General features: G+C 51.1%; 2 protein-coding genes across 3 annotated transcripts; one reads left to right on the top strand and one right to left on the bottom strand.

Moving 5' to 3' along the window:
* The first annotated feature begins 337 nt into the window (after window positions 1-337).
* On the top strand, window positions 338-20,269 carry LOC116955604 (cysteine-rich venom protein latisemin-like). Its single transcript, XM_076053272.1, has 8 exons — window positions 338-888; window positions 2,871-3,069; window positions 5,393-5,483; window positions 11,520-11,668; window positions 14,361-14,452; window positions 17,727-17,815; window positions 18,109-18,254; window positions 18,398-20,269. Exons 1-7 carry the CDS (start codon window positions 881-883, stop codon window positions 18,246-18,248), a joined length of 768 nt encoding a protein of 255 aa, XP_075909387.1. The 5' UTR covers window positions 338-880; the 3' UTR covers window positions 18,249-18,254; window positions 18,398-20,269.
* A 1,382-nt stretch (window positions 20,270-21,651) lies between these two features.
* On the bottom strand, window positions 21,652-53,813 carry SERAC1 (serine active site containing 1). 2 transcript variants are annotated; one of them, XM_032976727.2, is made up of 17 exons: window positions 53,536-53,813; window positions 51,242-51,329; window positions 47,051-47,087; window positions 46,047-46,183; window positions 45,350-45,439; window positions 44,777-44,902; window positions 44,453-44,574; window positions 42,791-42,925; window positions 41,234-41,347; window positions 40,344-40,509; window positions 36,488-36,638; window positions 35,407-35,545; window positions 31,790-31,890; window positions 31,383-31,480; window positions 28,569-28,751; window positions 26,985-27,128; window positions 21,652-25,029 (listed from the first exon to the last, which is right to left on the bottom strand). In XM_032976727.2, exons 1-17 carry the CDS (start codon window positions 53,563-53,565, stop codon window positions 24,851-24,853), a joined length of 2,040 nt encoding a protein of 679 aa, XP_032832618.2. In that variant the 5' UTR covers window positions 53,566-53,813; the 3' UTR covers window positions 21,652-24,850. The 2 variants fall into 2 exon arrangements, with proteins under 2 accessions (XP_032832618.2, XP_032832619.2); XM_032976728.2 differs by lacking the exon at window positions 53,536-53,813 and adding an exon at window positions 53,345-53,523.
* Between the last annotated feature and the right edge of the window lie 4,170 nt (window positions 53,814-57,983).

The following is a 57,983-nucleotide window of genomic DNA, read 5'->3' as shown; positions in this document are numbered from 1 at the left end:
AAAAAAACTGAAACACGGCTGGAGGAATTAACGAGTGAAGTTCACTGGATTAACCACGGCGGTAATAGCGATGATCGAGTGATGGGGAGGCGACTGCCCGCCTGCGCGTGAGCGAGTGACCGGAGTGAAGGAGTGAGTGCCGGGTCATCAAATCACCCCGACGTCCGCTTTATTTTCTGAATTCAATCGGACGCTGCTATCAGAGGGAAACTGAAGTCCAGCCACAAATAACCGTGCAGAGGGCGCTGTGGGGGGGGGGGGGGGTGTGGGATTCAACCATTTATTTACCATCAAGGAAAGAAACGTCGCTGCTTCTGGGCGCTGAGAGAGAGAGAGAGAGGCTGCGTCGTCATCCACCCCACGTCTACTTTGCGAACGTCCCGTCGAACGTTGAGCAGCTGTGAAACATTCTCAACAACGGCAAAAAAACGGGGCTCTTTACATCCAAAGGTCACAATCTTCGGCGCGCGCTAAGAGCACTTTGGAATACGACACGCGATTACTCTTAAAACCATCAAATAAGACGAGTTGTTGTTATTATTACTATCACCTGCAGGGCACTCGTGGCAATGTGACCACGGCATCAATAATCAGACGGGGTGGTGTGGCTTTGAGTGATTGAGAATGCCACGCTCAGCAGCCATCCATCACCTTCCCTGCGTGGCTTCCAGCCGGTTAAATACCAACGCCTGTCGTACCTGCAGCGTGCGCGTGCAGTGTTTGTGTGCGTGTGTGTAGACATATATATAAGCGAGGCCTCGTGTCGCTTACTCAAGAGGCACAGAGACACGGCCACGGGCGGCTGGATCATCGACAGTTGAGGTCCTCATCTCCTGCGCAGATTCTTCCCGAACGATCCCCTCTGTCCCAGGGCTCAGCTATGTCGTGGTGAGTTTGTGACGCGCGTCGTGACACGGCGTGCTGTGGTGATAGCACTCGCTGATTCACGTACAGTCACTCGCACGCCGGTGGTCAGGCACTCGCTTATCGCTCTCATAGCGCTGCTACTGTCGTTATGGCTGTCGCCCTGAACTTCGCTAATGGTGCACTACGTACTTAATTGACTTCAAGTCACTCACGCATTGGCGGGTCAGTCATACCCGTATCGCTCTTCTAGCGCTGCCGTGTTCCCGTGACCATCGCTCGTTGATTCCTCGGCCCGTGGTTGAGCACTCGGTCTATACCGGACACTGTTTTGGTCAACCACCACACTGCAATGTCACAACAATTCACTTCGCCAAACTCACTCACTCACCCACCCACCCACTCACCCACTCATCCACTCATCACACCGCAGGTCACCTCACCTATCTCTGCTCCTTGCCTCGCACTCTTCCACGGTAGTTATTCGACATGGCTAACCATTGAACGAAGACGGCCACTGCATCGCGCGGCGCTTTCAGATGCGCTTCTGCGGCCGTCTGGAACGCTCTTCCTTCCGATTTTAGGAATGCGTTGGAGCTATGCACTATGACATCATCTATATTGAAAACGAATTTCTTTAGAACTGCTTTTTTTGTATTTGGTGTTGTCCTTCCACCGCACATCCCATTAGCACGGTTGGCTACGTACGGTGAGAAAGAAGTCCAACACACGTCCACACAGTATTGGGAGGTTGTTTTTGGCCAACGCCGATAACACTGCGCGTATTATACCGTGCCCATAGAACCCGGAGTGAAAGCAGTGACTCGGGGTGGAGAGAGAGATCGTACAAACTCCCCACACAGCAGAGCGTGTGGTCGGCTCGAGTCGAGAATCGAACCCAGGGGCTCCTCACTGTGCCCACGTGATTAGTGTATAGCAAGGCCGTAATTATAATATATATTGGGGGGGGGGGGTGGGACCCCCCCCCAATGTTCAAATTAATATTGGGGGGGGGACCTCCCACCCCCCCCCCCCCAATATTCAAATATGCAAAAAATGTCACACCCAATATATTGCCGTAAAATAAATAATTGCTATGCTATGTAAATAAAAATAACAATTTGCTAAACCTTGGCAACAATATCTGGACTTGTCTTCATATAAATCAATGCATAGATTTCTGTTTATATGATTGTGGTTATGGTTGTACTTTATTAATCCCTAATCTCTGCCATTGCATACAATGAAACAAGAAAAGGTAAAAAAAGGTAAAAACAGAGCAATGTAATACAATATACACTGTTAGACATTAGTGTAAATAAATAAAAGTCCATCCCATGTGTTAGTGAATGTTTTAATATTTTAGGCAGGAAATTCGTTTTCAAATTTAGATTTTTTTCTGGGTTGTGACCCCCAGACACCCTGGAAGATTTGGTCCCCCCCAATGTTGACTCCATGGCTACGGCCTTGGTGTATAGTAACAACCTTAATAGAGGGGTTTGTTTTGGGGTTAAATCCCGTAAATATAAATGTGTCGTTAAACCCGCCACCATCCGGCGTAGCCAATTAGTAAGGTTTGTCACGTAAATAAAGCATAGCAACCTGTATTCTGGACAGTGCCGGATGATCCTAGCAGCAAAAGTAGCTACATATGCTACGGGGCCCCGTTATAGTACTATAGTAATAGAGCTGCACTTGCTCTATTACTATAGTACTATAACGCCTTCAACTTTTATAAACGACTGGGTGTTTGAGGTTAGCGATTTGTCGTATTACCTGGCTGTATAGCAAATGAAATAATACAATTACTTTACTGTGCAAGTAAAAAAAATGTGTTTAAACATTCATATTTTTAAAATTATTTAGGGCCCCTTTACAACATACGCTACAGGCCCTGCACTAGCTTCATCCGGCACTGATTCTGGACAATAATTGTCGCGAAAGCCTCCGTGTTAAACTGACGGTACAACCTCCCCCCCCCTCCCTCCCCCGTCACACCCGGGCAGCGTGGGCCGCGTGCTGATGATGACGGCGGCCCTAGCGGCGCTGGCGGGCCGCTGGCCGGGCTGCCACGCCGCGTCCAACACGGTGGCCCACTGGAAGACGCTCAAAACCTCACAGCGGTCCGTGCAGAGGGGCATCGTGAACCTCCACAACCTCCTGCGGGCAAGCGTGCGACCGGCGGCCAGCAACATGCTCCAGATGGTGAGTGGGCAACAGTGGTGGTGGTGGTGGTGGAGGAGGTAGTGGTGGCGGTGAATCAGTTTGCAGAATAGGGGGGCACTGCTGGTGCATCTCTGCCAGTCGTCTCAGTCAACCCATGGCACCTGCTGGGTCTGCCCTGTGACCTCCTCCGGTCAGCGAGACTTCGACAATTCGCGTGGCCTCCAAATGAACCTGACCTGGCACAGACGCCGTGTGACTTCACCATCACTCGGTGAGGAATGGCGAGTATTGGTACTGTTGGTATTGTTGAGTCAGTAAGCACCTTTGTAAACTCGCAACTCTCACAACCTATAGGTTAATAACGAGCGCGCAGTTTTTTTAATACATCGCAAGCTCTATTAAACGGATCTGTCTTGCAGAACTCACCCGCACACTCACTCACCCACCCACTCAATCATTCACCCACTCAATTAACCATTCACTCGCTCACCCACTCACTCAGCCAATCCAATCACTCACCTAAGTAAAATTATTAACGCGAAACTGTTGTAAACTATGTTATCACGAATGCGCAATATTTTTTTTACTTTGTAAGCTCCATTAAACAGTCCAATCTTCCATTGTCTACTGAACTGGTAAAAAAATGTATGTGAAGAGTCTTGAACATCGTGCAGAGTTCCAAGTTCGATAGACCGTTGAGAAGGAGCGTGGGTGGGTGAGTAGGTGAGTGTGTAGCTGAGCTACAGAACACTGATCGCAAAGCTGCGAGGTTCAATTCTCGCTGTCCGGGTGCGCGAAACCATCAGCGTCATCGTGAGCTGTTAAACGAAGCGACTCTACGCTGCACGTGGCTGCCTGTAACCGTCCAGCGCTTGTGGTAGCAGCGGTGCGGGTTGGTGGAACGTGATGCCAATCGGAGCTTTGCGTTGTCCTCCACCACCCGACGTAAGCCAATGAAACCGACGTGAGAGTGGAGCCTTTAGTTGACACCTGATGATGATGATGTTGTTTCGATCTCCAGCCGAACGTCGTTTGGACACAACGATCTGATAACTTTAATCTAAGTTCTAGATTTGAAGCTTTCGTGACTGCAAGGATTCATACTCTTTGTTTTTTTTTCGGTAAAGTCACGTAGGTAAAATAATATAAAACAACTAAATTAAATCACGACGTTTCAGAAGCAACTGAATCAATACAGCTATTCTGCTGTGACTGTTCCACCTGAAGACGGAAGCTTGTGTTGCCTCCGAAACGTCGTGATTTAATTTAGTTGTTTTCTTTAATTTTATTTTACCTACGTGGCTTTACCGAAAAAAACAAAGAGTTTTCATTTAAGTTGTCTAATGGTTGTTATTGTTTGACTTGCATCCCACTGGGAGTTTTGCACACAGCGTTGATTTTACGGTGTTTTTTTTCTTTCTGGTAAACCTTTGCTGTCTTTTTCCTGGATGTTTCTGTTGCGCGTAGTCACTTTAAGATGTTTCTTTGTTCATGTTTTTGTTTGTTGCGGCTGCACCCGATTCAAGAGCCGCATGGTTCACAGGGCCATACCTAACAAATGAAACTGAATGTTGCTCGGGCTTTTTAACGTTTCTCCCCTTCCTCCTCCTCCTCCTCCGGTTTTGCCGATGAACCAAATCGTTTGGTGGCACATTTGCCCACAGCGTGACAACTTGATTTGATTGCCCGTGTCGTCTGGTCCCTAAGGACTCCGAGGTGAAGGTTTTGTTCCTGGGTTGATTGGGACATTCACCTGCACTGTGCATTTCCCAGGCTGTGGAACAACGCGTTGTGCCTTTGGTAATCGGACAGAGTGGTTAAAGCTGTTTCAGTCTGACTTATGGGTGAGAGTGGGCGAGTGGGCGAGTGAGTAGGTGAGTGATCGGGATATTGCCACCGTGCATTTCCCAGGCTGTGGAACAACGCGTTGTGCCTTTGGTAATCAGACAGAGTCGCGAGAGTTATTTAAGTCCCATCTTGAAAACTCACCTCTTTAAATCGGCCTTTACCCCCCCCCCCCCCCCCCCCCCCCCCCCCCCGCCTAGCCCTGGCCATGTATCCTGCAGGTTCTGTTTATTTCCTGGAGTTCCATACACTCCGATGGCGCATTGGGAGCTACGTATGAAATGCGCCACTTTACAAATAATAACTTCTTACCGTTACCGACACGACGATATGAGCCAAACAGAATCAAAAACTCAATCGCTTGACACCACTCGTAATTTCATTTAAAGCTTTCGTGACTGCAGTAATTCATCTTCTTAGTTTTTTCGGTAAAGTCACGTTTTGTTATTTTGTTGTTTCTCTTCAACGTGACTTTACCGAAAAAACTAAGAATACCACTCGTATCGTTGCCCTACAGTCGTGGAATTTGACGGCAGCCGAGAACAGCCGCGTCTGGGCCAACGGCTGCTCCCTGACTCACAGCCCCGCTGCCAGCCGCAAGACTTCGAGTGAGGCCCGCACGCACACGCCCAGCAGAAGCACCCACAGCGCGTGGCCTCGTGCCTTGGTGACGTCACAATAACCCCCCACCTCCCACTGTCCCCGCCCACTGCTCGCGTAGCCACACCCCCACCCACCACGCACAGGAGACGCCGCAAACGGCGGTTAGGCTCTTGTTATTGTTGTTTTTGTTGTGATTGTTATTGTTGTGATTGTAACTCAACATTAGCCCGGTTACAAACCGGGCTACTGCACGTGTAGCACTTGCAGCTACTACATGTCCAGCTACTACACGTCCAGCTACTACACGTAGCTACTACACGTGTAGCTACTACATCTGTAGCTACTACGCAGGCAGCTACATGTGCAGTAGCTGCACGTGTAACTACTTCACGTGCAGCTACTACACGTGCAGCTACTACACGTGTTGTAGCTACTACACGTGTAGTTACTTCACGTGCAGCTACTACACGTGTAGCTACTTTTGCTACTAGGATCATCCAGCACTGGGTAGGGAAAACGTAAGGGGATATAGGGAACGGGAAGGGGGGATTATGCTCTCGTTCTTACAAAGTTGCCCAACACCCCAAAACGCCAAGGGGCCAGCAACAAACAGCGCTATCAAATCTATCGAAGTTGTGGTGGATAACCTAAGCTGGTTACGCTTATTTTTTGGTTACTCTATTGGTCGGCAACCTGCGGCTCCGCAGCCGCGTGTTGTTCTTTAGGGCTGCTTCGTGACGTTATTTATTCAGCACCGCCGTCTCGTATTCACGTGCATCTTGAAATAATGAGTGTTTTTTTTTTACCAAATTCCCCCCCCAAAAAATGGTTCTTTCGGTGACCGACCCCTGTGTGAGTTTAAGCCGTGGGAGAAATCCAGAGGCCAGGAGACAGGGCCGTCCATAGGGAGGGAGGGTGCGGGTTTCGTGGCAAAACCGTGAAGTCGAAGCGCAGCCTCCCCACCCCCCTTCTCCAAAGCGCTGGGCCCGGGACGGTCGCCCAGATTCGCCATTCCCTAGGGACGGCTCTGCCAGGAGGAGGGAAGGAGTCTCGTTTGCGAGAGAGTCACTGCCCTGGGTTGTCACGAAAGATCGTGACAGCAACAGCACAGGGGCAGTCCATAAATGACGTCACGCACCTGGGGGGGGGGTGGTCAGACATTTGTGACGATGTGTAACGAAGGAGGGGGGGGGGGGGTTGAGAAATGTGACGTCACATCAAAATGCGCAACTTTAAATGAATATAGACAACACGTTCTACTTAATTAAACATACTTTTTTATATAAATGTTTTCTCCTACAACATAAGAGTGCAGCGCCACATTAAATACGCACTACAATGACAATAGTTTAAAGCGATTTGAAGAATGTTTTAATTTCAAAATGGAATTTTTTTTTTGGGGGGGGGGGGGCAGAGCTTTGTGACGTCATATTTGAGGGGGGGGTCTGACTTTTAGTGACGCCGTGTGACGAGAGGGCGGGGGGGGTCAAAAATCGTCCAAAATCGCGTGACGTCATTTATGGACGGCCCCACAGCACCAAATACTGCACAGTGCCAGAGGTTCTCAACCGGAAGGTTACCCCTGGGAGGGGGGGGGGGGGTAACCACGTGGCAATGCCTCGGGCGGTGAAGTGAAGCGACTCATAAATCTGTGCAATTATATAATCCACGAGAGTCTTGGTAAATAATCACGTGTGAGTCATCTGCCACAGGTGCCACAAATTAGCAGAGCAGCCGTGACACAAGGTTGGAGAATCAGTGCTGTGCAATGATAAATAATAACGAGGAGAAATTGAGCAAGGCGGTGTGACAATTTTACCGAGCGCACTTCCAGACGTTACGCGTTTTAAACGCCCCACTTTGAGGCACCTCGAGTTGACGCGTTGAGCAACGCCGACCTGGGGATGGGATTAGCGGCTGCCAGTCAAAGTTAACTCCCTCTCCTCACCGCAATTACGCGAGACCGCCCGCCGCGCCTCGCCAACGCCTTCTGGCAATATATATATATTTTTTTTTTAAAAGAGAAAAATAAAATCGTAAACTTTTAGTTTTTCACCTTCTCGGCCGCCAACTATGAAGCATGGAGTGCACACGAACGAGGTTTAGGGGACGTCCATAAATGACGTCACGCACCGACGGGGGGGGGGGGGGGGTGAGAAATGTGACGTCACATCAAAATGCGCAACTTCTAAATAAATATGTAATTGTTTTAACAACACAAATTGTTATAACGACACTCCTACAACATCAGAGTGCAGCGCCACATTAAATACGCACTACAATGACGATAGTTTAAAGCGATTTGAAGCATGTTTTATTGGGTTTTTTTTGGGGGGGGGGGGCGGGGCAGAGCTTTGTGACGTCATATTTGAGGGGAGGGGGGTCTGACTTTTTGTGACGTCGTGTGACGAAGGTGGGGGGGGGGGTCAAAAAAACGTCCAAAATCGCGTGACATCATTTATGAACGGCCCCTTAGTGCCGAACACGGTATCGGCTTTCCAGCCCCCACACCCATTCACAATCCGCATCGCGAGCCTTGTCTATCCACTGCTAGATGAAGGCCCTCCGTCCCAACTGTCGCCTCAGTGCAGTGATGCCACGCTCCATCTCGCTGCTGGCGCGTGCTGACCTTATCGCTCCATCTCCGTGGAAGTGGTGGTGGTGGTGGTAGTGGTGGAAGTGGTGGTGGAGGTGGTGGTGGTGGTGGAAGTGGTGGTGGTGGTGGTAGTGGTGGTGGTGGACGTACCTCTGCTTGACATCACCACCGTCATTCCCTTCCTTTGGCCGTAATCATCATCAGCATCATCATCATCCCTTCTTCAGCCAGTACATGTCCATCCCAAGCCTACTCAACTCAGAATATGTATTCATCGTGGAGGAATCCGATGAGCTATGAAGCTCTTTTTTCACAGATGTCCAGTCGGGGTACGGGGTCAGAAAGTTACAACAAACAATACAAAAATGCGACCGGAGTGCAAGGTATAGAGAAGTTAAACAAATAAAACGAAACAATTTTGTTTATAGTAATAGGTTTTACCCTTTTAACTGGCACAAAAACTGACACCTTTATTCAAGGCATCATGTTTGCAATAACCACAACGCAAGGGTAAAACCTATTACTATATCTTGTTACTGGCAAAGGAGGTCTCATAATGTAAATGCTCACCCCGAGCCCTCAATACTCTGATAGTGCGCTGTTTTTGAGTTGTACGCCTTTTGGCGTCTTCTGGTCCAACACCAGTGGAGACTAGGCTCTAAGAAAAGCCGTCTCGGGTGTGGACCAATCAAATTCAAGGACAGTGCATATTATTATCAGAGTTGTCTTTTTTGTTTGCATTTTGACTGCTTGTGTTGTGGTTATTGCAAACATGATGCCTTGAATAAAGGTGTCAGTTTTTGTGCCAGTTGAAAGGGTAAAACCTATAACTATATCTTGTTACTGGCAAAGGAGGTCTCATAATGTAAATGAGCTATTAGCTTCTTTTTCAGAAGCGACCTGGCCACAAATGATTGCCCAATGAAGTGGCTTACGATGTGGAAATGTATAGCAGCCAAATACTCAAAACGCACGTTTCTAAATGTGGAGGGGGAAAATCGGAAGATCCGGAATAACATCCACGCGACCACAGGGAGAGAGAGAGAGACACGCAAACTCCAAATATACAGCAGAAGGCGTCAGGGTCGGGATCGAACCCACGACCTCTTGTATACCAGGCGAGGTAGTTAACATCTCCTAGCCACCGTGATGATGATGACAGAGAGACACACAAACTCCAAATATACAGCAGGCGTCGGGATCGAACCCACGACCTCCTGTACACCAGGCGAGGTAGTTAACATCTCATAGCCACCGTGATGATGTTGATGAGAGAGAGAGACACGCAAACTGCAAATATACAGCAGGCGACAGGGTCAGGATCGAACCCACGACCTCCTGCATACCAGGCGACGTAGTTAACATCTCCTAGCCACCGTGATGATGTTGATGAGAGAGGGACGCACACAAACTCCAAATATACAGCAGGCGTCAGGGTCGGGATCGAACCCACGACCTCCTGCATACCAGGCGAGGGAGTTAACATCTCATAGCCACTGTCGCGCCTCAGAGTCAACGCGATATCTCCAATTAGCGTTCGTAAATCGCCACATTCCTTGCCTGCCTTGGTGCACCGGCATCATCCGCCAAAGTGGTGGCGTGACATTGAGCAGCACCATCACCACCACCACCATCTGGACTGGGAGTGGCAACCAGGGTCGGAGGCCCCCTGGGCTGCTGCCCCTGAAGCCCCCCACGCCGTGACCCGGCCCTGGTGGCAACGCAGAGGTCACCGCCCGGTCGATTCCACCGCCCTCCCTCACGCGGCAGTTGCAAACGACGGTGCAGGTTTCTCAAATACGTATAGCAATTGTTGTCATAGCGACAACTCGTCAATAACGACAAGTCTATGGGCAATGATAGTCTATGGGCAATGATAGTCTATGGGCAATGTGAGTCTATGGGCAATGTTAGTATATGGGCAATTGGAGTCTATGGGCAATGTGAGTCTATGGGCAATGTGAGTCTATGGGCAATGTGAGTCTATGGGCAATTGGAGTCTATGGGCAATGTGAGTCTATGGGCAATGTGAGTCTATGGGCAATGTGAGTCTATGGGCAATGTGAGTCTATGGGCAATGTGAGTCTATGGGCAATGTGAGTCTATGGGCAATGTGAGTCTATGGGCATTGTGAGTCTATGGGCAATGTTAATATATGGGCAATGTTAGTCTATAGGCAATGTTAGTATATGGGCAATTTCGATTGAAAGCTTTCGTGACTGCAAGGATTCATCTTCTTTGGTTCTTTCGGTAAAGTCACGTAGAATGAGAATAAAATAATAAATTGATCAAATAAAATAACACAATAAAATTCTCACGACGTTTCGGCCACAACACAAGCGGCCTTCATCAGGTGAAGGGACGTGGTCAATGTAAGTCTTTGGACAATGTTGGTCTGTGGGACATGTCAGCCCACGGACAATGTGAGTCTATGGGCAATGTGAGTCTATGGGCAATGTAAGTCTATGGGCAATGTGAGTCTATGGGTAATGTGAGTCTATGGGTAATGAAAGTCTATGGGTAATGTTAGTCTATGTGTAATGTGAGTCTATGGGCAATGTGAGTCTATGGGCAATGTGAGTCTATGGGTAATGTGAGTCTATGGGTAATGAAAGTCTATGGGTAATGTTAGTCTATGTGTAATGTGAGTCTATGGGTAATGTGAGTCTATGGGTAATGTAAGTCTATGGGTAATGTGAGTCTATGGGTAATGTAAGTCTATGGGTAATGTGAGTCTATGGGCAATGTTAGTCTATGGGCAATATTAGACCGTGGTCAATGTGAGTCAATGGGTGAGCAGTGGCGCTGCTGTGTCCTTGCCCAGCCTGGCTCAATAGGTCAACAAACGAACCCCCCCCCCCCCCACACACACACACAGAATCAGAATCTTTATTCAGACTAGAGCAGGAATCCTATGAACTATTAAGCTCTTAAATTTTGATTTAAAGCTTTCGTGACTGCAGTAATTCATATTCTTAGCTCTTTCGGTAAAGTCACGTTGAAAGGAAACAATAAAATAATAAAAAAATATAAACATATATTTCATTATTTTATGGTTTCCCTTCAACGTGACTTTACCGAAAGAGCTAAGAATATGAACTATTAAGCTCTTTTTCACAGATGTTCAGTATGGGCACATCATCGAGTTACAGCGGCGTAGGATACTAAAATACGATAGGGTTGCCAAATAAAGACAGCAGTAAGCGAGCCGCTAAATATAAAGAAACAAAAAATACCTGCATTATACGATTCTTCAAGCTTGGGTAAGGCAGCAAAAACAACAAAACCAGTCACAGGCCACGCCAGGTTAATCGCGCAGCAGCAGCCCCTCAATAAAATCTCACGTTAGCAGTGAACTATCGATAACGGCACGGACAAGGCTCAGTCGCAAATCGCATTTTACAAAACGCGACTGCCCCGTTCCCGCGCTGGTCTTGCGCCCCAGTGTTCGACTGCGGGGAAAACCTGTTCATCTCGAGCGCGCCCTTCACCTGGAACTACGCCATCCGCGACTGGTACAACGAGGTGACGAGCCCCGGCTTCGTGTACGACCAGGGGCCCAAGGGCCCCGGGGCCGTCGGCCACTACACCCAGGTGAGACGGCGGGACCACCCGAGCCGCAACACATTGCGAGGTCGCGCCTCCTTGCGCGCGCGCGCGAAGTGCTTGCCGTGAACGTACCGCAGCTCCTCGTTGTATCTCCTCGTCGAGGAGCTTAAACCACCGTCGCGCCGTCGAACAAAGTCGGTCGCCGCTCCACGCGGCGCTTTCAGATGCGGCCGTCTGGAACGCCTCTTCCTTCCGATGTTAGGCAGCCACTGCCGCTATGCACTTTTAAATCACCCAGATTGAAGTTGATATTTTTTAGAACTGCTTTTTGCGTACGGTGCCAAAGTATTCAACGTACATACATAGATATGTAGTGACAGGGTGCCATCTGTTGACCAGGAGGGGTAATTACGGGTATGGGTCCGCTATATCAATGCCAACCATAAGCGGGGTGTAACTGGGCTAAAGGTCAGGGGCGGGGATCAGTCGGGAAGCTCCTGGAACCTGCACGAAAGTTCAGGAAGGGGGGCGTGGCCAGAGGCAGGGCGTGACCAGAGGCGGGGCTTGGCCACGCCGAAGAGTATAAAAGGGCGAGGCAACCGGAGGTTCGGGGCTGTTGTGGGGCTTCGGGTTCTGGCTACCGTCGCTGTCTTCGCCGTCATCTCTTCTTCATCGTCCGGCCGCATGGCCGATCCGCTGTACGGTCCCCATTATCATCGTCGTCGCTGTATTAGCCAGCCAGCTATATAGTTAGACTCCCGGCGATGTGGCTGTATGAGTGGGCCGGCTATGCGCAGCCCAGCGTATATGTCGCTCAGTGATCCTCCCTGTAAAGTGTGAGAAACAAACAGGGAGCCCTCGACACATCGCGTCTCGGAAATCGCTCACTACACATACACGCCTCCTCCTCCTCCTTGGTCACGCTTTCATCGCTACGTCTCAACTTCAATTATCGACGATGGCTCGACCCGTGTTGGAGGAGTCACGCTGCACGGAGTGTGCGTCGCCCCGTCGGGTGTAGCTGCTGGCCACCCACCCACTCGTGTGCCGTTCCGGCCTTAATAGGTGCTACTCGCTAACAGCACTCGCCCTAACAATCGGTTAAGGCAACCACTCGCCCAGCACACTTCAGACCACACCAACTCACTAACCCACCCCCCTCCAACTCACTCGCCGCACTGCAGGTTACAACAGCGCACTCACCCAGCCACGCGACAGGTAACAATGACACACTCGTTCACCCACCCCATGACTCGCCCACCCACCCCATGACTCACCCACCCACCCCATGACTCGCCCACCCACCCCATGACTCACCCACCCACCCCATGACTCACCCACCCACCCCATGACCCACCCACCCACCCCATGACTCGCCCACCCACCCCATGACTCGCCCACCCACCTCATGACTCACCCACCCACCCCATGACTCACTCACCACCCCATGACTCACCCACCTTACCATGACCCACCCACCCACCCCATGACTCGCCCACCCACCCAATGACTCACCCACCCACCCCATGACTCACTCACCACCCCATGACTCACCCACCCACCCCATGACTCACCCACCCACCCCATGAGTCACCCACCCACCCCATGACTCACCCACCCACCCCATGACTCACCCACCCACCCCATGACCCACTCACCACCCTATTATTGCTTACCCCCTCGCACTGCTCCACACATCATAATTTTTCTGCAGGGTCGATCAAATACGCCCCCACGTCACACATCGTCACAAATGTCTGAGCCCCCACCCCTCCCCCCACCCCTCCCCCCCCCTTAGTTGCGTGACGTCATTTATTGACGGCACCAAGGTAGTTCGTCATCCACCGCACAAAAACGGCGTTATAACGGTGCGCGTTCCGCATTGTGTGAAACACGTCCCCTAATGTGTGTTTGTTTGTTCAACTTCCACTCGCGCCATGCCTAGCCAACCGTACCGATCGGCGGTGCGGGAAAACGGAAGAACCGCGTTGTGGGGCCGTCCATAAATGACGTCACGCACCTGGGGGGGGGGGGGAGGAGGTGGGGGTCAGACATTTGTGACGATGTGTGACGGGGGGGGGGTGTTTGTGAAATGTGACGTCACATCAAAATGCGCAACTTTAAATAAATATAGACAACACGTTCTACTTAATTAAATAGACTTTTTAATAAATGTTTTCTCCTACAACGTCAGAGTGCAGCGCCACATTAAATACGCGCTACAATGACAATAGTTTAAAGCGATTTGAAGCATGTTTTATTTATTTATTTGGGGGGGGCAGAGCTTTGTGACGTCATATTTGAGGGGGGGGGTCTGACTTTTTGTGACGCCGTGTGACGAGGGGGGGGGGTCAAAAAATCGTCCAAAATCGCGTGACGTCATTTATGGACGGCCCCTGTGGCGACAACGCGCTGTGGTTTCAGTTTTTTTTAGTTTAATTTAATTTTGGTACAGCCCTGTGAGCCATTCGGCTCTTGAATCGGGTGCGCAAAAGCAACAAACAATAAAAAAACACGAACGAGAAAAAAACATCCTCAAAGTGACTACGCGCAAGCAGAAAAATCACCAGGGGGAGAGAAAAAAACCCAGCAAAAAGTCTTCAGCAAAGCGGTGTGAGCACCGCCCCCGCGCAAGCGAGGACTCTCCCGACTTTCTCTCTCTCTCTCTGTCTCTCTCTCTCTCTGTCTCTCTGTGTGTGTCTCTCTCTCTCTGTGTGTCTCTCGTCGTGCCGTGCAGGTGGTGTGGTACAGCTCCTTCCAAGTGGGGTGCGCCGTCAACTACTGCGCTAGTACGGCCAAGTACTTCTACGTTTGCCACTACTGCCCAGCGTGAGCACGGGGCTGTGGTCCATTCACCTTTCTCTCTTCCTCTCTCCCTCTCTCCCTCTCTCTCTCTCAAAAGTAATATTTACAAATTACTTTTTTTTTAAACACCGCTTTCATTAAATGTACCGTACGGGTAATGGAAGAACTCCACGGCTCCAGGAATTGGTGGTGATGGTGGTTGAACACCGTTTGGATGAGCCAGTCAATGCGGTACAGACAGAGGCCTCGGTGAGTGAAGTTCACGGGGATAGCAACCACGGCAGTAGCAAAAATAAGTAATATTTAAGAATACTTTTTTTTTTAAAAAACACCGCTTTAATGAAATGTACCGTACGGGTAATGGAAGAACTCCACGACTCCAGGAAGTGGCCCCGAAGCTTGCAACAACGTAAGTGGGCTGTGGTGATTTACAGCCAACGTCAGTTGAGCGTGGACAAATAGACCCAAGCTGAAACATAGCACATATATAAAAAAAGATTACTTACAAATATATATTTTTATTTTTAATTATAGAATATAGTATTGTCATCAGTATGACATATGTATACCAAGTTTGCAGTCGATACGACATTGGGAAGTGGGGTAAAATTGAGTTACAAGATTTGAGGATACAACAGTTAAATAAAAGCGTGTGAATAATAATAAAATACAAAGATCCCCCGTATAGCCTGTAACAGACTTGGGGCAAGTGCTGCCCGAGGCGTCCGGAGCTGAACGCGATGTCGCCCCGGTGAGATAATTCGCTGGGCAGAAAAAAACAAATCGGTTAAACACACGAAAAAAATGTCAAACAAAAATTTACTTTTTTTTAACAGGCCGCTGGGTGGCTCAGCGGTCAACCACCCCAGCCGCGATTGAGCCGGGTTGATGGTCAGTCCCGGTCACCGATAACTCACACAGAGACCCTTGGTGGTGGGTGGCGAGGACCACGCCCAACCGCCATTGTGACGATGCGTGACGAGGGGGGAGGGGGGGTGGGTTTGAGAAATGTGACGTCACATCAAAATGCCCAACTTTAAATAAATATAGACAACACTTTCTACTCAATTAAAAACTTTTTTAATAAATGTTTTATCCTACAACATCAGAGTGCAGCGGCACATTAAATACGCACTACAATGGCAATAGTTTAAAGCGATTTGAAGCATGTTTTATATTTTTGGGGGTGTGGGGGCAGAGCTTTGTGACGTCATATTTGAGGGGGGTGGGGGGGTCTGACTTTTTGTGACGTCGTGTGACCACGACGCCTGTTGCTCCCTGAGCCGAGACAAACACCACGTGGCAAAGCCGACGGCGAAGCGGGGCCGTCAGGTAGAAAACAAATGACGACTCGGGTTCTCGAGTTGACGCACGGCTGCGAACAGGTTCCTCGTAATCGCTCGGGGGCTGATTCGCCTAATGGCTGCTAAATGTCCCCCTTACGCTCGTTGTTTGTCTCCTATCGCCTGCTCATCTCCTCCGACTCCACCACACCCACCCACTCATTCACTCACTCAATGATTCCAGGAAACACTGCCTCTACGACTCTCAACCACCAATCAATCTTCACAACGTGACAATTACGCGTTGTGTATCGCTCTCTCTCTTGATTTCGTCCTGTTCGCGGTCACTTACTCAGGACCTTTTGCCGGATTCTTGCCAATCCATCACTTTCAAGAGAGTTAAAAAGAACCCATTATCTTGCTTAAAACACAAAACGTGTTTCAATAACATCACGAGCTTAATAAGAACAAATATATAAAATCGGTGATGTTTTGGGCAAATTGCCCTTCTTCATAGCACAAAGAGGCTATAGAGACTGGGTCATTAATAGTTGGAGATTATATTTATACACAACATGGCACCCTGATAATAATGAAATCTTGAGAATGTTCACAGATGGAAAGGCCATACGGTTACTCCATGTGTGTGCGAAAGTTCAACATACTAAATTGAAAACTCATTTAGAACTGCTCTTTATGTTTCGTTTGTTGTCCTTCCCCCGCACCTTGGATTAGCACGGTTGGCTCGTGATACACTCAGAGACACTAGGAGTAGGAGGCACTCTATTTATTACAGCCTTCACAGGGTACAAGGGGTAACTACACTCTCAGTCAGTACAGCTAACAGACTGCCTCACTGACGACGCCGAGAAGGTGAAGATAGTGACGAAGACTCCAGCAGCCCGACGGGATTCCACTCCAAGCAACAGCCCCGAACATTCGCTCGGTGTCTCCTTTTATCCTCCCGGCGTGGCCTCGCTCCGCCCCCGGCCACGCCCCCCTTCTAGAACCTACTCGTGGGTTCGCGGGCTCACCTCACGTGCAGGGCAGCTGCAACCCCAGATCCCCTTCTCTGCCAGCAACCCGCACTCTGCTTCGTAGTGACCCATTCCATGTCACTACACAATCAGAGAGAGAAGTTCACCCGGGTCTCTCCGTGAGCGACCACGGATTCCACTCATACCGAGAAGTCACGTAATTTGTGTCGCCCGAGATCGATCGATTACCCGTGCCCTATTGTTTCTCTCGTCGTGTCCACGGTAACACCCCCAACTATCCGATTTCTACCGCCGTAATAAATCACCGGATCTTTTGTCACGGGAGGAGCCTCGTCCGCCTTCATTCTGGGCCTCAGGGGGTGGCTCTCTCTTGCCCGAGGCGTCCGGAGCAGAACGCGACGTCGCCCCGGTGAAATAATTCGCTGGGCAGAAAAAACAAATCGGTTAAACACACGAAAAAATGTCAAACAAAAATTTACTTTTTTTTTTAACAGGCCACTGGGTGGCTCAGAGGTCAACCACCCCAGCCGCGATTGAGCTGGGTTGATGGTCAGTCCCTGTCACCGATAACTCACACAGAGACCCATAGACTCACATAAACCGAGTTGTGTGTAAACTCAAGTGCCCTCGCTGTTCAGTTTTGTTGATTAACCAGGCGAGCACAGTCAGAATCAGAATCTTTCATTGTTATGGAGGAATCCGATAAGCTGTAAAGCTCTTTTTCCACAGATGTCCAGTAGAGGCCAAGATGAGTCGCCTCATTTGCACCAAAAGAGCAAAAGCAATAACCGAGAGGAGCACACAAGAACAAACTCTGAAGCAAAGAGATATCGGAGGCAAAAACAACCACGTCACAGCGAGATTTCACTGCATAAACAAACCGGGGATAGTTATAATCCGTGTTGTCGCGTGGATGTTTCTCTGCTGTCCTCCAATATACGTCGGTCCGTGGTGGTGGATGGTGTTGTTATTGTCGTCACTGTTGTTCTTGCTGTTGTCGTTGTTTTTTGCTCACAGCGGAAACCTGGCGTCTCGCATCAACCGACCGTACAATAAGGGCAACTCGTGCGGCTCCTGCCGTAAGAGCTGCAGCCGCAAGCTGTGCCGTAAGTCGCCTCCACGCCATGCGTTCACCACTTACACTGCAGCGTCGCCATCAACAGCAGCAGCAGCAGCAGATTCTGCTGCTCTTTCCACGTTGGGGAGGAGGCGGGGGGGTCACCCTTCCCCTTGCAGTTCCGTTGAGCTGGTGGTCTGCACAAGGCCGAGAGAGCTTTCGTCCACATGTCAGCATCCGCGGATGAGAGCGGCGACCGCTAGACCCGCTGGCCCCTCATTTGTCTTCTCCTCCTCCTCCTCCCTCCCTCCTCCTCCTCCTCATCGTCATCGTCGTCGTCAGGGAACCCCTGCCTCTACAAAGACGCGTACGCAAACTGCGCGGCGATGAAGAGCAGCTACGGGTGCGGAGACACGGGGTCCGGCAAGGTCGTGCAGGCCTACTGCCCTGCCTCCTGCAAGTGCGCCGGCAAGATCTTCTGAGACCGGGTAAAGTTTGTCTAACGCTGAGCCACCTGGCCGAGATGGTGTTCACTCTTCACTGTGCCACCACCACGTCCCATCACCCTTCCCTCACGTGTGTGCGGTCCCCCCCCCCCCCATTCCCCCGTCTCTGATGTTTGTTTACACAGCCACTCCCGCGATACGGCGTCGACGCCTCGTCCATCGCCACCGAGGGGTGGACTCGACTGTCAAAGGGCACCCTGGAACTCCCGGACGCACGCAGCACATCTCACGCAGCACACCTCACGCAGCACACCGCACGCAGCACACCGCACGCAGCACACCTCACGCAGCACACCTCACGCAGCACATCTCACGCAGCACACCTCACGCAGCACACCGCACGCAGCACACCGCACGCAGCACACCTCACGCAGCACACCTCACGCAGCACGCCTCACGCAGCACACCTCACGCAGCACGCCTCACACAGCACACCTCACACAGCACACCTCACGCACCACACCGCACGCACCACTCGCAGCACGCACCACGCCTAGGGCCATGGGGGGTGGGTGGTGGTGGGGGGGTAACACTCAGGCAATCGGAGCAATCATCACCATCATCATCACCACCATCATCATCGTCATCACACCATCATCACCATCATCACCACCACCATCACCATCACCACCATCATCATCACCACCACCATCATCATCATCACCATCATCATCACCACCATCATCACCATCGTAACCATCATCAGCAGCATCGTCATCGCCGGTAACGGACGTGATGATGCGTCGATTCAGGAAGCTGCTGGTTGAGAGATTTGAAACCGGGCGAGGCTTTTATTGAGGCTCAGTGGTAGAGAGAGAGAGAGGATCATCGTCGTCATACCTCTGGGCGGTTCACTTTGTGGGTAAGTCAACAACAGTGGTTGGCCTGGGTTAAACTCGGCCCTGCCATGTGAACGTGGAATTTCCACCACTGGCTCCGGAGAGGCTGTAATCGGGAAGCAAGCGCATCAATGCCTCCGGGTAATAACTGTGAACTTTTCACCCCGGCCACGATCTCGAGAATACGACTTTGATAGCAGTGCCGTTTGTCGCTGGCCACTTGACGTTACTGCGGGGCCCGTGGGCAACTGTGCTCGGCAACGGTTGAAATTGAATACGCCGATAGCTTTTAGAGAAGAAATAAAAATAACCTCAATCACGGAAATAGTCAGCGGTCCAAGGGCTCCAAAAGGAAACTGAAGGCACCGTCGTCAACATCAAAGCAAGGCGGTGACGCTGCATTCAAAGCGTGGGTTCGTAATTTAATCCGCTGCACGCGGCCGACGCATGTATGGACTTCTTTCGCACCGCACTCACTGCACACAAAGTGCTTGCCATAAGTGAACCACAGTACCTCGCTGACCTCGTCAATGAGCGTAAACCATCAAGCGAACTCCGGTGATCCTCGCAGCAGCGGCGATTGGCTGGCCATCGAACAAAGGATGGACCACCGCATTGCGTGCCTTCAGATGCGCTTCTGTGGCCGTCGGGAACGCTCTTCCATCTGATATTAGGAAGCCACTGGAGCTATGCTATATTAAACCATCACCTCGACTGACAAACGCATTTCTTCAGAACTGCTTTTTGCGTTTAGTTTGTTGTCCTTCCCCCGCACCTCCGATGAACACGGTTTGGCCGCGTACGGTGCGAAAGATGTTCAACGTGCATACCGTGCTAATCGGAGGCGCGATCTCTCTCACGAGCATTCCTCCCTTCGGAAGAAGGATCGACTCATCCGTTCTCTTCGTGTGCGAATCGGCAGCCCGAATCGGTCGACAATGCTATTGCCCCCGTCAAAACAGCCACTCCACGGGGTTCTTTTCTAATCACGCACTTTCAGAGAGGCTGACAATGGTGAAGCCGCTCGCTTTGTCGACGTTCAAACATTCGCGGTTGAGCCAAAATATATTTGTGACTTTGGAGGGTTTTTTTGGGGGGGGGGCGGAGGGGTTTTGTTTTTGGTGCTTTCCTTGGGGATAAAATAAATAAGCATTGGAATGATTTGTGTAAGTTGTCTGTCTGTAACAGAAGTGGGGAGCGGTGGCACGGTAGTTAGCGCGTCGCTCTACAAACTCAGCGACCCGGGTTTACATTTCCGCTCACAGCCAACACCAGTGACGATTATCTGAGCCGGTCCTCGGCTTCCCCTAGGTCGACTCAGCCTAAAATGAGTAACTGGTGCGATGTGTAAAAATATCGCCACTAGGGAGACAAGGGCGGCCGGACGTGGTGCCGGTCACCCACCCGATCGTGTGCCGTGCTTCATACGTGCTACTCGCTAACAGCACTCGCTCCAACAGTCTGATAATGAGGCTGTACCGGGTGAGGGCCAGGATGGGTTCATATAGTGGTCCCTGGTGTTGGTGGCCGTGAGCGGGAATTGAATGCGAGTCGATGAGTTCATAACGCGCCAACTGTTACACTACCACTCCCCACTCAAATACACAACCACCATTCGTCAATTAGCGGCGGTGAGGTCACCACGGTGCTTGTGCCATGCTCGGTGCACTTTGAGGCCACGTGAAGTGTCAAAGGCTCGCTGGCAGGTCACGGGACAGACCCAGGTGCCATGGGTTTACTGAGATGACTGGTAAATGCCACAGACACGCACGTAAAAAAGCTCAACCTTGGCTTTAAAATACACAAGTACATCTTAGTTCGGAGAATACAATTTAAAAAAATGCTCATTTGAGTAGGGAGCCGTGGTGGCAAGATGTTTACTCCCTCGCTTGGCATGCAGGAGGTCGTGGGTTCGATCCCGACCCTGACGCCTGCTGCTGCTGTATATTTGGAGTTTGCATGTCTCTCTCTCATCATCATCACGGTGTCTAGGAGATGTTAACTACCTCGCCTGGTACACAGGAGGTCGTGGGTTCGATCCCAACCTTGACGCCTGCTGCTGCTGTATATTTGAAGTTTGCGTGTCTCTCTCTCATCATCATCATGGTGGCTAGGAGATGTTTCACTACCTCGCCTGGTACACAGGAGGTCGTGGATTCGATCCCAACCTTGACGCCTGCTGCTGCTGCTGTATATTTGGAGTTTGCGTGTCTCTCTCTCTCTCATCATCATCACGGTGTCGATCCCAACCTTGACGCCTGCTGCTGCTGTATATTTGGAGTTTGCGTGTCTCTCTCTCTGCCGTTGGTCAAGTGGATTTTTCTCCGGGTCCTCTAGTTTTTTCCCCCGACATTTAAAATCGACATCACCACGCGTTTCGCGTGTTTGGCCGCTATACATTTGCACGTGATGAGCCACTTCGTTGAGCTATCATTTACGGCAAGGTCGCTTGTGAAAACAAGCTCTACAGGTGAGTGGGCTTTACATGGTAAAATATAAAAACAATTGTTATAGTTCCGTCCAAGTTCATCACAGTACACTTTGGCGCAGAGTACGTTTATTGCTTTCAAGGGAAAACAAAAAGAAGTCCTCTCCGGTTCTGTATTCACGCTTAAAATCGCACAATTTACAACATTCGCAACCGATCAAAATTTGCACTTTGATTTTCAGGCAGCAAAGAGACGAATAAAAAACACAGAGGCAGTGTGAACAACTCGACTGAATATCCCCAGGCAGTGGAGCGCCTTGCTTTGTCAGCCACTGAATCGGCATTTCCGGAAAAAATCTACCTGAAGCTGGATTTATCCCGAAACAGCCCAAATATAAAATTCAACATTCTGTCCATCGGTCCACTTTCTATCGAAACTGCATCTGACAGTGGTGTGCAGGGTGTCTCCCCACAGCGGCATCATTATTCAGCGATTATAATTAGGGCAGCGCTTTGAACTGTACGGTTAAAACACTGGTGTTACATTTAACTGGGACCGATATCTTACAGTGTCCTCGCATATAAACACCTGGCAGTTCACCAACATTGGTTCAAGCAAAACCTGGCCCTGCCGATGAGACAATGGATGTCTTAATCAGTCCTTGCCTATGAAACATCTGGCATTTTATCAACATTTTCCAAGAAAAACCTGACCCTGCTGATGAGACACCGGGTGTTTGTGTAAAAATGAAAAAAATAATATACATATAATTCTTCACACACCACACCACGCGGGTGCATAGTGTTACCTACGAATGTATGTGCACGTGCCATTACGTGGATTTTCTCTGTGTCATGCGACACCCTGGGCAACCCTTGCAAACCAGACGTTCCAACTCAACGCATTATTATCCCGGTCAAACGATTCAATTAATTCAACTCATCTTGCACAAACCGCAGCCGAATACGAATGATTGAAATCAAAGTGACACCCTGCTCATGTGAGCATCTAGGCGGTGCTCATCAGTTGCTTACAGCCCTGAGCCAATGGTGGAAATTCCCTATTCCTATGGCGGGGGTGAGTGAAACCGTCGCACAGAGAGACCCGCAGGTTCACACTGAGATCTGTAGAGATCTACCATGGATGCGTTACACCATACCACTGCCTCATTAAGCACCTCAATGTAAAATTCGCTGCTTTACGTCCACATCGGCCGTACGAAAAAGAAGATAGCCTCACATCATGGCACTTTGGGCCTGTGCCCAGTAACTGTGTTTTTTTTTAAGTAATATAAGCATAGGGTGACCGGGCAGAGGAGGGCAAAGTCTTTGCAAGGCACAGGTCAGTGGTGCTGTGAAAGTTTAATTACCGATAGCACTACAGTATGTTTTCCTATAACGTGTTAGTCGCGTTCCGGCAGAATACCACGTTGTTGAAAAGTCGGGTTATATTCCTGGTTCTTTCGGTAAAGTCACGTATATATACGTGACTTTACCGAAAGAACCAATAATATGAATCCCTGCAGTCACGAAAGCTTTAAATCAAGATTTAAAGTCGGGTTATAATAAATGTCGCGAGATGCGTATGCAGGCTGGGTAGCGTCTGGAAGCATCCAGCAGCATCCCACTCTGTCTTGTGCAATGCTACCCCGAGGCAGCCCCGCAGCCGCTTGTTCCGACTCGCGTGTCGTTGTTCCGATCACTCAATCGCGTTATATCCAATTCGCATCCGCGTTATATTTATATATATAAAAAATGTGTCCCCGAATACATTCATCGCGTTATATACAGTTCGTCTTGTCAAAACACGCGTTATAGGAGAACAGAACTGTATAGGAAAAAAAACAAAGCACTTGATCCCACCCGTGGCACAGGCTGAATAGGGACCTACGTACCATATTTACAAAGCTATGCAAAGTGCCATCAGTCGACTGCACGAAGCACGCACATTGCCTACGCGCGGCCACGGTCAAAGCGTTCGGGGGAGATCAAGAAAATCCGGCGGGGAATGCCAGCCGGTCAGGAACAACGTTCGGGTGAGCGAGTGTCGCGCGGCACTGCGCTTCTATTTGGCCTTCGCAGCTACACTCGTGCACGGTATGGCTACGTATGTATGTTGTAGCTTGTTTCGCACCGCACGTAGCCAAACCGTGCAAACCGGAGGTGCGGAGGGGGGAGAACAAACTAAGCGCGAAAAAGCAGTTCTCAAAGGAATTCGTTTTCAATCTCGATTTAAAAATGCATCGCTCCCAGTGGCCTTCTAATACCGTGCAATGCAGTGGTAGCAAGCGCACCTTAGGCACATGGCCTTGATTCCGAGGAATATATAGCGGCGGCGGGGAGAGGCGTCTGAATATGGCTATGGGAGAATGGCTTCTGTGCCGAGTAAACAGGTTTCTTTAAAACCACAAAAAAATGAATAAGATGCAGTGTGACTGTTCCAGTGGGCCATCCATATTAGTGTTTTCCACACGGGATAAATTACTGCATAGATTAATATTGATTCCAGTATCGGCTGCTATCAATTACCCGCGTTTCATTTATTTCCACTTGATACCTGCTCACACTAGCAACGTCACAAGATGAAGTATCCGTTCGCAAATCCGGCTGAGCAGTGCCACTCCCTCCGTGTTAAGAGAACAGCTGACAGAAGTTGACAGCTACCTCTGAGACCCCTTCTTCAAATGATATTCCGATTCACACACAGAATGGCACACAGAAGCAGATAACACAGAGCCACGTCTGAGAACCTTTCTTCAAAGTGACACTCTGGTCCACACACTCAGCAGAGGGCGACTCTTTCCCAACTCGCTCTGCTGTATGAGTGTCCCATCGCGTGATGCCAGTCAAACAAGTATTCGAATTTTCAGAGCTGGAATTAAGAGAAATTAAATGAAGAACCAAAGTTAATGTGACAATTTGTTTTTGTGAGTGGACACACACACACATCACTCTCACGCCACACACGGAATATGTTACGTGTGCAAACTAACACTCACTGTGCAAACTCACACACACACACATCACGTTGGCTGTGTGTGCAAACTCGCACTCACTGTGCAAACTCACACATCACGTTGGCTGTGTGTGTGAGTGTGAGCAAACTCACACTCAATGTGCAAACTCACACCCACACATCACGTTGGCTGTGTGTGTGTGTGTGTGAGCAAACTCACACTCACTGTGCAAACTCACACTCGCACATCACGTCGGCTGTGTGTGCGTGCGTGCAAACTCACGCTCGCACAGACACACACACACACTTCACGCTGGCTGCGTACGCTATGAAGCGTGAGAGTTCAGGTGACTGGTCACGTGAGGCTGCCGCCGCCGCCGCCGCCGCCATTGTTACCGCCCTCTGCCCTTCCCTCGTTAACGCAGTCCCTGATGAAGCTCATCGTCCTCTGGTAGAGCAGAGAATCCCTGCTCGGGGGCTTGCACACGTTCAGGTGGTTGACGTCCAGCGCGACGAACTGCCCCACTCCAGGATCTACAGACCGCACCCACAAGGGGTTTCTCCACTGAACACGAAGCACCTCGCCAATTCTTGAACATTTGACTGAGCAACCAGACGCCTCGCCGTCCATGGGAATGAATGGAAATCGTCGATCCTCCTGTTCTCTGTTTATACGAGTTTTGTGTAAGCGGCGTGAATATAGGCTGTTTGTGTATATGCAGGAAGTGTGCACTGTATATATTTACTAGCTGTATATATGGGTTGTGTGTGTATATATAGGCTGTGTATATATGTTGTATATATAGGCTTTGTGTGTATATATATAAGCTGTGTATATAGGCAGTGTGTGTGTATATATATAGGCTGCGTGTGTAAATATATAAGCTGTGTATATATAGGCTGTGTGTATACTATATATAAGTTGTATATATAGAGGCTGTATATATATAGGCTGTGTATATGCTGCGTGTATGCATATATACACACACATCCTATATATACAGGCTGTGTGTATACAGTGCTGAAATAAAGTTTTTGAACCCCAATGATGATGATGATGGAAATTCCATAGTTTTATCACGACAGCCTTTTTAATCAAAACTGGCCTTTTCTTAAATATCCAAAAGGGTTGATATTACCCAATCCCATGTCTTTGGAAACAAAACGATATATGAATTAAACAATTAGTAATTAAGGTTCGTGGTATGTGAAAAAGTAAGCGAATCCCTGGTTTCGTTAGCCTCATTAAGGGAATAATTAGAATCAGTTGTTTAAACAATTAGGCAGATTGTCAGGGGTGAGAGTTTGGAAGGCACCACCCTATATAAAGATCAGAAATTTTGTGAGTTTGGTCTTCACCATACAGGTGTGTGGAAACAAGTCAAGCCACGGTCAAAAGAAATCTCAAGAGGACCAGATAAAAACGAGCTATTGATGCTCATCGGTCCGGAAAGGTTTACAAAACAATTTCTAGGGATATTCTTGGTTCTTTCGGTAAAGTCACGTTGAAGGGAAACAATAAAATAATAAAATATATAAAGCAATAAAATTCTCACGACGTTTCGACTGCAACACCTGATGATGAAGTTCACCAAAGAGCAGACAGATGATCCACACAACTTCTGGAACAATGTTCTCCGGACAGACGACTCAAAGTGATAACTTTTTGGCCTCAATGAGAACAGAAGAACCTCATCCAATTTGTCAGGAAGCATGGCGGTGGGAGTTTGGTGGTGGTTTGGGGGGCTGCTTTTCTGCCTCAGGACCTGGGCGGCTTGCCATCATTGACACCACCATGAATTCTGCATTGTATCAGAAGATTCCAGAGGAGCAAGTCAAGCCATTGTCCGTGAGCTGAAGCTGAACCCAAAAGTGGGTCTTACAGCAAGACAATTGTCCTAAACGTACGAGCAGATCTACAAAAGAATTGCTGCAAGGTCCATCCCTAAAACCCCCTCTAAGTGTTGTGGCAGGGCCTGAAGCCAGCTGTCCGTCCATATGCAAGGCAACCCTCAAACGTCACCGAGTTGAAGGAGTTCTGTAAGGAGGAATGGGCCAAAAGTCTGTACAACGCTTACAGGTAACTCTAAGTCGCCAGTCATTGCTGCTCAAGGGGCTGTCACCGGCTACTGAATCTAAAGGTTCACGTACTTTCTCACACCGCGGTTACTGAATGTAGAATCATTTGAGGATATGTAGATGTTGTGTCATCTGTTCAATCAGGTTATCTTTATCTATTATGAGGACTTAGATTCAGATCTAATAACATTTTGGGTTTACAATATGTAAAACATGTGAAAAAACCTAAGGGGTTCACAAACGTGCCATTGGCACTGTATATGTAGGGTGCGTGTACGTGTGTCTATATACAGCCTGTGTGTAAATATATATATAGGCTGTATACACAGCTTACACACCTCCCCCTGTGTGTGTGTGTGTATACATGTAGGCTGCGTGTGTACCAGCCGAGTGGGCGAGTGCACGGGTACCAGACGAGTGGAGAGGCACCACCAGCATGCGGATGAGCCCGTGAACCGGCGTCGCCCGCGTCTCCCCGAAGCTCAGCACACGCAGGCGGCGCCGCTGCACCAGCGCCGTGAATGCCGCGTGGAGCTCCTTGAGACGCGGAGAGTCTAGCGGCGGCGGCGGTGGCAGCAGTAGCAGCAGCAGTAGCAACATTAGCGGCAGTAGTAGAAGTAGCAGCAGCAGCAGTAGCAGCAGCAACAACATTAGCGGCAGTAGCAGTAGTAGCAGCAGAGACAACAGAAGCAGCAGCAGCAGTAGTAACAATAGCGGCAGTAGTAGTAGCAGCAGCAGCAGCGACAACAGAAGCAGCAGCAGTAGTAACATTAGCGGCAGTAGCAGTAGTAGTAGTAGCAGCAGTAGCGACAACATAAGCAGCAGCAGCAGGAGCAGTAGCAACATTAGCGGCAGTAGTAGTAGTAGCAGCAGCAGCAGCGACAACAGAAGCAGCAGCAGCAGTAGTAGCAGCAACAGTAGCAACATTAGCAGCAGTAGTAGTAGCAGCAGCAGCAGCGACAACAGAAGCAGCAGCAGCAACAACAGAAGCAGCAGCAGCAGCAGTCGCAACAGCAGGAGCAGTAGGGACCGGGAGAGAGACATCAACCCCACACAGACATGTCGGCACACACACGGGATGTGTGGTTCACAATGGATGTTTGGGTCTCATCTCTCACGTGAGTACAATTTGCGTCGCGAACCCTCCTCCACACAAGTTTCATTTCATCATTTACGACTGTTTCACTGCATTTATGTATTTATCCAGATAGTGCCACACCGAGTCCAATTACGTATTTTCAGGAGCGTCCTGTGGCTATTCATTTTAAGATGTTTTCAGCCGTTCACTGATGAGTTGTGGTTATTATTCACGTGGGAGGAAGCCGGAGCACCAAGAAAAAAAAACAACCCACACCTTGTGGGGCTGGGAGCAACGCTCTATCCCCCGTACAGACGGAATAAACAGATGGCACAAGTCGTCAACAGTCTATCCCACAACAGAAGGGAGAGATTACATTAATCCACACTGTTTTCTGTAGCGCTTTCTCCTAGCAGAGATAGGCGTAGGGCTCCTCCTAGACTACCACCCATGGGTAGGAAGGGAGTTTCGCAACAACGTCTGTGTGTGATCCAAGAACCCTCGCTGCTACCTCCACAGCGCTGGTCTGCTTACAGGCAGCCACCACTATCGAACGCTGGCGGAGAGTCTCATTTGTAAGGCTTAAAAAAAAATGTGGTGGTAAACAGACAGGTCGCCACGTGCAGTGTAACCACCACCACCGCCAACACCACCACCAACCACCACGACCGGCTATTGCACGATGGCACATGACGCAGAACCTCATCTTCAAAGCTTACACACCTCCCTATTAACGCGGGCGGCTACGTACGGCGGTTCAACGTAACGTACGCACACATTCAAAGAGACGCACGGGCATGCGGGTAAGCGACTGAACGCCATACGGAACCCGGGCCGCCGGAGGAACACCGCGGCGGCGGCGGCGGCGTGCGTAGAAGCCACGATCGGCACCATGCCCCCCACCCCCACCCCTCACCGCGGCCGAGCTCTTTGACCTCCACGGAGGGGAAGAGGAGGTAGCCGACGTTGCGCGACAGTTCGGCGAGGCGGCTGCCGCGGTGTGGGACGCTGTAGAAGACCACGCCCTGAGTCTGCTCCACCACCTGGCGGAACTCCGGAAGCCTCTCCGCATCCGACAGCATCTTCTTGACCAGCAGGCCTGGCGGCGAAGGTACGTGTGTATGTGGGTGTGCGTGTGTATGTGCGTGTGTGTGCGTGTGTGTGTGCGTGTGTGTGCGTGCGTGTGCGTGTATATGTGTGCGTGTGTGCGTGTGTACGTGTGTGTGCACGTGTGTGCGCATGTGCGCGCGTGTGTGTGTGCGTGTGTGTATGTGCGTGTGTGTGTGCGTGTGTGCATGTGCGTGTGTGTGTGTGTGTGCATGTGTATGTGCGTGTGTATGCACGGTGAACATCTTTCGCACCGTTATGCAGCCAACCATGCTAATCGGAGGTGCGCAGGGGGGGGGGAATACAACAAACTAAACACAAAAATAGATTCTAAAGAAATGAATTTTCTATTTAGTATAGTGTATTGCAGTGTATAGCATAGTGCGTAGAATAGTGTGTGTAGTGTTATGTATAATAGTGTACAGTGTAGTGCGTATGTATGTTGAACTTCTTTGGCACCATACGTAGCCAACCATGCTAATCGGAGGTGCGGGGAGAAGGGACCACGAACTAAACACTAAAGGCGGTTTCTAAAGAAATTCGTTTTGAACCTCGGTGATTTAAAAGTGCCGAGCCCAAGCGGCTTGCTAATATTGGAAGGAAAAAGTGTTCCAGACGTCTGCGAAAGCGCATCCGATGGCCAGCCAAATAGAAGTCGATCGTGGGGTCGTGGCTAGCCAGGCGGTGGGTCGACGGAGAGAGTCCGCGCGACGGAGGCTCGCTGAGCAGCAGCGACTGTCGCGGGTCGCCCAAAAAGAATGTCCTCCAGCAAAGAGACGTGAAATAAACGTGCCGTACTGAAGCGAACAGAAATCGGAGCAAAAACCACAGAATAGAGATCAGGGCAGAGACAGCCAGACAGAGATCAGACCAAAAACAACCAGATTGAGATCAGAGTAGAGACGGACAGACAGAGATCAGAGTAGAGACAGACAGATACAGATCAGAGTAGAGACAGACAGATAGAGATCAGAGTAGAGACAGACAGACAGAGATCAGAGTAGAGACAGAGAGATAGAGATCAGAGTAGAGACAGACAGATAGAGATCAGAGCAGAGACAGACAGAGATCAGAGCAGATACAGACAGACAGAGATCATAGCAGAGACAGACAATAGAGATCAGAGTAGAGACAGACAGATAGAGATCAGAGCAGAGACAGACAGAGATCAGAGCAGATACAGACAGATAGAGATCAGAGTAGAGACAGACAGACAGAGATCAGAGCAGAGACAGACAGAGATCAGAGTAGAGAGAGACAGACAGAGATCAGAGCAGAGACAGACAGATAGAGATCAGAGTAGAGACAGTCAGATATAGATCAGAGTAGAGACAGTCAGATAGAGATCAGAGTAGAGACAGACAGATAGAGATCAGAGTAGAGACAGACAGACAGAGATCAAAGTAGAGACAGACAGACAGACAGAGATCAGAGTAGAGACAGACAGACAGAGATCAGAGCAGAGACAGACAGAGATCAGAGTAGAGACAGACAGACATAGATCAGAGTAGAGACAGACAGACATAGATCAGAGTAGAGACAGACAGATATAGATCAGAGTAGAGACAGACAGACAGAGATCAGAGCAGAGACAGCCAGATAGAGATCAGAGCAGAGACAGACAGATAGACATCAGAGTAGAGACAGACAGACAGAGATCAGAGCAGAGACAGACAGATAGAGATCAGAGTAGAGACAGACAGACAGAGATCAGAGCAGAGACAGCCAGATAGAGATCAGAGTAGAGACAGTCAGACAGAGATCAGAGCAGAGACAGACAGATATAGATCAGAGCAGAGACAGACAGATAGAGATCAGAGTAGAGACAGACAGATAGAGATCAGAGCAGAGACAGACAGAGATCAGAGCAAATTTGTAATGAAATCTGGAAAAAGACCCAGAAAAATATGAATATCAAAAGACACCTAATAATATCTGTATGAATACTTTTTCAGGAATTATTCCATGACTTCCGGAATACGTCTCACATAGGAGTCATCACCTTTTCCACTGCAGACCAAACCGGGGCATGTTTCTCAGTCAGCACTGGGTCAACTATTGGAATTATTATCAGAACTGTGCAGCAAACTGCAAAAGAGTTCAACGTGGACAATACCGGTGCCAGACCGGGAGGTGTCGTGTTGAAATTTATACGACCTGTACAGGTCAAACCCAACAGATATCAGGTGGCAACTCTAACATTACTTCGCCGTCATCACAAATCATCATCTTATATCTCAACCTTCTTAATAATAATAATAATTAAAAACTGTAAAGTGGCGCATATTTCAACTGTGGATCCCAATGCACCACCACCGTGTATGTAAAGCAGGAAATAAACAGAACCTGCAGGGCACAGAGTAAAGCCCGATGAACCCACCCACTCATCCATTCACTCGGAAACCAGGTTAAAATTTCCACAACTAGGTGGCGGTTAAAGGCTGATTTCAAGAGGTGAGTTTTCAAGACAGGACAGGACTGAAACAGCTACAACGACTCCGACTGCCGGAGAGCTTGAGCCTCCGCTAAGGCGAGCACTCTCCGCGGCTCGTGCTGTGCGCGCACTCCGGACGCCACAAGGGATGCCGGTCGTTGCGGCCCTGGGTGCAGGCGCGTCTCTCGCCTCCCATGCTGTGCGCCACCCAGACGAGAGGGCGGTCTCCCACGCCCGCCAGCCTCAGCTTCTCCAGCATCTCCACGCTCCGAGAGGCCAGCGAGCGCCTGCGTTGGCACGACGGCAAACAACGACACAGCAACGGTGACCGCGCGCAACGGTCAAACGGTCGGTCGGTCGGTCGGCCCAATGATTTGTAACGCGCGGGCGTCATTCGGCGAAAAGCTGTAAATTAAACCGAGCAGGAATGTTTGTTTTTTTTTTAGTCCGGTCGCAAAAGCACAAATTGTCAAGGGCTGAGCGGACTTAACGTTTTTCCCGTTCCGAGATGCCTGCGAGTCGCAGGGTGTGGGTCCCGCTCGCCGCTGAACCTCGAAACGCCCGTGCGGTCGGCGTTACCGGCGTCTGCGTGTTACCTGTGCTGCTCCGCTGGGCACTTGGTCTTCCAGTCGCTCAGGTGCGTGTCGTAATCCAGGCTCAAGATTCGAATGCCCGGGCAGTCGGGCGCCAACCAGGCCTGATGGCACAAACGCGCACGCACGCACGCACGCACAGAGAACGGCTCACCAAGCACAGTACACTCTCCACGGCTTCTCATCCTCACAACCGCTCCTCGACCACAAGAATAGAATAACGGAGATTAGGGTGCTGCTACGAATCCACAGCTGGAGGAAGGCCCTCCCATACTCGGGTTGCCACTTGTCCGGGTTTCACTCCGAAGAGTCTGAGGATCGGTGGCATCGGCTCTCCACCGAGACGCTGCACCATGGGTGACCGAGCCTGTACTTCCGCCGTGCCAAGAATATGGAAGAGCCCCTGCTGCCAACACCTCCGATTAGCACGGTTGGCTACGTATGGTGCGAAAGAAGTTCAACAAGAAGTGCAACATACATGCATGCGTACGTACGTACGTACGTTCGACAGGCGAGCTCAATATCCCTGTTTAGGTCTTCTCTGAAGACTCGCCTAGCCTACTCTTCCCATACGTGACCAGTGGACTCCGGACTACCGTGAATTACGGTCAAAACCCCGGTTTTCGTCGGGGATGCGCTCCTGAAAGGTGCGGGAACGAATATCGAAACGACGTAAATCAAAATGATTTCTAGGGTAGTACGGTGGGTGGAGGCAAAGGCCGAGAGGCGACGGATACGAGAAAGGACGTGTGAGGCTGATAAGACGCAAAGTCACGTATTAGCGAAACGATGTGGATCGGGGTATTGCTGTATTTATATTTCCGAACGTCTTGCATTGGCCCACTGAGATCCCTGGATGAATTGCACCTTGTCAATTATTATTCGTTGATTTGAAAACCCGAGGTCTACGCAGAGTGGCACAGCGTTTAAGCCGCTCGTCGCAGAGATTCGTGTGTTCGACTCCGGCAGGCAGCCCCGGTTATCACTGCGGCCGTGTGTTAATCGTAAACTGCTATGCACCGTCTGCTTCACTGCGGACGTTAAAGATGTTGCGACATTATTCGAAACGAGCAGCAGGCCATTGTGTGCCAGCGTCATGGTCCAAATTTAATCAACACAGTGTCCGCCAATTACCTCCAATTAGCACAGTTGGCTAAGTACGTGGCGAAATAAGCTCAACATGCATACACACTCGTTGGGATCACACACACACACACATAGCAGCTATCAATGCTGCCTTCTGGCAGAAGTGTGAGCGAGTGATTGTGAGAGTGAGTGTGTGAATGAATGAATGTGAGAGTGAGTGTGTGAGTGTGTGAGCGAGCGAGTAAGTGAGTGAGAGTGAGTGTGAGAGTGTGTGACAGTAAGTAATTGTGAGAATGAGTGAGTGTGAGAGTGTGAGTGACAGTGATTGTGAGACTGAGCGAGTCCGGTGAGAACAACCCCCTACCTCCTCACTGGTGTCGGACGGCAACGCTGTGGTGGATGTGAGCAATGCCAAGGAGGGAAGGCCAATTCCAAAATCAGCTATGCCCCTTCATGGCGGTTGTAGCCACCACAGCGGCCAAAGGGCGCTCTGGAGGGGTACGAGGGGTTGGTAACCCCTACACCTTTAACCCAAGTACCACTAAACAATATGAAAACAATCTAACTAAGCTTGTGCTGAAGACCCCGGGGGGAAAGGCGTCTATGACATCTCCTGACCAAAATCCACTTGGCACAGCCAGGAGACTGAATCCTTATCCTCGGGGGTTCCTCCAGAAACAACAAAAAGCTACTGCTGGTGGCTACGTGGAATGTTCGAACGCTGACTGCCGAGGAGAGGCTGCCACTTCTCTGTCGGGAGCTGGACCGGTACCGCCTGAATCTCTGCAGTATTCAGGAGGTCCGGTGGACTGGCTCTGGCTCCTGTAACCATGAGGGATGGACAGTCCTCTACTCGGTGCAGGAGACTGCAAAACAACACGGAGTGGCTCTTCTTCTGAACAAAAGAATGAAGGGGGCGTAGGAGCGTGGCGGTGAGGTCTGGGAAGCTGCAAGCTCCAGGCTACTTTGGGCTCCCCTTCCCATCAACCATAGGCGAGGAGTGGTGGTGGTGGTAACTTATGCCTCCATCGAAGACAAACATCAGTAGAGGGATGCAGGCAAGGCCGACAAGTCAGATGCCCTCTATGACCTCCTGTCACAGGTGCTGGCTAAAGTGGCCCCTCGGGATAGAGTCATCATGTTGGGTGACTTCAATGCCCGAGTTGGTCATGATGCTGGCACCTGGTCTGGAGTGATTGGAGGGCATGGGCCAGATCAGCTCAATAACAACGGTAGGAGGCTGCTAGACTTCTGTGCAGCCCATGTGCTTGTAATTACCAACACCCCGTTCCGGCACCGGCGCATCCACACAACATCATGGATGCACGCCGGGTCCAAGCAAGAACATCTGCTGGACTATAAAGTGATGGAACATCAGATGCGTAATCATGTCCTTAGACACCTGGACCTACCATGGAGCTGATCTGCCCACTCACCATCGACTTGTCATCTGTAAGATGCGCCTGCCATTCTTCCACTCCCGTGGTGGGTATACATCCCGGACCCCATTCAAACCCAGTGGCCAGGTCTCAGCTACCTGATGAAAGTTGCAAGTGAGAATTTCATCATCGCTTGCAGCTGGGGTTTGCATCGTTTCCAACGTCTACAGCATACCACGTCAGAGAATGAGGCTTCCCGCAGCCTTTGCTCGGAGGTTCAGAGAGCCGTGGGGCGCTGCTTGTGAAACTTGGACCGCCCGAATGGAACATCTTCACCAGTTACAAACATTTAGGCCGGCCTGCTTACAATCCAGCCTGAGTTTAACCAGGCTGGATTGTACGAGAAGCTCACAAATCCTTGATAGATCTGGACAAAGTCCCATCGGTGAGCTCCTCCTCCAGTAGGCAAGGCTGCGTTGGCTGGGTCATGTAGCCCGCATGCCCGGCCACCGTACACCTAAGCAGCTTTTGTTCAGCCAAATAGAGGAGGCTAAACGGGCGCAGCATGGGCTAGAGAAGAGATGGAGGATGTGGAGCTGAGTGGAAATGCCGATGACTGGTACCAGCGGTGTCAAGATCGGCCTCTGTGGAGGAGGCTCGTGAAGGACGCTACTGGTGAGTTGGAGGCAGTCGCCCTCCAGCAACAACGGAGGGCAGAGGAGCGATGCTCACAACAACGAGCGGAGCGCCGGGTGGCTAAAGCATAGCAGGTTGGCACAGCAGGGGGCACAGGTGGTGTATCAGCCACTCGTCTCAGTCAGGCAACCCACGGCACCTGGGTCTGTCGCGTGACCTCCATGCCAGCGGGCATTCGACACTTCACGTGGCCTTAACTTGCACATGGCCTGGCACAAGCGCCGTGGTGACGTCACCGCCACTTAGTGGCGAATGGCGGCTGTTGTTGTGGGAGTAAGCGACTGTGAGAGTATGCGAGCGTAAGAGTGAGTGAGTGTGAGTGTCAGAGAGTGATAGTGAGTAAGCGATTGCGAGAGCGAGTGTTGGTGAGAGTGAGTGTTGGCGAGCGAGCGTTAGTCAGTGTTAGTCAGTGTTGTTAGTGAGTGGGCACTCCTGCCTGCACGGGCACGGGGTGGCGACCTTGGGCCAGCAGTGGGTGTAGGCCTCGCTCTCGGGGCCCTCCTTGGGGGGAGCCGCCTCCACGTCCTGCTGGCGCCACGTCTTGAAACCACCTCCCAGGAGGCCGTGCACAAAGAGCACATCCGCCGACACCTCCTCACTGGTGAATAAATCAACGCGGCCACCACCACTTCACAGGTGGACACACAACCGCCACTATCACCAGCACTACCACCGCCTCACTGGTGAACAACACACCAACGCCACCACAGCCGCCACCTCCTCACTGGTGAACAACACACCACCACCACCACCACCGCCACCACTGCCACCTCACTGGTGAACGAACACACCACCACCACCACCACCGCCACCACTGCCACCTCCTCACTGGTGAACGAACACACCACCACCACCGCCACCACTGCCACCTCCCCTCACTGGTGAACGAACACACCACCACCACCACCACCGCCACCACTGCCACCTCCCCTCACTGGTGAACGAACACACCACCACCACCACCACCACCGCCACCGCCACTACTGCCACCTCATTGGTGAACGCACCAAAAACCACCACCGCCACCACCACCTCCTCAGTGGTGATCACACCAACACTACCCTGAAGGATCTGCGGTGCTGCGATGCTGTGGTGCGGTGGTGCAGTGGTGCAGTGGCACAGTGGTGCTGCGGTGCAGTGGTGCAGCGGTGCAGTGGTGCAGTGGCACAGTGGTGCTGTGGTGCAGTGGTGAAGTGGTGCAGTGGCACAGTGGTGCTGTGGTGCAGTGGTGCAGTGGTGCAGTGGTGTTGTGGTGCTGTGGTGCAGTGGTGCAGTGGAGCTGTGGTGCAGTGGTGCAGTTGGGCAGTGGAGCTGTGGTGCAGTGGAGCTGTGGTGCAGTGGTGAAGTGGAGCTGTGGTGCAGTGGTGCAGTGGTGCTGTGGTGCAGCGGCGCTGTGGTGTAGTGGTGCTGTGGTGCAGTGGTGAAGTGGTGAAGTGGAGCTGTGGTGCAGTGGTGAAGTGGAGCTGTGGTGCAGTGGTGCAGTGGTGCAGCGGTGCTGTGGTGCAGCGGCGCTGTGGTGTAGCGGCGCTGCAGCAGTCACCTGCTGCGATGTAGAGGGTACAGCAGGAACATTCCATCGACCAGGGTGCCGTGCGCCGTCTCCCGGTCCAGGTTGGCGAGAGCCCGCGCTGCGTGGCACGCCTGCACCACCTGGGGGCTCTGAGACATCTCCACCAGCAGCCGCAGCCAGCCTGCAGCCCCGTCACGCACAGCGCCAGCAGCATCACGGGCAGCACCGTCAGTATCGCACACTACTAAACTACTATTAAACTATATTCTTAGTTTTTTCGGTAAAGTCACGTTGAAGAGAAACAACAAAATAACAAAATATATATAAAACAATAAAAAAAAAAAAAAAAAAAAATTCTCACGACGTTTCGACCATAACTCAAACGGTCATCATCAGGTGTGTCGGTTTGCATAAATTTATTTTGAAAACGGCATATTTATTTATATATATAAAAATAACGTTTGCGTCACGCGCAACGATGGCAGTTTGCCAGGACTAGTCCATCTATTTTTTGAAAAGAGGAGGGGGGAGACGAAATTTGTTTTTATGTATGCTGTCTGAAAGGCACTGTAAGCGTGAACAATCAATCAAGAACTGAAATGATTTATCAAATCTTTCCAATGATTGCTAAGATAGAATCCATCTTCTCGGTTGAAATTGTCTCTGTGTTTGTATATGTGGATAGCCTCATGAACGAATCTCTCATGGAAGCCAGATGGCTTACAAAGAACCTCCGTCTTGGAAAAGTCAATGGCATGTGAGCCTACTGAATTAGAACAATGATCTGCTACGGCCGAGGTGTTGGTCCTACCGTGTTTAAGGTCTGCTTTATGTTCACGAATGCGGTCCGAGATATGGCGTTTGGTTTCTCCAATGTAACTACTACCACAGAGGCAACTTAGTTTGTAGACACCAGGGTATTGTATGTCCGGAATCACATCTTTTACAGACGGAACCAGATCACGGATTTTATGTAATGTGTTGAAACGGACCTGGATCTTGTGTTTATTCAAGATTTTGGAGATCTTTTTTGTGATCCCAGCAATGTAGGGTAAAGTGATGGTTTTGAAAGGCTCCTCAAGAGGGTTCTTCTTCATGGTTTGAGTGATAGCTTTGCGGATTGTATAGTCGGAGTAACCATTAGCCCTAAGAGCTTGGTGTACGTGCTTGAGTTCACTGCTTATGTGTTCCTGGTCGGATATGCATTGGGCTCTATGATACAGAGTCTTGATGAGATAATTCTTCTGTGATGGATGGTGGTGGGAATCCGGTTTCAGATAAGCATCCGTATGGGTAGCTTTCCTGTAGACAGAGTGGCTCATTGAACCATCAGGTCTCTTTTTAATTAGGACATCCAAAAAAGGTATCTTGCCATCTATTTCGACTTCCATGGTAAATCTGATGGCTGGGTGTATGGAATTGATGTGGTCGAAGAATTTGTCTAGAGCAGGCCGGCCATGTGGCCAGATGACAAAAGTGTCATCCACGTACCTCTTCCATAAGGTTGGGCGCAGAGTGGCAGTCTGGATGGCGTCAGTCTCAAATTTCTCCATGAAAATGTTAGCTATAACTGGAGAAAGGGGGGAGCCCATTGGGGTGCCCTCAGTTTGTTTGTAGAAAGTTCCATTCCAAGTGAAGTATGTATTGGTTAAACAGTGTCTCACCAGGGGGGGTACCTCAGTGTTTAGTCCTTGATGAACCAAGTCTTCAATGATTGCAATGGTGTCAGGTATAGGAACCTTGGTGAATAAGGAAACTACATCAAAACTGACAAGCAGGTCGTCTGGGGACAGGGAAATACCCTTGATTGTTGATACCAGGTGAGTAGAATTTTGTACCGCAGAGGTGGTCTTTCCAGTGAAAGGACGCAGGATTTCAGACAAAAAACGAGCTAGTTTGTAGGTGGGGGAGCTGATAGTAGAGACTATGGGACGAAGAGGTGTATCAACTTTATGTATTTTTGGTAAGCCGTATAATCTTGGTGGCCTGGCAGCAGAAGGTTTCAACGAAAACTGTTTAGATTGATCAATTAATGCGGTTGAATCAGAAATTATTTTGTTGGTTTGTGTGACGAGGCTGTTGGTGGGATCTCTTTTTATTTTTGTATAACTACCATCGTCGAGTAATTCTTTAATTTTGTTGTTGTATTCTATTTTATCCATGATAACAGTAGCATTGCCTTTGTCAGCTGAGAGAACTACAATATCATTCCTCTTTTTTAATTTATATAATTCAAAACGCTCATCTTTGCTGAGGTTGCTAGCTGGCATCTTAGCGTTTTTGAGGGTTGCAGCGATTTCAGATCTTGCTACGTCTGCAGCGATGTGACCCAGGCCCCTGAGAGCAACGTCTACTTGGGCAATTATATCATTAACTGGTATGTGTTTAGGTGTGACTGCAAAGTTTAGACCTTTAGCTAAAACGGATTTCAGACCATCGGAAATAGAACTGTTACTGCGATTAATTACGACTTTATTAACGTCTAACTTTTTGGTGTGTGGGTCCGGTCTTTTGTTTAAGAGGAGGTTAAATTTGGAAATCAGGTTTTCCTTACATTTGGTCGACATAGTAGCAGCTGAAGAGGCAGTCATATTGTCTACATGTTCCCAATCCGATGTGGACATTATTGCCGTCAATGATAAGTGTGATTTGTAGAGTGTCTTGTCTAACTGATCTAGTTCTGTGCGTATAAGTCTGATTTTTTCTGAGATAAGAGCTAAGCTAGTTTTGAAAAGAATTCGTTTCGCATTAGAAGAAGTTACAGTAGCAGAGGTGAGTGTAAATGCGATTGGTATTACCCCAGAGTCGCGGCATCTCTTCAGGAAGGTGAGAGACTCGATCAGCTGAGCTTTCTTATCCCGGAGTTTGTTGAAAGATCTTAAAGTTATGTGAAAACCCTCCCCGTAGAGGCGATTAAATTTTGATTTAAAGCTTTCGTGACTGCAGTAATTCATATTCTTAGTTTTTTCGGTAAAGTCACGTTGAAGAGAAACAACAAAATAACAAAATATATATAAAACAATAAAAAAAAAATTCTCACGACGTTTCGACCATAACTCAAACGGTCATCATCAGGTGTGTCGGTTTGCATAAATTTATTTTGAAAACGGCATATTTATTTATATATATAAAAAATAACGTTTGCGTCACGCGCAACGATGGCAGTTTGCCAGGACTAGTCCATCTATTTTTTGAAAAGAGGAGGGGGGAGACGAAATTTGTTTTTATTTTGTTGTTTCTCTTCAACGTGACTTTACCGAAAAAACTAAGAATATGAATTACTGCAGTCACGAAAGCTTTAAATCAAAATTTACTATTAAACTACTTTTTTATTTTATCATGTAAGGCCTACTGAGCTATGCAACTCTTTATCAACAGCAACCTGGCCACAAATGATAACCCAACGAAGCAGCCAAGTAATCCGAACGCACGTCGATTCTAATTGTGGAGGGGAAAAACCGGAGGAGACCCGGAGAAAAATCCACATGACCGCAGGGAGAGAGGCACGCAAACTCCAAATATACAGCAGCAGCAGGCGTCAGGGATCTGGATCGAACCCACGACCTCCTGTATACCAGGCGAGGTAGTTAACATCTCCTAGCCACCGTGATGATGATGATGATGAGAGAGACACGCAAACTCCAAATATACAACAGCAGGCGTCAGGGCCGGGATAAAACCGAGGACCTCCTGCGTACCGGGCGAGCGAGTTAACATCTCCGAGCCACCGTGCCGAGATGCTACCGACGATGCCGCGGGGCCGTGGCGGTGTGGGCGGGCCGGTACCGTCGGCGCCCCCCGCGTGCCCGTAGCTGTCCCCGAGCACCGGCTGGTTGCGCCGCGAGGCGAAGCGTGCAGGGCGAGTCGTTCCCCCGCGCGCGCTCACCGGATTGGTGGATCTGTCCGTGCAGCTCCGGGCACGCGGCCAGGTTGCCCAGGATGCGAGTGACCCGGCGCTGCGCCTTGTGTGCCGGGTCGCGCCTCGCCAGGAACAGCCTCAGCAGCAGCCGCAAGGCACCACGGTCCACCATGAGCTTACCGTGGCCCGGGACCTACGGAGGTGGAGGCGGGACCACATTTGCTCGGGAGCTGGCTCAATCGCTCGCCCGCCCCGTCCGTTCGCCCGCCCACCCACTCGCTCATCCGCGAACCCACTCGCTCACCCACTCACTCGACATTGTTGCGATCCTAGATTTGAAGCTTTCGTGACTGCAAGGATCCACACTCTTTGGTTCTATTCGGTAACGTCACGTAGTAGGTAAAAAATAAAACGACAAAAATGACGACGTTTCGGCCACAACACAAGCGGCCTTCGTCAGGTGAAGGGACCAGGCTGTCTCGAGGGCAGCGCTGGAGTGAAACACAGCCAAGCTCAGACCGCGACCTTTTTAGCTGTGTGAGAGTAATTAAGGTGCCTTGACAAAGGAATTAGCATAAAAATTTGCATTCAATAGGCGGACTTAGCATGATGCAAGGTGGGGAGGGGGTCGACCTGTGCAGGCTGGCGAGGGGGCACGGCAGCGCCCACATCACCGAGGGCTGCCACGTCGCCGCCGTCTCTCGGCTTACGGCCACGTGTGCAATGGCAGTACAGCAAGCGGGTTGGTTCCCGCCTACCGCGTGGATCGGGTGGTACCCCCACACCCACCACCCCCCACCTCCCCCCCCTCCAACCTCCACCCCCCAACAACCTACCCCCTCAACCCCCCAACCCCCCACCACCCAACCACACACCACACACCACCGCCCACCGCATGCGCATTCTCCGGCGCTCACCATGGAGTGGTGCAGGAGAGCGTGCAGGCAGAAGGCCTCGGCGCGTTCGGGAGCCAGCGAGCTGAGCGTCTGCGCGTAGAGGAACTCGCTCGTCTCAAAGCAGCCCGGGCCATCCTGCGCACCGGGGAACAACAGAGCCATCGCAGGCTACGGGACGTGCCACTGCCACCGCCACACTCGGCACCACCTCCCATCACCACGACAATCCACCACCACCACCACCACCAACTCACCACTACCAACCCACCACGCACCACCTCCCATCACCACGACAATCCACCACCACCACCACCAACTCACCACTACCAACCCACCACGCACCACCACCCACCACCACGACAATCCACCACCACCACCACCAACTCACCACTACCAACCCACCACGCACCACCACCCACCACCCCGACCCACCACGACCACTACCCACCACTCGGGTCGCGCCTGAAAAAGAGCTCTAGAGCTAAGTGGGCATTACCTTGTACAATCAAAATATTCTTTGGCTCTTTCGGTAAAGTCACGTAGAGTATAAAATAAAATAAATCACGACGTTTCGGGCGCAACACAAGCGTCCGTGTGTTGATCCCGAAACGTCGTGATTTGTTTTATTTTATACCCTACGTGACTTTACCGAAAGAACCAAAGAGTATGGATTCCTGCAGTCACGAAAGCTTCAAATCGAGATTAAAATCAAAATAGTTTTTTGTTTTTGTGTTAATGCGTGTGTGAGTAGAGTTTGCATGTTCTCCTATTCTATAAAGAGTGTGTGTGTGTGTGTGAAAGAGTGCGTTAATGAGTGTGTGTCTGTGTGTGAGTCTGTCTGAGTGAGTGGAGTTTACATGTTCTCCCCCTGTTCTACAGAGAGTGTGTGAGTGAGTGGAGTTTGTATTCTCTTTCCCTGCTCTGCATGGCTTTCCACTAGGTGTCTTCAGTTTCTAGATTGTTCCCATCGCTAAAAACAAATCCACGCAGTATTTACCGGTATCGGCCAAACATCCCAATGCTGAAAAAATTACCTGCGAATTTCTCAAATGGGATTACGAAGCAGAAGTAGAAGCAGCAGCAGCAGCAGCAACAACGTGACCCCTCCCTACCGCAAAAATACACTTGGCAAGACCCTCCTGAAAATGAGTCTTGAGACTCGGCGAGGCTTTCCCGAGTAAGCCAGCGTGGGAGTATTTTAAAGTAAACTATTTAAACTAGTTTGTATCTCACCAGTTAAGGCCCATTGAGTCATTTACTTCTTTTTCAGAAGAGACCTGGCCACAAATGATAGCTCGACAAAGTGGCTTATCACGTGGACATTTACAGCAGCAGTCAAATACTCTAAGCACATGTTTCTAAATGCGGAGGGTAAAATTGGAGGACTGCAGGAAAATCCACGCGACCACTGCAAGAGAGAGAGAGAGCGAGAACATGCAAACTCCAAATATACAGATGTCAATGGTGGGATCAAACCCACAACCTCCTGTATACCAGGCGTCGTCGTTACCATCTCCTCGCCACTGTGGCGAGGTGTAACGACGATGCCGTGGGCCGCGGTGGTGTGGGCAGCCGTACCCTCTGCGCCTCCACGTGCTCGTAGCCGTCCCTGAGCGCCAGCGATGTGAAGTAGTGCAGACACGAGTCCTCACTCCGCTGGGGCAGAGCAGCCACCAGGGCTCGCAGCTCCTCGGCCAAGGCAGGCGAAGGGCCCTGCAGGCCGCCGCGCCACCGAGTCACCGCCACCACCGCCGCCACCGCCGCCGAAGCACCACCAACAACACAGCAAATCATCACCACCATTGCCGCTAACACCACAAATGCCAGCAGCAACACCATGACCACCGCCACCAAAACAACAGCCGCGAACACCACAGCCACCGCAACCACCGCCGCCACCATCACCACCACAACCGCCGTAGCCACTGCAGCCACCGCCACCGGCGCCGCCAGCAAGACTCGCCATTCGACACCAAGTGGTGGTGACATCACCCCCGTGCTTGTGTCAGCTAGGGGCACCATGACAGGCGGCCGGGCGTGGCTTTGGCCACCCGCCCCCCTGGTGCGCCGTGTCGGCCTTCATAGGTGCCACTCGTAATAATAGGTTTCATCCCCTTTTTTATTTACTGGCAACAAAAGTGAAACCTTTTTTTCACCAGGAATCACGTCTACATTAACTGCAATACCTGCGGTCAAAATGCAAATAAAAAAAACGCGCTCTGATAATGTATGCCTTGTCCTTGAAATTGATTGGTCCTTAGAGCCTAGCCTCATACGGCGTTCGACCAGATGACGCCAAAAGGCGCACAACTCAAAGGCCAACGCACGATCAGAGTTTCAGTTTTGTTGCCAGAAAAAAGGGGAAAAAAAAACCCTATTATTATATTTTGGTGCTGGCAAAGGAGGCCTCATGATGTAGAGGCTTACCCCGAGCCCTCATTACTCTGATCGTGCGTTGTCTTTGGAGTTGTGTGACGCCTTGTGGCGTCATCTGGTCTAGCACCAATTGAGGCCACGCTCTAAAGAAAGCTGTCTCTGGTGTGGACCAATCAATTTCAAGGACAATGCATATATTATCATAGTGTGTTTTTTTGTTTGCATTTTGACTGCAGGTATTGTGGTTAATGCAGACATGAATCCTAGTAAAAAAAGGTTTCAGTTTTGTTGCCAGAAAAAAGGGGAAAAACCCTATTAGTATATTTTGGTACTGGCAAAGGAGGCCTCATGATGTAAATGCTTACCCCGAGCCCTCATTACTCTGATAGTGCGTTGTCTTGGAGTTGTGTGACGCCTTTTGGCGTCACACAACTCTGGTCGAACACCGTTTGAGACTAGGCTCTAAGGAAAGCCGTCTCTGGTGTGGACCAATCAGTTTCAAGGACAATGCATACATTATCAGTGTGTGTTTTTTGTTTGAATTTTGACCGCAGGTATTGTGGTTAATGTAAACATGATTCCTTGTAAAAAAAAAACGGTTTCAGTTTTGTTGCCAGGAAAACGGCAAAAAAAAAACTATTCTTATATTTTGGTACTGGCAAAGGTGGCCTCATGAGGTACCACTCGCTTAACAGCACTTGCCCGAACAGCCTATTCAAGGTTATACGGGGGGCCCTTTGTCTTTTTGCACCTTCACACTAAGTGAAGGCTCACTGCCGCCAGGTCACAGGAACAGGCCGAGACAACCGGCGGATGCGGGATGCGAGAGGGGGGGGGGGGCGCGCGAGGTGCGAGGGAGCTCACGGTGTCGGAACGAAGCGGAGGGGCAGGAGGGAGGAAAAATCTCAAGTCCACGTCCCGGGATCGAGCCAGGCCGACCAGGGTCCGCGCATCGCTTGCCTGGGCCACGTTCCTGTACTGGTAATCTGCAACATCGTCGCCACGCGTCGCCATGGTCACCATCGTCGCCACGCGTCGCCGTGGTCACCGTCGTCGCCGTCGTCGTCGCCATGGTCACCATCGTCACCGTCGTCGCCGTCGTCGCCACGCGTCGCGAAACGCACAGACGTGCCGACGAACGTCGCGGGGCCTGGAACGCGAGCGTCGTGCCGGGGGCGGTGCCGGTACCGGGCCAGTGGTGGGCGGACGCCAGTTCCTGCACGGCCTGGAGCCTCTCCGACCGCTGGGCAGAGCGGGATTTCTGCAGCAGCTGCCACAGCCTCCTGTCGTCCTCGTTGGCGCCAGGAAGAATGTCTGGAGGCACGGAAAGGGAGGGGGGGGGGGGGAGTGCGAGGGAAGATGGCGAGGGGGGCGATGGGGAGTCAACATCCACGAGCAGCAGCGGTCTCGCCAGGTTGCAACAGGACTCTCGAGACTCCCGTCGGGGACCAGGCGCGACCCGCAAGCAGGGGACCCTGATTGAAATTCGCAGACCTACAACTTGGTAGAATTTATTGAAATTTGGCCAAAAACCAAAGTCACTCTCATTTTTGTGCAGTTGTCATCGACTGGGTTGAGACCACCAACTTACCACATTTCAGAACCTGGTTTAAGCGCTGGCCATGATCCTGGGCCCAAATCGAGGATATCGGCGGTTCCAGCTCGGAGCTCTGACCTCTGACCCGCCGGGTCCCCTCTGAGTGAACTCGGACTGCACACTCAATATTTTTTCAAGCTCGTTGCACTCTGGGAGAGACTCACCATCCAGCGGCTTCCACAGCCTCCCGAGCGTGGCCTCGTAGAGCCTCCGCCGCAGCCTGTGCAGGCCGGCCCTCACACGCTCGGGCAGACCTGCACACATCATAGACACGGCGTTCAGATTCATCACGACCACCACCACCAACCTCCTCTGCCACTTTGATCCCAAGACGTGAAGCAGAATGTCACGGTGGGCGAGTGTGCGGCCCGCGGAACAGATGACGGCTCAATGCCGAATGGGCGGCGTCTGAACGGAAAGACGCGGGGCCTAAAGGACAAGGGGGTGGGACCCAAAAGTGAAAGACGCCGGGAGCCAAAAGAGTAATAGGGTGGGGCATTAAGAGGAGGCGGTCTAAAAAGGAAGGGGTGGGGCATCGAGAGATTGATATGAATCAGAATCAGAAGTTTATTTCCTGAGTAAAGCCTAGCTCTTTCTCAAGGGCGACTCGACGGGCAGACATCAAACGTCCACGTTGAGTCGAGGTAACAGAAACGTGGACTCAAATCGGTGCAGCAGCAGCAGCAGCAGGGATGATTTTAGTGTTGCAGATGTGGCCGCAGGCCAACTTGGGGAGTTTAAATTCAGGGACGGCTTAATAATATTCCTGACCACGGCCCCGCCCAGCCCATCCTCCCACGCCTCCACCACTCCCCCCCAGTTCTCGAGAAGAATCCCCGCAAGTGAGCGCAGCAAGCGGACCCTGGTTCCCGAGAGGCAGCGGTGGCTCCGTGTCAATGTAGATGTACGACTTGAGCTTCTCAACGTCCACGGCCGCCGTCCGGATCTGCAGGGCCAAGCGCAGCGACGCGGCCTCGTACGTGACGAACACGCAGCCTCTGCGTGTACGCACGTCGTGCCACACAGCCGGTGTACACACACACACAACACAGGCAGCATAGGTGCATACACACACAACACAACAGCCAAGCCAATATACATGCGTACACACACACACACACAACACAGCCAGCATACATACACACAACACAGCCAGTACACAAAGACATACACACAACACACAGCCCATGTGTACAGGCACACACACAACACAGCCAGTATACACACACACAATCCATACAGGTGCTGCATCCACATGGTACAACACACAGCGCTGTGTGTGCACACGTTACACACGTCCTGTGTGTGTACCGCTGAACCACCCAAAAGCTAAATTAGTGGCATAGCATAGTGGCATAGCGCTGGCTGCTGGCAGGTAAGGGGATTTGCGGCGTACGGCAGCCCTGACCGACAGCAGGCCAGGCTCTACACGAGAGGGGGATCTGGGGGAAAGGTCACAGAAGGGGCACACCAGGAACCCGCCGGTAGGTTCCAGAAAGGGGGCGTGCCCGGGGGCGGAGCCAGGCCACGCTGACAGCATAAGAGGGGCCCCCCTGTAGGGGACCTCGGGGCTGTTGTTGGAGTGGGATCCCCGTCGTGCTGCTCAAGTCTTCGTCGCCGTTCTTCTCGTCGTCGTCTTCGTCTTCACCATCTCGGGGCGCCACCCAGCCAGGCAACCTACCGACTGTTCTGACTGCGAGCCCCGATGGTGCTCGTTGATAAAGTGCCTCCAAATCTTATCGTCTCCGAGTTAGTCAATACACTAATATAATACAAATAATATTTTAACTTGATAGAAACAGCACCCAGAGTGAGTTATCTTCATGGACATCATACAAATAACAGGAATTGAACAGCCATCTTACCCTGCAAGCACTGATCCTGCTAGAGCTGCATATTTTCCTGCAAGGCATAAAAACAAGAATATTAACGGTATCAACTTGTAACGTACCACCGTAGTTTCACATCCGGAGGCAATGTCGCTGCGTCTTTCCAAACTGAGTGAATTTGCGGTGAATTTTATTAAATTTGGATCATAACACTGCCACGCCATGGCCTACTCTTTCCCAAAGCCATTAGGGATCTTTAACATCCGCTGTAAGCAAATGGCATCATAAGCAGTTTGTGGATAATTCACACGGCAGTGTTAACCAGGGCGGCCTGCCAGATTCGAACCGCGAACCTCCGCAACAAGCGGCGAACCACGCGACCGGTGGCCTATGTGACCATCCACTCAATCAACGCATCGACGCTGCCATAACAATATCTATAAACTATTTGTTTTTATTTTACCAGGAAAGACCCACTCAGTTATGTGGCTCTTTTTCAGAAGCGACCTGGCCACAAATGATAGCTCAACAAAGTGGTTTATCGTGTGGAAACATATAGCAGCCGAAATAGTCTCAAAGCATGTTTCTAAATGTGGAGGAAAAAAACTGGAGGATCCGGAGAAAGATCCACATGACCACAGGGAGAACATGCAACCTCCTAATATATAGGCATCAGGGTCGGGATCGAACCCACGACTTCCTGCAAGCAAGCAAGGGAGGTAACATCTCGCCGTCATGCCACTGACGCTACCACGACAGTGTATCCACTGTGCATGGTATTGTCCAACATTTGTACCGAAAAGTGTTAGTCAGCTCTGACCGAACCTTACGCTACAAGATTTCAGTGGAAGATCTCTGCCTCCACATAGAAAAAATGAAAGCATGTTTTTACACATCCCATGAGCTCCACGGTTTTGTTTGGTAGTGCACAATTCCAGCAGCATTGGATTCAACACAAGCCGAACTCTGGGCTGGTTTTCAACATTCAGTGGCTCACCAGCATCAGCCAGGCTTGCTTGAGCCAATGCTCGTGAACTGCCAGATATTTCGAGGAAAAGATTGACTTCGGCATTCAGTGTCTCATAAGCAGCACAGTCAGGCTTGCGTGTTTAATGGGTTCATGAAGACACTTGAAGAGGCGACTCTTTATTACAACACACCACGCCAACAGTCCTGATACAGCCTAGGGACACTGCCTATTTCTAGCGTGCCTGACACTGGCTACGCTCTGGGGTCCTCCGGCTATAATTACCCTAGGGGAGGCTACCCCTGACCCCACCCAGCCAAGGTGCGGGTCCAGACCTCTGGCCTCCTCGGCTCCACGCCCTTACATGGGCATGGGGCCGGGAGTCCCAGAGTCCCACCACTGGTCCAGAGTCCCACCACTGGCCCAGAGTCCCACCACCGGCCCAGAGTCCCACCACCGGCCCAGAGTCCCACCACTGACCCAGAGTCCCACCACTGGTCCAGAGTCCCACCACTGGCCCAGAGTCCCACCACCGGCCCAGAGTCCCACCACCGGCCCAGAGTCCCACCAATGACCCAGAGTCCCACCACTGGCCCAGAGTCCCACCACTGGCCCAGAGTCCCACCACTGGCCCAGAGTCCCACCACTGACCCAGAGTCCCACCACTGGCCCAGAGTCCCACCACTGGCCCAGAGTCCCACCACTGGCCCAGAGTCCCACCACTGACCCAGAATCCCATCACTGGCCCAGAGTCCCACCACTGGCCCAGAGTACCACCACTGGCCCTGAGTCCCACCACTGACCCAGAGTCCCACCACTGACCCAAAGTCCCACCACCAGCCCAGAGTCCCACCAATGACCCAGAGTCCCACCACCGGCCCAGAGTCCCACCACTGGCCCAGAGTCCCACCACCGGCCCAGAGTCCCACCACTGGCCCAGAGTCCCACCACTGGCCCAGAGTCCCACCACCGGCCCAGAGTCCCACCAATGACCCAGAGTCCCACCACTGGCCCAGAGTCCCACCACCGGCCCAGAGTCCCACCACTGGCCCAGAGTCCCACCACCGGCCCCCACAGCGTCCCGGCCCTTACAAGGACAGCGAGGCGAGGGGGTCCAGGGTCCTCAGCTGGCTGCTGGTCTTGGTTCTTCGGCTGTGACTGGTCCTGATCGGCTGGGGAGGTCCCCGTTTATGCCCCTTGCCCATCGAGGGGTGGGGCTGTGTGGGATCCCAGAACCCCCGCAGCCCCCCCCCCCCCCGTTGGGGGCGCAGAGGGGCTGAGGTGTCTGGGGTCCTGAGCCCCCAGCAGCCCCCTGCAGCCCCTCCCCTCTTGGGCCGGCACTGCAGCCCCTCCCCTGGCGGTACGAGGTACCGCCAGGGGAGGGGCCCCGTCTACCACTGCCAGTAAGTGCGGCCCATCTACGGCACTACACGTGCACCAATGCTAGTCAAACGCTAGCTGTTGAGGCGATGAATGACTGGTTTTTAACACGCAGTGTCTCATCAGCAGCAGTTGGGCTAGCTTGCACCGATGTTGGTGAACTTCCAGATGTGTATCGGCAAGGACCACAGTCAGGCTTGCTTCAACCAACGCTGATGAACCACCAGATGCTGACACTGTAGAAAGGGGACCCCCCCCCCCCCACCCCGCTCTCTGTGACAGACACATTCACAAAGTACTGTAACGGCCTCACAAGTGTGAAGTGCACTTGAAAGTTTAAACCAGGGAGCTGTAAAAATTGCTCACACGCCCACGGACATTCACCTGATAACGGTGCAGGGTCGTATAGACGTGGGGGGGGGAGGAGGGGGTGTGGCATCGTCATCGGGGGTCCAATGAGGCTTCAATCCCCTACGGCAGTTTTCTTCACTCGTTCTCAGAGGGGGGGCGCTTTCGCCGAAACGACATCGGTGTGAGGGTGGCCGCACAATGTTTGGGGTGTTTTCCCATTTGCGTACTGTCGGGGGGGCCGCACTAAAGGCCACCAGGGGCCGCCTGTGGCCCGCGGGTCTTGCGATGAAGACCACTGCCCTCCTGCGTCATAGATCAATCCCCCTGCAACATCCGCGTGGTTTAACTCAAATAGCCTACACAGGCTCAGCGGTAGCGAGCGTCTCTCTCAGCCCGAAGGTTGCGGGTTCATCGTGAACCTTATGGTGGGACCCCGGGGTCCCATAAGCCCCCGGCTCTCGCATAAACTGCGCTGCGACGTCATCTCATGCCTGTTGAAGGCGAACGACACGGCCACCTTTTCCTCTCGACGAGCTCTACACGACGCGCCGATCAAAGTTTCAAAGTTTTGTTTGCGACTACGGCAATTTTGGCAACGACGGGTGGCTGGTGAAGAACGCGAGGGTTTATTTACGGTGGGTCGCGGCGTTTGTGTGCGCGCGGTGGGACAGAGTCGCCAAAAAATATTTGTTTTATTAATTACGATTTATCAATTCCTTCCATTCGGGACCCCCGGGGTCCCACCATAACGTTCTTATTTAATAATCCCGATTGAGGCGGCTGACTCTGCCCATCATTATTCAGGGGGCCGATAAACTTTATCCACTTTGTGTGCAAGTCAACAGCGGTCGTCCTATGGACAGACTCACCCTTGTCACAGGAATGTGTAATTCCCACCAGGAGGATGAACGGCAACGTCTCAACGCTCGTTAGGGCAGCAGGAGAACACGGGGGACTTTCTTGTTCACATTAATGAATCTATTATAACTAGCTTTCCTACCCGGCCTCGCCCAAGACTTGGATTCACCACGCCCGGCCGCTTTTGTCTCCCCAGAGGTGATGTTCACACACCACAGCAGTTACTCGTTTGAGGCTGAGTCGACCTAGGGGAGGCCCAGGAGCGGTTGAAATAATCGTCACCGGCGGTGGCCGTGAGCAGGAATCGAACTCGGGTCGCCGGGTTCGTAGCACAGCGTAGCGCTAACCACTACACTACAATGCGTTACGCTTCCACATGCGCGGGTCACGTGACAGATTTGACGTCACAGCTTACTTGCCGTGCAAAAAATAAATGCATTATTGAGCTCCCCCCCCCACCCCCCCCCAAAAAAAGTGTATTTTTATAATTTTTGCATGGTGTAGCAGTCTGGAAAGTACCCACATGGCAAATTTCAAGTTTGTTGCATGTCGGGAAGTACGCTAAACATTTTGAACAGACACACACATGTTCACAACTTTGCCTTTCATATGCACGGAGATGATCAGGCATCGCTTCCACTGTCCCGCCCACGTGCGTCCGTGATACTTACTCAGCGCTCCGCGCGATTTGGCTTTGCAGTTCAGTGGAGTCACCGAGAAGAACCGGGAGCAGATGGGACCACCGCTCATGCTGAGGACCTACACACACACACAAAGATAAAGAGGCCCCCCCCCCCTGTAGCCTTAACAGCCTGTACGGGCAAGTGCAGTTTGCGAGCAGCACCTACGAAGGTCGGCACGGCGCACGAGGGTGGTGGGGTGGGTGGGCCAGCAACAACGCCCGGCCGCCTTTGTCTCCCCAGTGGCGAAGTTGACACACCGCACCAGGGTACTCATTCGAGGCGGAGACTTTCACAGGAGGGTCCGGTCAACGTTTTCGCAGTTGGGGCGATGTTGTTGCTGCTGTTGCTGCTGCTGCGTGTGACGCTAATTGAAGGTAATTTTTTAATGAGTGGAATGTTTTAACCGGTTACATTGTGCCTTTTATAGGAGAAAAACCGGAGGAAACCCATACAGAACCCCTATATACAGGCTGTTGGGGCAAGTGCTGTTAGCGAGCATCTTTGACGGCCAACAGGGCACACGCCCGGCCGCCTTTGTCTCCCCGAGTGGTGGTGTTTACACATCGCAACAGGCTGCTCATTTAAGCCTTGAGTCGACACGGGGGGTCCAGGACCGGTGCAGAGAATCACTGCTGCTGTTGGTGGCCGTGAGCGGGAATCGAACTCGGATATTTGCCGGGCGAAGTACGCCATCGCTCCCCACACAACTCAACACCACACACACACAACACACACACACCATACACAACACACACAACTCACACACAACTCAACACACAACACACACACCATACACAACACACACAACTCACACACAACTCAACACACAACACACACACCATACACAACACACACACACAACTCAACACACACACCATACACAACACACCACACAACACACACACCATACACAACACACCACACACACAACTAAACACACACACCATACACAACACAAACACAACATACACAACACAACATACACAACACAAACACAACATACACACCACACACACCACACAGTGAGAGAGAGAGAGGTGGTGGTGGGGGGTGCCGCCTTAGTCAGGAACCGAACCCTGCGACTTGATGTGTTGATGCACGACCGTCACACTCTGCCGCACACAACGCAGCCATGCATTCTAGATTTGAAGCTTTCGTGACTGCAAGGATCCAAACTCTTTGGTTCTATTCGGTAAAGTCACGTAAAAAAACAACAAAAAATTCACGACGTTTCGGCCACAACACAAGCGGCCTCCATCAGGTGAAGGGACCAGACTGTCTTAAGAGGACAGCGCTGGAGTGAAACAGAGCCAAGCTCAGACCGCGACCTTTAAAAGATCATCTTCGCCATCATCACCTTGATGAAGGCCACTTGTGTTGTGGCCGAAACGTCGTGAATTTATTTATTTGTTGTTGTTTTTTTACGTGACTTTACCGAATAGAACCAAAGAGTATGCCAGCCATGCATGTTGGCTGAACTTCCTTCGCACCGTACGTAGCGAGCAAGCCGTTGTTGATCGGAGGTGCGGAGTTCTGGCCCCGTCTCTATTCTCAACCACCCCACTCCTCCTCCCCACAGAACGACAAGCGGCTAGCAACCAACAGCACTGTCAAGATTTTGATTTAAAGCTTTCGTGACTGCAGGGATTCATATTCTTGGTCCTTTCGGTAAAAGTCGAAACGTCGTGCTGCAGTCGAAACGTCGTGCTGCAGTCGAAACGTCGTGAGAATTGTATTGCTTTATATTTTTTTTATTATTTCATCGTTTCCCTTCTACGTGGTGGTGACTTTACCGAAAGCACCGGGAAAATGAACCACTTCTAGATTTAAAACTTTCGTGACTGCAAGGAACCATATTCACGACGTTTCGGCCACAACACAAGCGGTCTTCATCAGGTGAAGGGACCAGCCTGTCTCGAGGACAGACTGTCTCGAGGACAGCCCGGTCCCTTCACCTGATGAAGGCCGCTTGTGTTGTGGCCGAAACGTCGTGATTTTTGTTGTTTTATTTTTTTACCTACGTGACTTTACCGAATAGAATCAAAGAGTAATGTGAACCACTGTCAAGAGTTTTAAACATGAACGGCTTACGGCAACGCTTCTATTGAATTGAGCAAGGTGACGACGGCTGAGACGCTGAGACGGCAGACGGTGAGTGGTGTGGAGTTTATGTGCAGGTGAGCAGTGTCCAGGTGAGAAGTGTCCAGGTGAGCAGTGTCCAGGTGAGAAGTGTCCAGGTGAGCAGTGTCCAGGTGAGAAGTGTCCAGGTGAGAAGTGTTTACCACGAGTCGGAGGGTGAACCGCATCTCCATGCGGCGAATGCACTTTGTACAGTAGGCACAAGGGGCCGCGGTGAATACGTAGGCGAGCGCAGTAGGCAGAAGGGACCGCGGTGAATGAATTACACGCGTGGATTGAAGGGACCCGCGGTGAATGAATTACACGTGTGGATTGAAGGGACCCGCGGTGAATGAATTACACGTGTGGATTGAAGAGACCGCGGTGAATGAATTACACGTGTGGATTGAAGGGACCCGCGGTGAATGAATTACACAGTGGATTGAAGGGACCGCGGTGAATAAATTACGCAGTGGATGGAAGGGACAGCGATGAATAAATTACAGTTGATTGAAGGGACCGCGGTGAATAAATTGCACAGTGGATTGAAGGGATCGCGGTGAATAAATTAAACGGCGGATTGAAGGGACCGCGGTGAATAAATTACACGGTGGTTTGAAGGGACTGCGGTAAATAAATTAAACAGTGGATTGAAGTGACCGCGGTGATTTTAACACTATGCAACACAATTTTTGTTCCTGGGTACTAAGTTGTATATCTTTAATTGCTTATGCCTAAAAAGTATATAAAATGGCTATGAATCCCCACAAACTTTCCTTTTGTTACCAGCACTTCACCGTGACTCGAAGGGACCGCGGTGAACACACCACCTTTCCATCGGGTCTGATGCAAAGGACCGTGGTGAATACATCATTATACCCAAGTCGAGGGACCGCGATGAATGCGCCGTGTTAACTACCTCACTTGGTGTACAGGAGGTCGTGGGGTCGATCCCGACCCTGACACCTGCTGCTGTATATTTGGATGAGTTGTTGTGTGTGGAATTTGCATTTCTCTCTCTCTCTCCATGTGGTCACGTGGATTTTTCCCCACGCCCTCTTGTTTTTATCCCACACTTTCATTGAACTGGTGTCGTCTGTTTATATTCTTTCCAACGTTTCGACACTTAGTATCTACGAAACCTATCGATGCTGAAAATTTCTGCACGGGCTCGCCTCGCCATGACAATTCAAGATTTCATTTCAAACGATGCTCCAGGTCCCGCCGATCGTGGCCCTATTCGTGTTATTGACATAATTGTAATAATATCCATACATGTTTCCCCCCCACCTATTTTTAAATGTTAAATGGTCGCGGCCAACTACGAGGGCAAACGTCCGGTTGAATCAAAGCGGCTGTTGCTTGTTAACCTTATGAACAATGAAAGGAGTGCGGTGATCTCGATTTGAAGCTTTCGTGACTGCAGGAATCCATACTCTTTGGTTCTTTCGGTAAAGTCATCACGGGGGCATAAAGTAAAAATAACAGATCACGACATCTCGATGGCAACACAAGCAAATCGTCGTCAGGTGACACGACCACAGCAAGAAAACACGTTCTCCCGCGGAGGGCGGGAGCTGGTAAGGAACGCCGGGTTGCTCGGTCAATGGCCAGAGTCAACAACAACAAACGGCGGCGCCACCACCACGTGGTGCATTCCACACAATATTGCCCGACTTGTGAGGGTGGGCACAAGCCGGACCGAGTGGGGACCTGGGATGGTGGAGAGAGTACAATAGCCATCGGGGGGGGGTGGGCGTGGGTTGTTGAACAAGTTGTCATACAATACTTACTCTACCTGGTATGTGCATGTACCGCCTAAAGCAGCCTCTCCCCCCACCCCCCGCCTGAATAGAGTGCAGTTCCGCCAGCAGGCGGTGGCGGAAGGCGGGTATCGTGTCCAGGTCGCACCACTTCGAGGCAGTTCAGGACGACGTCGCCATCGTGAGCGACGAAGCGGCCGTGCGCCTGCACGGCGTGCATGACATTAATGACATTAACGATGACGTGCACGCCACATTGATTATAAGCCGCGAATTGGCGGCCGATAATGTAGGGATTAAGAGCAGCCGCGTGCTCCAAACGCGCGTTGTTGATTCTCCACGTGGAGGGGGAAAATGTCGTGAGGACGGCCGCACGTGGTCGGTGGCCACCCAGCCCCTCGTGTGTGACGTGGCCGCCTTACCCACCCAGCCCCTCCCCACCCAGCCCCTCGTGTGTGACGTGGCCGCCTTACCCACCCAGCCCCTCCCCACCCAGCCCCTCGTGTGTGACGTGGCCGCCTTACCCACCCAGCCCCTCCCCACCCAGCCCCTCTCCACCCAGCCCCTCTCCACCCTCTCCTCTCCACTCAGCCCCTCCCTCCCCACCCAGCCCCTCCCCTCCCTCTCCACCCAGCCCCTCCCCTCTCCACCCAGCCCCTCCCCACCCAGCCCCTCCCCACCCTCTCCTCTCCACCCAGCCCCTCCCCACCCTCCCCACCCAGCCCCTCCCTCCCCACCCAGCCCCTCCCCACCCTCTCCACCCAGCCCCTCCCCACCCAGCCCCTCCCCACCCAGCCCCTCCCTCCCCACCCAGCTCCTCCTCACCCTCCCCTCTCCACCCAGCCCCACCCCTCCCATTTTTGGATGCCCGACGGACACAATAATCCCCTGGGGGCTGCTGGTGTCACCAGGAGGTTCCTACACAGTATAACTGCTGAGGTAGGCGAGAGATCTGCCGTGGCACGAGGTTATATGGTAGGCCTCGGCAGTAGGGGGGAGAGAGAAGGGGGGGAAGTGGACCTCGCAGCAGCACCCGGGTCACTGGAGTAGAGGTCGGAGAGAGATGCACAGAGAGTCGGAAATAACAGCTGACATGGGCAGGTGGTTTGTCAAATTTCACACTTAACCTCACATTTTAGCAATCTTTGGAGATCGTAATCAACCGGGCGACACGTTAGCTGTATGTTAGCCGACTCTCTGTGTTGCCTCGCAGAACATTTCCCGAAAATGTGCTCAATTTTGTTTCTTCAAACTGCCTATTTCGATCTCTAAATTGTACCAGGCTCTCATAGGTCCATTCGCTATTTCTCTCCCTCAGTTCCTTCGGGGTGGATTTCCACACAACTCTCTCTAAAATGTATCAGTCTCGTTGGGTCTTTCATTGACATGCTAATTTCTCTGCTCCAGCAGACCCACCTCTCTCTCTGCCCCCCCCTCCTCTCTATCTATTTAAGGCCTCGACACAGAGGCATTGGGTCTCTGTGTGTCTATGTTGTGTGTCTCTCTCTAATTTAGGTATTAGGATTATGGGTTAGGATTAAAGGGTTAGGGTTAGAGGTTAGGGGTAAAAATTAAGGGTTAAGGTTAGAGGGTTAGAGTTAGTGGGTTTGGGTCATAGGGTTCGAGTTAAAGGGTTAGGGATAGGTTTTAGGGATAAGATTTGAGTTAGGGTTTTGGGGTTAGAGTTAGTGTTAGGGTTTAGAGTTAGGGATTTAGGCTAGGGTTAGGGTTAAGGGTTAGAGTTAGGGGTTAGGGTTAGCGTGAGGGGTTAGGGTTATGGGTTAGGGTTATGGTTTAGGGTTTGGGGTTAGAGGTTAGGGTTAGCGTTAGGGGTCTATAGTTAGGGGGTTAGGGTTAGGGGTTAGGTTAGGTGTTTGGGGTTAAGGTTAGGGGTCAGGGTTTGGGGTTAGGGCATTAGGGTTAGGGGTTAGGGTTAGGCGTTGGGGGGAAGGGGAAGGGGTTAGTGGTTATATTTATGGTTTATGGTCAGGCTTAGGGATTAGGGTTAGAGGGTTAGGGGTTAGGCTTAGAGGGTTAGGGTTATGGGTTAGGGGTAATGGTTTCGGGTTACCGTTTGGGGCTAGGGGTTAGGGTTGGGTTAGGTTAGGGTTAGATGGTTAGGGACAGTATTTAGGGTTTGTGTTAGGGTTAGGGGTAAAATTAGGGTTTAGGGTTAGAGAAGGTTATGGTTAGAGGGTTTGGGTTAGGGGTTAGTGTTAGGTTAAGGGTTAGGGTTTAAGGGTCCGGGTTCGAGGGCTAGGGGTTAGTGTTAGGGTTTAGTGGTCCGGATTAGAGGGTTAGCGTTAGGGGTTAAGGGTTAGGTTAGGGTTAGGGGTTAAGGTTGGATTAGGTTAGGGATTAGGGTTAGGGTAGGATTCGAGCTTAGGGGTTTGGGTTAGCGGTTAGAGGTTAGGGTTATGGGGTTAGGGTTAGGGGTTAGGGTTATGGGGATAGGGTAAGGAGTTATGATTTAGATTTAGGGTTTAGGGTCAGACTTAAGGATTAGGGTTAGGCTTAGAGGGTTAGGGTTATGGAGTTAGGGTTTGCGTTAGGGTTAGCGGTTAGGGTTCAGGGTTAGGGGTAAGATTAGGGTTTAGAGTTAGAGAAGTTAGGGTTAGAGCGTTAGGATAGAGGGTTAGGGTTAGATGGTTGTGGTTAGAGGGTTAGGGTTTGGTTTATGGTTAGAGGTTAGGTTATGGTTAGGGTTAGAGGTTAGGTTTAGGGGTTAGGGTTATAGGTTAGGGTTAGGGGTTAACTTAATGGTTAGGGATCAGGGGTAGAGGATAAGGGGTTATGGTTAGTGATTAAGTGTTAGAGTTAGGGGCTAAAAGTTAGTTTAGGGTTAGGGG

This window comes from Petromyzon marinus, chromosome 60, assembly GCF_048934315.1.
Source record: "Petromyzon marinus isolate PM22_M1 ecotype Great Lakes invasive population chromosome 60, UKy_Petmar_22M1.pri1.0, whole genome shotgun sequence".
Lineage (NCBI taxonomy): Eukaryota > Metazoa > Chordata > Hyperoartia > Petromyzontiformes > Petromyzontidae > Petromyzon > Petromyzon marinus.
The sequence above is the reverse complement of the archived record's forward strand: the minus strand, read 5'-3'. Positions and strand labels throughout refer to the sequence as shown.

Excerpts from the sequence above, each read along its gene's own strand:
- LOC116955604 (XM_076053272.1), top strand. Across the intron at positions 5,484-11,519 it reads TGCCAGCCGCAAGACTTCGA|TGTTCGACTGCGGGGAAAAC; the intron begins GTGAGGCCCGCA and ends CTTGCGCCCCAG. Across the intron at positions 14,453-17,726 it reads GTTTGCCACTACTGCCCAGC|CGGAAACCTGGCGTCTCGCA; the intron begins GTGAGCACGGGG and ends TTTTGCTCACAG.
- SERAC1 (XM_032976727.2), bottom strand. The coding sequence starts at position 53,565 with ATGGAGATGCGGTTCACCCTCCGACTCGTG. Across the intron at positions 47,088-51,241 it reads CAAATCGCGCGGAGCGCTGA|GAAAATATGCAGCTCTAGCA; the intron begins GTAAGTATCACG and ends TATGCCTTGCAG. Across the intron at positions 31,891-35,406 it reads ACACCCACTGCTGGCCCAAG|GCCTGGTTGGCGCCCGACTG; the intron begins GTCGCCACCCCG and ends TTGTGCCATCAG.